At 25.9% G+C, this 67,584-nt stretch overlaps 2 protein-coding genes across 3 annotated transcripts; both read left to right on the top strand.

The window, feature by feature from the left end:
* The first annotated feature begins 9,458 nt into the window (after positions 1–9,458).
* On the top strand, positions 9,459–25,597 carry LOC113550315. The gene is made up of 3 exons (XM_026952055.1): positions 9,459–9,560; positions 22,969–24,878; positions 25,230–25,597. The coding sequence occupies exons 2-3, from the start codon at positions 23,039–23,041 to the stop codon at positions 25,595–25,597; spliced, it is 2,208 nt and encodes a 735-aa protein (XP_026807856.1). The 5' UTR covers positions 9,459–9,560; positions 22,969–23,038.
* A 5,893-nt stretch (positions 25,598–31,490) lies between these two features.
* On the top strand, positions 31,491–66,507 carry LOC113548383. 2 transcript variants are annotated; one of them, XM_026949239.1, is made up of 6 exons: positions 31,491–31,962; positions 60,738–60,857; positions 61,721–63,478; positions 64,535–64,985; positions 66,143–66,226; positions 66,307–66,507. In XM_026949239.1, the coding sequence occupies exons 1-6, from the start codon at positions 31,892–31,894 to the stop codon at positions 66,376–66,378; spliced, it is 2,556 nt and encodes an 851-aa protein (XP_026805040.1). In that variant the 5' UTR covers positions 31,491–31,891; the 3' UTR covers positions 66,379–66,507. The 2 variants fall into 2 exon arrangements, with proteins under 2 accessions (XP_026805040.1, XP_026805041.1); XM_026949240.1 differs by lacking the exon at positions 31,491–31,962 and adding an exon at positions 50,677–50,825.
* The last annotated feature ends 1,077 nt before the right edge of the window (positions 66,508–67,584 follow it).

The raw sequence follows: 67,584 nt of genomic DNA, 5'->3' as shown, positions 1-67,584 counted from the left end.
GATTTACGTTACTTTCCAGTTTCTATTATTATATTACAAATATAATTAAAAAATAATATACAATAATATATAATTATTAACTCAGGAAAACCAAAAAAAAAAAATGTGTTACAGTCGATACGTTTGAGATATAGGACATAGTCGCCATTGGACTGTGTTAGTCATTATTATAGTTATTAATCGCCAATTAAAGTTAATAAAAACATATTTGAGATCAATAATGACAGAAAGAACGTCTTAACAATTTGGCATTAATTAGTATCGAAAATGATATAGTTTCTAAATAAGATGTAAACGAAGCAATACAACATTTTGTTAGCTGATTTAAAATCTAGAAAAAAATGTATATTTAAAAAAAAAAGGTGGGCAAGTGAGTATCGCCTTGCTGTATAGTATAGATAGAGAGTAGGTCATCGGTCACTATAATGGATGTGTTAAATTTGAATGCAATGATACCTGTCATTGCATATGAAAAACGATTCTAAACGGAGATTATTTGTCAGTCAATGATAATTAGTAAGATATATTATATTATTACCTATATTCAAATTGTAATATATCGTTATTTTACGTGATTTCGTAAAAAATTAAATTTCATACGTTCATTACATTTTTTGGAATTTTTTTAAAGTTACTTGAAAGAAAACTTATGGATAACCTTGAATTGAGTTTTTTAACCTTAGGTATAAATCACAACAATATTATAAATTTTCAATTTCAAAATTCTTTGCAAATTTTCGCGATTTTGATATATTTCGTAAACATTTGAACTTTAAATGCTTATTATGAACAAAAATTGTGAGTTACGATTTTTGATTTTTTTTTTTTTTAGTACAACTTATAATAGACCTTGTATTAAATTTTAAAGATTTTTTGGAAAGTCAATTTTTTTTTATCGGCATTTCAAGAAAAAAAAATTAGAAAAATCGAAAATTTCAATGGCTTATAAATAGTTTTAAAAAAATCTAAATATTTTGAAAATTTAATTGTAAATAGATAACGCTAATATAAATATTTGGTGAAAATTTCAAGTATTTATAATGATTCGTTTTTGAGTTACAGCAAAATCAAAAAATCGATTTTGTCGAAAAGTGGTTATGCTCAAAAATTCAAATCATTGTTACTACTCCAAAACGTGATGACTGATGACAGACATAAAAAAAAAACACACACACACATCATTGTAAAATCAATACATTCATCACTCCGTTCAGAATCTAAAAATGTATTATTAATATTTATTGAATTGTATACGATTAACTTTGACGAAATAATTTTAATACATATTCATTATACATAATAATAATAAATTGTATCCAAATGAGTTTTGCAATCCTTTACCTATCCATAAATATAAGAATTTTAAAGAAAATATATAGGTAATTATAAAAAGTATTAAATGTATTAGAGAGAATTTGTTTAAAGGCACCTTTCAAAAAATTGCCCGGGGCGTCAAAATACTTTGGGCCAGCCCTGACCTGATACAATATTGTACTCGTTACACTATAAGTTTCATCTTAAAATTATTAATTTAAATCAACTATATAGTATTTTTATAATTCAAAAATACATCAACAGTGATTGAGTTCAGTTGAAGTTTAGTATTATCGTATCGTATTTTATCGTAATAAATTACGGCGACGGTTAATAATCATTGAAGATAACTATACAATATAATTATATATACAGTATAAACTTATATCAAATGGTATGGTATTTGACTTGATATATATCATAACTATTCATAACTATATAGATTATTATATGACTCAATTTGTTTTTAATTGAAGCATGTTGGAAATTTAAATTTTTTTGATTCATTTTATAATAATCACTAACAGCTTAATATAAAAGCTATATGATTTTAATAAAATATACTTAATTTCTGTAGATTAATTTAATATTACGTTTACTCATTATAATATTAATTTAATTACTATTTACTACTAAAATGTAAATTCATTTTTAAATTTTTAATTAATTTTATAATCACTAACACCTATATAATAAGTAATAACTGTATAATTTTAACAAAACATACTTTATTTTTGTAAAATTAATTTGTGCTTATAGTGTCTTTAAACACTTACTATTGACTATTGGTTATTTAATAAATATATATTACATATATATTTTATAAATTACATAACGAAGTATAGGTATTACGACGGTATCGAGCAAAGACCGGGTAAAAATGAAGGTATTACGCCGGGTAATGAGTAGGACCGAGTTTTAAATATCATATTGAGTACTCGGCCATCGAGTAATTGCCAGGTACTCAGAATATCTCTAATACCTAGGTTTAAATTTTTTTTCTAATTAGCAAAAAACCAATACCTTTTTGTTACCATTCCTGTTTTGGATTGCTTCCGTGAAAAAACAATTTCAAAACTGCTATTGTAAAATCAAAGTACATCTTCACAATACAACATATTGTTACTAAAATTAACACACACTTTAACACTTACAGCCGGAGTTACAGAATGTTATTGGAGAACTTAAAATCCTAATAACAAGAATATTATGTTATATAGCTGTAATAAAAAATAACTATACGTATTGTGTAATTTTTGAATACATGTCTAGCTACTAAAATCTAAAATATATATATTTTTTAGGGTAATTGTAAAACTCTGTCAGAATACCAGTTAGATAAAAAGGCAATAAAAAGGTCTAATGTAAACTTCATCAGTTTTATTTTCTTACCTGTAATGAGTTTATGGAAGGTTGCGTACGATGCTCCTTTTGCGAAAACGATTGCGTGCGTTAAACAATTAACTTTAATAATTACCTTAAAAGTCAAAGAATTGCTTATGGTTTGCTGTGCCTAACGTTACCACATTTAAGTTTTTATTCGTGATCAATAAAAATTAAATTTTGAAAAATGACTTATACGTAATACTTGTAGGGTCTCTCTAATTTCAAACGAACTTGGAGGATTTTCAGTAGGTATATGTTTGTGGCTAAAGCTCAATTTCTTCAATTTGATATGTTTGTAATAAAGCATGTAAAATATCTTCTTCGGTAAAATTTGATGTAATAGGTATACTTTCACCATTTTCAACCAATTTTCAAAATCTAAGTCTATTTCTTTATATTCTTCTTCTTAAAATAAATTACATTTAATTAATTAATTAATTAATTAATAATGATATATTATATATATTATTACATCTTAGAAAGCATTTATCTATATGACATTTGATAATATATTATTTGTCTACTTAATGCTTAATATTAAGATTAATATTAGAAAATGTTAAATTGAATTAAATTAATTAATTAATAATGATATATTATATATATCATTACAATTAGTTCAAATCATATGGCAACAGTGTTTGTGTTTCAAAGTTACAGATAAATATCGTACGCAATCGTGTCATCGTGAACATCAAATGTTGTGAATGTTCATGATTGCGTAGGTATGTCGATAAAGAGCGCATGCAATCGTGTTTCGCCTATGTTTTATTTGGCCGTCAAATTTCAAATTATTTTTGTATTACAACATGCCTATGAATTTTGTGATTTATAAAATTATAAATATAGTGACACAGTGAAGTATTTTATTTTATGTTTATCATTTGGAACAATCTTAATATACAATCTGAATCCTGAAAATAGAGGATAATATGAAACTTTTCCAATGTGAAAATAAATTAAAAAAATGTACAATAAATATAGGTACACCAGCTCGAACAAAAAATTTGCTGTCTTAAGGAAAGAATGAAAAGCTATTCTCCACAGATGAAATTGAATGATTATTTGAATAATGTTAGTTATTTAATTAAACACAAAGAATAATTTTAAAGTTTTAAATTTATAGTTCAAAAAGACTTTTTGTTTTATATGATTATTTTTAATATGAAATTATCAATTTTTTTATTTATGACTAAAATATACCTAATAACAATGGCGTATGTAATTGTATACATAAATAAATAATGCATTAATATAATTAATTAGTCTATATTATGTGATTTGTGACTTATACTCAAAAAATAAATTCAGCGAAATGGAACTGCCAAAAAATAAATTCGGCAAAAAGGCGTCGTGACGAAATGGGACCATATAGAAACTCCACTAGTATTGAGATCTTAATATTCTACTTTAATATGTTGCATACATCAAAAATGCTAAAGTAGTAAAGTTGATATTTATTACATACCTACATATTTTATGATTATTACGATTATTCATGATGATTATATGACGTACCTACCTAATACACATTACAATAATTTTACCATTGATTAGGCTATTATTATTTTTTATTTTTAAGTTTTATATATTTTTTGATATATTATGCGTACATTTTTTTTGATGTGGACAATTATTATTATAAAATTATGATTTTTTTTCAACAATAATATACTATAGGTTAAGGCCGAATTTTGCATGTAATGCATGTTCATATTTTTATATGCAATTACATGCAGTAAATGTATTTTTATCAATTAACACTAAACATTTTTATTTTGCATATTTTGGGTACTACAAGTGCTTATTTTCCATAAAAAGCATGCTTTTGCATATTACGTATACATTTAAATGTTTTGATTTAGTTTTTAATTTTATATACAATTAAATATTATATTATTATCTATACATTTGGTCCAAAACACAAAAATTAAAAATATTTAAAAAAATATAATATTACGTTTCCATAGAACATTATTACTTATTAGTAGGTAGGTACTCCATTACTGATCAGTATTCCATACTGATTTTCATATTGAATATTTTTATCTTATCTATTTCGTTTAACATTATTTACTTACTGTCATTTGTCAATACTACAGAACACGGACAGACAGGCTGATAACTGTAGTTCGAGGTGTAAAAACGTGTTAATTTTTTATATTACATTGTTTGTGTTAGTTACTTTACAATGCCTAAGTGTCTAAGTTAAAATTTACTATAACTTAAAAAATGGGTTGATATATTATTGTTACTTAATGTTTTTTCGATAACGAATAAATCATATATTTTTTCATCAAAGTCATAAAATATATTATATATAGAGTTATTTTATTGTAGTTTATTTTTTTCCATCATTATTGTTTTAATTTTATAATTTTGCAATAAATAAATACCTAGCTATAATAATCAAAAATTATTTTGCATATTTTGTGCTTTTTATATGTGCATATTTGAAACTTTTTTAGTGCACATTTTAAAATTTTAAATGTATATAAATCCGGTCTTTAATAATAAGTATTAATTTTATATTGTTACCTGATTTTATTTTCTGTTGGAATTTACATGAACCTAATTTTACCTGTTTTTTTATAACATAAAAAAAATATGAAAATACGTTATTTCCAAATAAAAATAGCTACAATGTTTTTTAAAGCAATAACATGATTAGCATGTAATTTATTTTAAGGACACTCGCATATTATTAAAAAGAGCACATATAAACTGCATACCCAGCAATAAGTTCTTACATACCCTATATCTGTATTATACGCAAGGTTGAAAATAAACAGTTACAGTTTTTAGAAAATAATACAAAATTAATAACATTGTTTTTGTTTTAAATATGTTTTTATATGTTTTATTTTTTTTGTAATGTTTTAAGCAATTTTTATATTTTTATTGAAGTTTCAAGTGTAATATATAGTTATAGTACATTATAATTTATAATATAATAACATAATTCTTATATGTTATCTACAGTGTAGTGTTTTGTTCTACACCATGGTTTATGGTTGTGTATATACCGTAATCCGTAAACTACAAATAAAATGTATACTTCATTGAAAAAATTACGATAGAATTATTTTTTGCTAAGTTATTTAAAACGCTTTAAATAACCATTAAAATGGTTTAAAAGTTTATGACGTTTATGTATCAAATGTTTTAAACAAAAATACAAAATCATTTATTAAAACACGTTCCAAATCCAACACTACGTATATTAGACAACTTGGGTTATATGGACAATAACTCATAGCTATTATTATTTTTTAATTATTATTTTTAGGTTTTTTATACACGGATACGAAAAGTTTCAATATATTATCAATAAACATATTATACACGTACACTTTAGCACTAATGGTGCATGGAAATATGCAGACACTAGACATGTTAAATATCAATTAGTTGCAATACTGCTGTAGTTTACAGGTCAAAGTATTATTTATACATGAAAGATTATCTACATTTTTATAATTTACGATTACAGAATAGATGGACTATTAACAGTCACCAAACATTCCGTACCTAATGATTTAAAAAAATAATTAGGTGTCATTATGAAACCATTAAAATATTTTAAATTACACACAAGAATAATTATTTGTATAAACTATGCGTACAAAAATACTTATACCTTAATTTTAAACTATGGTTAGTCCACAACTATATAAAATATAGATAAACTATTTCATTTTATTAGGGTATTAAGCAAATAAGTTATTTATATGTATAATATATGAGACCATAATATAGCGTATGTTTAAAATTAAAATTGCATGAAAATTTCTATAGTGAACTGCATGCAAGCTTGGATTGAGGGACGGTGGTAACAAACTGGGCACGGTCCGGAGACTCGCTGATTTTTAGGAATAACCAAAGGAAAAACAATCTTAAGTTATAAACTTATAAATCTTTATAGTAACTGATACAGAGTGATCTCATTATAATATATAATATTGCATCATATATAATCATTAATTTATGTTTTTTTTTGTATGGTACAAAATTATACAATGTTATTATATACAGCCGTAAAAATGTAGTAATAAAATATTATTGAAGTTTGAGCTCAAAGGAGCCGACTAAGGGTCTAGTGTCTAAAGATCAATTGATCCTAAATCGGTTTCCCGACTTAACCGTGTGTAAAGAGTTCATATACATTCCGTATCTGTACGTCTCTACTAACAGTACGAACTACATTGCTCTAAATTTCTTAGAATACAAAGTAAAAACACAAACACAAAATATATTGTTGATCCGAGTCAACAGCTGCAGTTGACCATATCGAAACGTGCTGCGCACTTGCCGCATTTTACGAAAAACACATGATATGATATACCCAAATATGTTTTTGTAAAAGTAATAGCCACATATAATTTTAATCTTTGGGCATACTGATTTTAACGAACCGTGACCATGACCTGTGGGAATAAATGTATCTTTTTTTGTTATCTATAGAAAGACATAAATTATTCCATATGATGATAAACGGATCAGAGCGGAAATAGTATCAGGCTCTATTTCTAAAGATATTTAATATAATAATACGTAAGTAATTCATTTTTCGGTTACTAATACTATAGCCTATACTCTATAGGTTGGACATATCTTTTGCCAAAACATATGTATTTTGTATTTTCAATATTCTTATAGGTTTTTACTTATAAATAATAATATAATATTATAGCTCAACTATATTACTTATGAATATAGTATATAGCTAATATAAATTAGATATAAGTGCTTTCAGTTTAAGATAATAGCTAATTATTAATCTAAATAATATAAATACGTTGGAATAGATATTAATTGTGATGATATGGATAAAATTTATCGTATAAATAAGATAAGATTTTTTTAATTAACAAATAATACATTTTTAAATACTATTCTTATAAAACAGATTTAATGTTATCGTTTGTTTTAATGACTCAATGTTTAACAAGAATTTTCTTAAATATTAATAACTTACTATAAAGTTATAACTAATAAACTATATTATTGAATAAAATACGAAACGTAGTAGACTAAGTAGACTTAGTACCTAATTATTGTCGTGCGTCTACCGTTTTCCTTTTATCTCGATTTTCGTGTAAACCCACATTCAATCGTTATATTATTATGCTCCGGCTATTTAACCGGTTTATATAAATATATGATATATGTATGTTTATAAAATATATGTAAACATAGTAAGTATAATACATTATAATATTATCTTTTTATAAATAATTAGTAAGTAGTAGGTACCAACTACTACCGAGCAGCCGTAAAAGTAGTTTGATTTCACAATGATTTTAATAACTTAAAATAGTATTTTAGAATTATTTCCTTAATCCTAAGTATATTTTTGTTATTAAAACGATGGCGTGATTTAAAATTTAAAATATTTTCTTGTTGCATACATATTATAAATTATAATTTAGTAAACTTATTGAGTTTGCGACTAGCGTTGTATTGCCGCGCAAACCAAATTTTACGAAATTGACTATACCTAATAGTTTTATCTACTATTATGTATGATAATGACATATTTTAAATCTAAGCAAACTTGTTTTTAGTGTTATGATGTCCTTAAGTAGGTATAGTTAATATTTACTATACTATCGAGTATCCAGCAACGACATAATATTATGTAGTGTGCGACACTATACGTTACAATAATATATATATATATCGCTATCAAGATTTTTTTCAACTGCACTTTATCTTCACTATCTAAATAGTAAACTATACCTACACTCTATTGACTATTTTCATTTCCAAGTTATGACTTGTCCCATACATTTTAAATAAACTAACTGATGAGTTATACTTATACTTACTATTTCTATGATAGTCTACATTTGAAAAGTATTGAATACAAATTTTAATACTCAAAAGTTTATTTTTATTTTAAAGATTAAATTGTTTTTACAATCATTTTAGCAAATAGGTCTTATTTAACAGTTACTTCTTAATATTTTATATATTTCTCAAGTGCATATTTTCGTGTAGTCAACAGCACATTTTCTATTTTCTATTGCACAATTAGTGTCCTATTGCACTTTACAATAAAGCCTGATCGCTGTATCATGAACATTAGACATCGAAACGTTTATATATTATTTATCTATTTAAATTTTGTAATTTATGAATTTTATAGTTCTACTTAAATTTCTGTAAAATATTTTTATGACGATATACAATTTCTATATATCGATAATACATTTGAAACGAATTTACTTACAGCGGAAACGTACTATACAAGCCATCAAATCACTATATTTTATCAGAATGCATTTTATTATATTTAAATGCATTTAAAATACAATTATAAGAGCACTTACTTTACATATAAGGTAATTCTCCATCTTCATTTCATTTTTAACGCATTGATAAGTATAATGTTTTTAAAATAAAAATCGTGTAAAATGTAAATAATATATTACATTGTACATATTCAATATGAACACATTTCTTTATACATACATATATATATATTATAAATTTAGAATGTATTATGGTGTGTTTTGCCTTATGGAAGTCTGTAGCAGGTATAGAGTTCCTTTTTATTTCATTTTACAAAGATTGTAGCATTGGCCATTGGGTCGTGTTTATTTGACACATTCCTCGTAAATTAAACGACGGGTGTTTCGAGAGGGTGGAAAGATTTTTATATAAGTGACTATGCGGCAGCACTACGAGACCATTAGACCGCCGTTACGATTCAAAACGGGTACCTGCCGTCCGACTCCTCACTAGTATTCATGCAGCGCCAGAACGTGATAGTTGTTGCGTTCCTGCGACCAGCGAATATATTCTATTGCCGTACCATTTTGAACACAATCAAATTTATTTACATATATCAGCAAGTAAGTAAATAATATCATATTTATTAAAAAATTATTATTTAAATATAAATGTTAAGGATTTAAAATTTAATCACATTTTCAATTGCAAAGTAGGTACTTAATTGTTAACGTGTCTATTATTTTAACGTAATAATCTAAGTATTAATATTTATAATATTAAACTTTCGATATACTTTAAACGTAATGTGTTGTGGGCTCAATAAATTAAACATGATTTAGTGATTATTTTTTAAATATCTAGTAAATAAATAATAATAAACTTAATACATATAATGTTAGAATTAAGAAAAATATGTATCCAATAGCGCATACATAAATTAGACTATAACTTTGAAAATAAATTTAAATGTTAATATATTATTAATTTAACGTAAATTATATTCTTTTCACCTTTGAGTTTACACAACAAGGGTCATCAACTAATTTCTATGGGGGCAAACGTAAATTGGCCCACGGTTACCTTTTTTGTTGTAAACTAAATATTAAAAATAATAAAAAAGGTCGGTTGTAAACTCGGCCCGATTGTTTTGAAACTTACAAGGAAATATCGGTGAACGCGTCGAACATATGACTTAAAAAAATAGATTTATATTATAACATCATTACATTATTACACTATAATTTTACTTATATTTTTTGTACTGAATACTCAAATTAAATTCAACATTGAAACATTTTATCTACATTTTTACAAAATTTTATATTTGTATAACAAATTAAACTATAAATAATAATATGAAAATAAAAATAATTTTTAAAGATAATTAGAATTGCCTCTTCGTGGTGTCCTCTGGGTAAATTCTAAATAGTTCTTAAAAATATTATAAGAAAATTATACGTTTACTTTTATTTGGGCCGACTTTACATTTCAATCATTTTTACCTGCAAATAACACGGACCGAGTTTACAGTCGCCCTTGGTAAGCGGTCACTTGTACGATTCATTGTTTAAATTTCATAACGCGGATACTTTGTACGGTCAGGTAAAATTTTAGATCGCAGAACGCGGACACTTTGTACTATTATATACATAAAGTATATACATATGTATATATTATACATATACTTTGTACATTGTACTATTATATATATAAAGTACATATTAATGTATATAGTAATATACCTAGTGTTATGTGTATATAATTTAAATTATTAAAATGTAAAAATTAAATATAAAAATTAAGTTTATTAAAAACGTTATAAAATATAGTATTAGTACAATAATATAAACAAATAAATATATGTCAAAAGCGAGAAATAATGTTAAAATCAACATATAATATATGGAATTTAAAAATTCAAAATTATTTTTTTGTTTTGGTGCTGGTTACATAAAGTTAATAGTTTATTATTTTCACCAGAATTAGATTTTTGCTTCTTATGTAGCCTATTGACACATTCGTCCAATTGTATTGCCTGCAAACCTGTCCAAAAACTCGGAGAACCTAGAAGATACTTAGATTTATCAAATAATATTTAAACTGAATAACAATTTTAATCAAATTATATATAATATATACATATGTATATACTTTATGTATATAATAGTACGAAGTATCCGCGTTCGCACTCTTGATGCTCGACCGTACAAAGTGACCTACAACCGTCGCCCTTCTATGGAGGTCCGTATTAAAACTTACCAAACTGGCGGTTGCGGTCTCTAACAGTTTTAATGATTTTTAAACACGTATTTATATTTATTTATTTATATACGGAATTATAATAGGTAACATAATAGGTATACACTTATAGTTTTTATTTATTTCTATTATACAATTAATTTTAAAATCTCCTCCGCGGATAAGGGTCCGTAAAAAAGTGTTCGCAGTCCGCCAGTCCGCATCCGGACCATGGTCCGCTAGTTGGTGACCCCTGATATATATATAATATATGATTGTAGATACAATATATATTTTTGTTCTATTATATAAAGATGTTAACAAAAATTATAAAAAAATTTAGTCTTTTCCAGTTCGTATACCTATATTATATTTTAATGTTAGGTAATCATGTTAAATTAAATTTTATACTCAATATTTAGAACTGGTCTGGTATAAGACATATAAAGATACTACTCGTGATCTATGTAAAAATTGATTTCTCTAGTTGACTAGCACTCTGTAAAAATATTTTTTTAATTTTAATTGTAGTCTATCAATACGCTTACTGTAAAAATTTTTTATACTTCTTAATTTCTATATAAAATCCCAGTATTACTCACTTGAATAATAATAATATTTTTAATTTATTGAACAAATAATCAGAAAAATAAAAGGTAATACTTTGTATTTTTGATCAATCACGATTCTGCAGACATGGCTTAGGTGTTAATCATGTCTATTACGGCGAAAGAACGGAGATTTATTTTTTTGTGGAACATTCTTAAGTAAGATCTTACAGTTTCCTGGCTAATTTTATGCAAATTGGCGTGCATTTGTTCAAACTTGTCAGAAGAAGAAAATTCGAAACCCAATTGTGTTAATAGATCTATTAACAATTATTAGTCATTAGAAATAATTATTACAGCCATTCCATTATAATTATTTTTCAATATAATATATATAAATGCTGATAAAGGATGTCCAGTGAGAATTTACTATTTACCCATTGCGATAGCTCCTGAAATACTGGAGATATTATAATTCTGGTTATATATTTTTTTAACTTTTTACCAAAACATTAAAATTAACTAAAACATGTAATATTTGTAGTTCTTGTCCATGTAAATCTTATTAAAAAACCAGAATTATGATATCAGGAGATCTAGAAATATCGCACTGGATAAATCCTCACGAATCACGGGACACCCTGCGTATATAATTGGTTTTCAAGTTTTTGATAGTTCGATGTACCTTTTTACATAAAGTGATTACTTAAACTAATAAATTAATAATATAATTAAGCATATTCATAAAAATAGCCTAACCTACTAAATTAATTATTAATACTAAATTGTTTTTATATTCATCGTTTACTCACGCTTATGTGTTATGTAATTATACATGTCATATTACTCTTATTTAAGCAAAGTTCATTCGAGAATAAAACATTTAAAAATAACTTATTAAATATAACACTATACAATTTAAAATTCTCTCTATTTAAGTTTGACTAGAATCAATTTTATTTTATGAAAAATCTGAATATGTATGCTATTCATGGTATATTACATGATATTTTAATATTTTTAATTTCACTACAATCTTGAATAATAATTAATAAAAATTTACGATAACGCGTAATCTTTATCTTACCAAAATTAATATTTATGTGATACTCCATAAATATTATAATATTTTTTTTTTTTTATTATAAATTATAATTGTCTCTATCTATCTAACCAACGCAGAAGAAACATTTAAAAAGTAACTTAAACAAATTATATGTAAGAAACTTTATAGTTTAAACACTCTTGATGCGAAATATTCGTATATTAATGTTATCTAACGATTTTTTCTTAAAATAAATTGTACGATATTTTTATTTAGAAATTGAACCATTATGCTCGCTGATAGTAATGTAGTTCCCTCTATAAAGTCTATACGAACGATTTGATGGAAGTGAAAGACAGAAATAGACATATTTTACTATTTTCTTTACCTTGTTCATTATGATGAATCAGTCCGTTAATTAGCCTGGACCATAGTTTCTACTCACCACAGGATTATAGTATACCAAGAGACATCTATCGGCAACTAAAAAATAATTTCCATACCTCCAATCCACAACGGTAGGTGTCGGTCTTGTCTACCCACGATATGTTTTCCAAATTCCCTCTGTTTTTGTAAATACCTACCTACCCTGTATTTCAAACTAAAATAACCATATTCTAAAACTCCTTCATATTTTAAAAAACGTCTTGATAAAAACAACCGTTTTAAACGATTTAAACATTAATTGTTTTATATGTTAACGTGTCTTGGATGTTAAGTAAATGTATTAGAATTGTAATGATGTGTGCCTAAGCAATCATATCTTTTTAAATTTAATGTATAATAAAATAATTATAATAATTGTAGGCCATTAAAGATAAGAATAAGTTACAAATATTGAATAGGACAAAATATATCGATAAGATTTTACATACACACACAACATTAGATATAACTATAAGGAGCTCAATTTTCAGTCACACTCTCAGACGCGTTATTATTGTCTTTAGTACAAACTGTCATAGGCGAGTGTAAAGACTACGCAGATCGTCTAATTTCGAGTCTTTTCAATCATTGCAGAATTTAAAAGTAGATGTAAGAAATAGCTATAGGTAAGTGATTTCATATATTTTAAGTAAACTTTATAAATAACAGAAAAAAACTAAAATTACGTGTGTTCACGATTACTGTCTGTTTCTAAGTGCAAAATAAAATACTTAGTATATATATATCATAATCTTGAAAGTAAAACAAACTTTCTTACAAACATTGTATTATAATTTTATCACATCACCCTTCCCCCCTTAAAAAATTAAGGTTTATCCAACTTAAAAAATCAATAATTATTTTATTACCATAATACCATAATAAATAGAATAGAGTCTAACTAAGATAATGATAAAACTAAATTTCGTTTGTGACTAGTTCGTTCGTTCACTATAGTTACGGCGATTTTAACATTGCGCGTGACGTCACGAATTCGTTGCGGAAGCGACTATATATAAATATATAACACCAACACAATATTTATCCATTTTTGGTTAAAATAAGTAATAACACTAATAACTGTAAACGAACTTATTTTTTCGAATGGACTAATCAAATATATTTAAGAGTACATAATAATCTTTCCATACATAATTATATCACATTTTAGTTTAATCTTTTAGAAAAAAATAACACTTAAATAAATTATATTACTAATTTACCATACATTCACTTCAGTAAACGTACGTTATGTACTTATATTGTTTTGACGATCGTCACATCAAGCCCAGATTAAAATAATTTTGGACCCGGAGGCCAAACAATTTTAGGGGCCCATAACCATAATCAAAATATTGATGACCCGCCAATAAAAATATTTCAGACAAAAAATAGACGATATTGTTGATATTACGATAGCATAATAATAATAATAATAATAACATATTATCCATTACCGATATAGTATTTTATTTATCCATGGTATAGCCTATAGGAACGTTAACGTATTATAATAATAATTATATAAGTTTATATTATTGCAAATCTTTGTATTTTATCTTGTATACTAGGGGTGGCCAAAATTTTTTTGGCCACGATCTACTAAAAATATACTTTTTAGTATCGACTGCCATAGAACATTTTTTTATTATTGAATAACTACGAATATAATTATTAAGAAAAATTCTTGCATAAAGTGTATATAAACATACAACAAGACCAACAAGTATTCATATTATTTTGTCGAAGTGTGACATTGCATGATCGATTTTGAAATTATCCGCGATCGACCATTTGCCGTTTGGCCTCCCCTGTTATATATTATATACCATCTGTACATGTTTTTTTTTTATATATGAAATACGCTATTATTATTATATCCAAATATTTCTGATTTAATAAAAAAAAAAAAACCGTACTATTCGCCGGGGGCCCGCTGTTGTTTGATATCCGTTGTGGCCCCGGTGTCATGCCCCCCTTTCATCCGGACTTGCGTATACCTATAGGTTTTTGACGCCTAAATTGCCTATTGAAGTTATAACTTATAACTTGTAGCTAATATTAGAAGTAGGGGAGGGCTTGCATAATATTATTACCTAACTATTTTAACTTAAAATCTAATCGCGGTTCTGCGTATAATTTATAATATTATATTAGGTATATAATTGTTATTATCTCATTAATATTAAACCTAAATGTGATATAATTATACGAATAGAAGATTATGAGGTACTCAAATGACAAATATATTTGATTAGTTCACTCGAAAAAAATAAGTTCATTAGTAATTGTTTTACGTTAAACCAAAAATGGATAAATATTACTGTGTATTATATATAGCCGCCACCAGGGCCGGATTAAGAGGATGTCAGATTGTCAGCGCATTATTTGTTTTTTCTCTCTGACCCACGTGCAACATAGCAAATATTACGTACACAATAATGAATATAGCCAGTATAACGTATAATCAATAACCATATTAATTTTTTTAATTAGAGTGAAATTACCTCTTATAAAATTTAAAGTTATGTTATCTAGGGAATCTCATAAGCGTTTTATTATATTTTAATTTTAAATAAGCGAGTTAGGAGTTTTTTAAGATACATAAATAATTTACAATTTTATAAAATATTCATAACTCCCTTTAAAATTAAAATATAATAAAACTCTTATGAGATGACCTAGATAATGTTTTTAACTTTACATTTTATAAGAGATCATTTCATTCTAATTTAAAAAAATTAAAATGGTTATAGTCATTATTGTGAACGTAAAATTGTCTATGTTGTACGTGGATAAGAGAGAGTTAAAAAATACTATGCTGATATCCTCTTAAACCATTCGTAGGCTCCGGAGTCTAGACTCTGGAAAAATTAAATTTCATAAAATCATAACATAGGCACTTATGAATAGGTACTATTTTTTGAATATTTTTTAAACTTTATTCATTCGTGATAACTAATTATATATATTTATAATTTATTACAATTATTTAAATTATTAAATTTGAGTATCTACAATAGTAATAATTTATTTATCGAATGATAATATGCAAGCACGTCGTCCAAAAATATAACGCTCATGTAAACAATTTAATTATAGATTTTACATGTATAATTGAATGTTTTTTTAGATTTAGAAATATTTCCGTAGGCCTTCCGTTTATTGTAAGCTTTAACCACAGTGCCTACAGTGCCTAATGGTTAATATAATAATATGGCCCTGGCCGCCACCGCGGCGAACGAATCTATGACGCCACACACAATATTAAAAATTACCGTAACTAGACAACGGATTATCACAAACAAATTTTAGTGATATATTTTTTTTTCGTCATAGTATGTACCATAATTTAAGCCAAAGAAAATGTAATGAGTTGATGGTCCTTTAAAAAGTCAAATAAATATAGGTTACTTATATGTTATAATAAAAAATTTAGAATTGAAAATAAAATTATCCCTTTTTTAAAATCTTAACAACTTATTACAATTGTAAAAATTAAAAAGTTCTTAGGATTACATACATAATAACATAATTAGTATCACTTTATATTTTATAATATAATAAAAAATAAAAATAAATTACACTTGTGCTTTAATAATTTATTTGGTATTTTTACAATTCTACTACTTCTTGTTTAATTTTAGTAACTTTATCATCAATTTTTATTTTGTCATTATTCATGAAACTTTTGAATTTTGATTAGAATTATCTATTTTAAGTGTTTAGTTGTATCTTGTATTGTAGTTATTCTAAAGATCTTACTATTTATATTTTTTCACTAAATATGGTCTGGGTATAATTATTACAAATTATCTACCTATAATAACACTTTTCTCATTGATTAGTTTTTAGCTATAAAACTTTATCATATTCACTTTTTTGTTTATATTTTTTACTATAATGAACTTTTTGTTTATTCTGATATTTCTCCATGTCTGTTGTAAGATTTCTAGATATTACTAGATTTAACAATTTTTTATTAATTGGTAACTTATTTTTTAATTTTCTATTCATTGATAATCCTCAAGGAGTATAATATAAAACAGTCAAAGGAGTTATCCTATAATTTAGGTAATAAATACCATTTAAAATCTTGACTAGTTTTCTGATTTCCTCATCATTGTTTTAAATATACCAATACTTTTTTCAACCATACTATTACTCTTGGGGTAGTTAGGATTAGATATTATAATTTTTAAACTCCATTTTTCAGTAAACTTTTTAAAACTTACTTATTAAAAGGAACATTTTACATTATCTGACATAGACTCTTTAGATATACAAAATCTACTAAATATTGTTTTAAGTACACTTTTTTATTACTGTTTCAGCAGATTTATCAGATAATTCTTAGACCTTCAACCATCTTGAGTAATTATCAACTAAAATCAAATAAAGACACATTTTCAAAATCAGCTATATCTATATATACTTTCTCAAACACTTTTTTTTGGAATGTTATGATTTAACAAACTCTTTGGGATTTTTACTTTGAAATCTTGTACATAATTCACACTTTGCAATATAATTTTCAATGTTTGAATTTAATCTTGGTCAATAATAGTATACTTTAACTTTGTTGTTGTTAAAGTTATCCCTATAATATGTGTTTCATATAATAAACTAATAAAAAAATGTCTCAAATTTTTAGATACTACTAATTTGTCATTATAATATATAATAATAATAATAATCCATTACTAGCAACTATTTTATTTCTCAATAAGCAATAACTTGACATTTCCCCAGGTTTTGCTTTTTTCTTATTAGTTGGCCACCCTTAAAATACTATTTTATAACTTCATTATCTAAGGATTTCATCATTCATTGTACTCATTTGAAATTGTTTAAGTATATTTTCTCTAAAATCGAATTGTTTCAATTCAATACAATATGCTACATCATCCATAATTCGATCACCACTACTAATTGTTTCAATATTGGTAATCCATTGATAAACAGTCAGCTACAACCATTTTACAATCAGGAATATACTTTATCTCTAAATCATAGATTATCAATCTTATTTTTATTTTTCGAATACAATTATTTTTAATTGTATTCAACTCTTTAGGCGTACGTTACCCCAACACCCCCACATACGATTTTCATTGTTGTTTTTTCACCAATATTTAGTATGCAATTAATATGAATTTGTATGACCATTTTTCAAATTTGTACGCATGTATTTTTCACCTCACAAGCAAAAAACCGAGGCCGCCCTGGTGCTGGAGAAATGTTTCCCCCATCAGAAGTGATGGCTTACAAATTTGAAAAATGGTCATACAAATTCATACTAATTGCTGCACTAAATATTAGTGAAGAATAAATGATGAAAAACGTATGTGGGGGTGCTGGGGTAACGTTCATATTATTTAGTCATGATTACAACTAATGGCTTATAATTAGTATGTAAGATAGTCTTTTTTACTTAAAAATATTCGTGGAATCTTATACATACCATCTTTACTTGTCCATTGACATTTATGTTCATTAAGACTTCATGTAGCATAAATAATAGGTTTATCATCTTGAAAAATACACTATCCTATGCCTGAAAATAAATATCTTAATTTATATCAAATGTAGTTATTATAGGTGTATTTATTATTTTTAATTTAATATTTTCTAGACATTTGCTATTTACCTCATACTAATTCCATTGCACGTTTATTTTAAGTAGTTCTCTAAAATGTGATGTAATGTCTTTAAGTTAGGAATAACACTTCTTAAATAATTTATAAAGCCCAATAGTCTGTAATTCTTTTCTGTTTTTTGGATTATAATTTCATAACATCTGATAATAATCTACTTTCATCTATAGACTATAGTAATAAATATATGACCTAAAACCTTTATTTTTATAATAAGTAGTTACTTAAGTTAATTTTTAATAAAATTGTATATTATACAGTCTACCACACCTGGTATTATAAATTAAATTATTATAATATCGTTTTATTCTTCTAAAGTTTCCAAACCAATTAATAATCTTTAAAGACAATTATTAGAATTTATTAAAACAATATTTACATTTTAATTGTAAAAACAGGTATACTTTGTAAAATATACGGGAATTTATCATAAGGAATGTTTACACAATTTCCCTGTATGGCTGTATACAAAGAAAGGCTTGTTTTAGACTTTTGATGTCCTCTTAACCATCTATATTTTCAACATCTTTATAATTTTATTGTATTAGATATTTATTGATAAATTCAAGGTAATTTAATTATTTACAAGTTCAGTATCGTTTGTTAACATAATAACTAGGGATGAGAAATTATAAAAATTGCATATTTTTTTTGAATGTCTCCTATTTATAGCTAGGTTAGTTCAAAAATTTTTCAATAACCTAGTGAGTTCATATTTGTAGTTTTTAGCACATTTTTGTAATTTTTTTCAAAAACAGCATATTAATAATTTTTTATGCATATAAATGCATTTTTAGTAAATTTGTAATTATTTTTGATACAATTTATCTGATAAAACAACAATTGAACATAAATACGTGGAAAATAAATAAGATTAAGTAATCTTGATGAAGTGGGTGTGGCAAAAAATCATAAATTAACTAATGTTTTGAAATGTCTTGGTTTACTTTAAATAGGTACGCCTGTATAACATAAACAGATTAATATAAAAATAAAATGCATTTATAAATAAATCAAATTTGTTGCATTTGCATTTGCCATAGGAAAACTTCCATAAATCTAAAAAATATATTTATTTTTGAAAATATTGCAACACTTACATTTAATTGTTATTTATTTTCCATACCTCCAAATTTGTTACACTGGACCACCAAAGTTTTTTTAAGATTTTCAACATCTTACAACGATTATCTGACAGAATATTTTTATATCAGAAAAAATTCTTTTCTACATTTGTTAATATTATACAGGCACACTGCACACTTAAAGTAAACCAAGTTATTACTAGTCAAATCTTCAAGTAATCCCTCCATATATGTGATATCCCCAGTTAAAATATTTGATACATCTTGTAAAATACTAAATCCGACATTTTTATGAAAAATATTAGGTAATTTATGATTTGTTGTCATACCTATTTCACTTTCTCTAATATTGCACGGATTTTATGAGAGTAATTGAATCAATTAATGAAATATTTTGTTTTTGAAGTTACTTTATTTTTAATGGTAAAAATCCGTAATTTGAGTGTATAAATACAAAATTAGGTTATAGGGAGATTTCAATAAAAATAAGTTTTGCTTCAATTAATTACTATTTAAGTACTAATTCTATCTTGAATACATAAGGTGACAGTTAAATACAGTACAGTATTTATTTATGTAACAATATTTAAAAATATAAATTACAACTTATTATTACTTATTATTTATAAAAAAAAAAATAGTTATATTGCTTTGTTTAAAAGTTAAGCAGAAATGTCTTTGATATGTCTTTCACAACGCTTTTTGGCATATTTAAGCCAACCTCTTATAACTTTATTTATAGATGTTACACTTGTTTCTTTGACATTTTTTATAATTACTTTTTTATTTGAAAAATAAACATTGTTTGTATACAATAATTAAAAATAATTTTAAATAGCAATGTAATTTTAAGAAGTTTTTTATCTTTTTTATTCAATGCACCCCGACCAGTCAAACAGATTTTGCATCCTAAATGATTTGTAAAAAGTAGATCCATTATCCAATATAGATTTAGTGACTAACAATTTAATACACTTAGACCACAAAATTGTCTAAGCTTTTTGATCTGTAAATAAAGTTGCCAATAAAAAATAATCAAACTTTGAATTATAAAATAGTTGTAAAGTATTTACCAATATTCTTAAGTATAATTTATTATTCTTAAGAGTCATATTAACTTTATTTAATCTAACTAAAATATCAATTGGAAATCTTTCCAAAATTACATCATCATCATACATACTTTTATCATTATTAGGCTTAAGTTGTTTACATATTTCTTCTAACATTTGTAATTTGTTGTTGTCTTGCCTGATTTAAAATGTCTTAATTCAGTTTTACATGTAGTTCAATTAGAATAGATATTGTAAAATCTAAATTTTTTTTAAAAACTAAAATTAAAATTTATATAATTTTGTATTATAATCAAATATTAATAATGAGGGAAATTTTAATCACTTTGTGCATTGTGGTGAAGCCATAACTTTTCTATAAATCTATAATAAATCACTGGCGGCCAACAGCTATGGTCGCCCACAACATATAAAAGCATCTTACAGTATAGTAATTTAGAAAAAAAAATGTATACATTTTTGTATTGAAATTATGGTTCTACTATTACCTTAACATAATACACATACAAACAGAATAAAAAAAAAATATATTATGTTTTAAAAAAGCTAAATCATTGTGTTAAGTGCACAAATGTTATATGTAAAGTTGAACACATTGTATACACGTAATCAGTATCCACCCTAATGATGTCACATGGCTATTTTAAATTTCTCAATTATTACTAGTAATATTTTTTTTATCAGATATGTCTGAATCATATTAACTAGTATGTCTAAATTGTTCACTTTAAATAATTATTCAATTAGAGAAAAAAAAATAGTGTTAAATCTATTTTATTTTAAGTTAAATTTGAAAACTTCTATAAATCAGAATAATTAAAAAATATGCATAGTGTAATAAAGTGTATACAAGACATGAACACATGGTTTAACATTACATAGTGAAGACTTTATTAACTTTTAAAACATGATTTAGTACAAATACAATTAACCTAAATAACAGTAATATAATTATTAAATAATACAGTAGTTATACCAACTGTTACATTCCTTCCCTTCAGTTACTAATTACACATTTTAAATATTTAATATTACAAATTACAAATTTATTATAAACCGAAATTAATTAATACATTTTAACAATCTTATAAATCTAATCTAATAGACTTTTTTTACTACTTGTCAAAGTTCTACTGGTCTTTTCCTACTGACACTGCCTTCAAGATTTTCCTCTAATTTAGTCCCTATCTTATCATTCTCAAATGTTAGATTAACTTTATCTTCAAACGCTTCATTAGTTTCATTGTTTTTTATTTTACTGTTTTCAGATGCATGTATACATGCATCTTAACCTTGCTGTGTTATGACTCTATCTCTAATTGCTATTCTGGGTCCCTATAAAAATCTCCAGCCTTAATCAATTGATCCAAATGTCTTTTCCAAATTATATTTTTCTCCAAGATTCTTTCTAGATAAATCCTTTTACCCATCACCTCTTCAATAACATTTTTTTGCATACTCTTTTTGTTAGGGTTTCTATAATCTCTGGTATAACAAATTCTCCCACTTCAAACTCTACTTCTCTTTTACATTTATAATACTTTTCTTGTTCTTTACTCCTTTCTCCAAAATCAGTCAACAAATTTAATCCGGTTCTAACTTTTCTGCTAAATATAATAGTAGAGGGACATTCTCATGTCACCCAATGTGGTGTATTTCTATAAGTGAATAAATATCGACTAATCATGGCACTCCCCAAATTACTACCCTTATTATACTTCATTAGTTTAAGCAGACAAGATTTGAAAGATTTAACAGCCTTTTCCGCCGCCCCATTGGTGGAAGGATGAAAAAGCTGCAGAAATAACTATCTTAATACCGTTACGGTTACAAAACTATCGATTACATTTTTAATTACTTTTATAGTATAATTACCTATTTATTTTTAAAATGCTTCTAAAACAATAACAACAGATCAATAAATGGCTTAAATAATAAAATATTCATATGTTTCAGGTAATGAAGTCGTAATAATTGTCGTGTTCAGGAGAAATCTGAAGCTTCTTTGGCTACTACATCTCATAAGATGGAACATCAAAAAAAAACTCAAAACGTGAAAGCAGTTCCAAATAACAAAAATGCTGATTCAATATTAGCTGAAAATAATAGTTCACTGACAAAATTACTCAATTATGGTGATTCAAGAAATGAAACCAATACTAACAAATCAAATCTACGGGGGGCAAATAATGAACGATTTAATATTTCATCACCGCAATCCTCCGAACTTGAAAATGAGATTATCGATTTAACATTATCTGATGATGATTCAACAGAAATAAGTCCCACTACATCAAGTCTATTATTTACTGATACTCAACAATTGGATGTTTCATCACAATCACCTTTCAAACTTGTAATTGATGATAACGAATTAATATTATCTGACTATGATTTGAGAACTGAATATAATCTTACTACATCAAGTCTACTATTTGTATACTATCAGGAGAATTCTTATATTTTATTAATACCATCCTCCGAACTTTTAATTAATGATAACGGATTAATTTTACCTGTCGATGATTTGAGAACTGAAAATAATCCTGCTATATCAAGTCTAATATTTGTAAACTATGAGAATAAATCTTATATTTTATTTATATCATCCCCCGAACTTGTAATTAATGATAACGGATTAATTTTACCTGTCGATGATTTGAGAACTGAAAATAATCCTACTACATCAAGTCCACTATTAGTAAATAATCAGCAATTAGATGTTTCATCACCACTATCATCACCCGAACTTGTAATTGATGATAACGAAGAATTAATATTAATTGACGATGATTTGAGAACTGAAAATAATCCTACTACATCAAGTCCACTATTAGTAAATAATCAGCAATTAGATGTTTCATCACCACTATCATCACCCGAACTTGTAATTGATGATAACGAAGAATTAATATTAACTGACGATGATTTGAGAACTGAAAATAATCCTACTACATCAAGTCCACTATTAGTAAATAATCAGCAATTAGATGTTTCATCACCACTATCATCACCCGAACTTGTAATTGATGATAACGAAGAATTAATATTAATTGACGATGATTTGAGAACTGAAAATAATCCTACTACATCAAGTCCACTATTAGTAAATAATCAGCAATTAGATGTTTCATCACCACTATCATCACCCGAACTTGTAATTGATGATAACGAAGAATTAATATTAACTGACGATGATTTGAGAACTGAAAATAATCCTACTACATCAAGTCCACTATTAGTAAATAATCAACAATTGGATGTTTCATCACAAACATCATCACCCAAACTTGTAATTGATGATAACGAAGAATTAATATTAACTGATGATAATTTAGGAACTGAAAATTATCCTACTACATCAAGTCCACTATTAGTAAATAATCAACAATTGGATGTTTCATCACAAACATCATCCAAAATTGTAATTGATGATAACGAAGAATTAACATTAACTGACGATAATTTAAGAACTGAAAATAATCCTACTACATCAAGTCCACTATTAATAAATAATCAACAATTTGATGTTTCATCACCACTATCATCACCCAAACGTGTAATTGATGATAACGAAGAATTAACATTAACTGACGATAATTTAAGAACTGAAAATAATCCTACTACATCAAGTCTATTATTTGCAAATACTGAAGAACTTAATATTTCATCACAATTGTCTTCCATACTTGAAATAGATCAGAATCGATCATCTAACGATGAATATCAATGGAAATGTTATAAAGAATGTACAGAATTTGATAAATTTAAGAACATTGTAATAAATATAAATCGGGACGTTTCCAATACAAAAACTTTCAGGAAATTGGTTTCCTTATTAAAAAAAACGCTAAGTTACATATTAAGTATAAAGTATAAAGCTCTTTTTTGGTGGCATAATAATAAATTACATCATATTAAACATTTACTCAGGAAACTTTTAAAAAAATTCAATAAGTCTAAAAACAATATCATACATTTTTTAATATTTTTGAATAAAATATTTCGTGAATGTATTGTTACTTATAATTTACCATTAGAAAGGGTTTATCATCATTTAATAGATTTTTCAGAATTTATTAATACGTGTTTGTTTTATAAAAATAAAGTAAAAATGGAATGGCTCCCTAAAGTGTGGAACAATAATTTTTATTACAGCTTATTTTTAGTTGAAAATATTTTATTTAATGATAATGGTAAAACATATACTTTTATAGATTGGTCAATAGTGCCAAATATTAAGAAATTGATTAAAATATTATTATATAACCAGAAACATTTGATGCCTAAACCGAGATTAAGGTACATAGAATATCCTGAGTATAATAATAATTCCTCGGAACAACATTCATTAAATACAATGGTATCGGATTCAAACAACGAAAGTGAATATCTGGAACATAGCAATAATTCCTCGGAACAACATTCATTAAATACTATGGTATCGGATTTAAATGACAGAAGCGTAGAACCACCTAAAAAAAAAATCACTATCTCAGAGTATTGGAAGAAAAAACTCGTCGCACAACAACTAGCTACAAGTGCTCAAGAGCTTACTGTTGAAATTGAAAGTGTTTCAGATTAACCACATAATGTTGATTTTGTAAGAACTGAACATGAAAATGATTAATCACCACATTATTCAGATTTTAATAATTTTTTCTACACACGTGAAAGTGATAAATTATTGTAATCTAAACTAGGTATTTGGTGGTTAAGGGGGTTAGATGGGGGACTGTCCCATTAACCTCCATTGTCCGATATTATTTGTTCAAATAAACGATGGCGGCGTCGTGGGTGTAATGCGCAAGTGGTCCCTACGACGTCGTCGATTCAAACTGAAAAAAAGGTATATGATGATTAACTAATTTAAAATTAATATTTAATTTTATAATAAATAATAAGTAGTAATAACTGTTAACTATAATAAAAACTATTAGCTATTATAACTATTCACACATCATTTATGGAAATTAATGATAATAGTAATAATATATTTATGTATAAATATTAGTGCTAATGTATAAAATTCTGTAATTCTATAAAATAATTAGATGAATTACGGGTACTTTCAATTAATGTATTGAATGAATCCATAAATAAATACTTCAACTAGTTATTCTACATACTAACTAGATATTTTAGTTAATGTAAACTATTATTGAATAAACATTTTAATCAAATTACAAATTACAAAAAAATTAAATGTTAGTATTAAGTCAAATGCTTTACATTATTATATAAAATATTAATATTAATTTATTTCACGTCAATTTATTAAAATCTTAAACAAATTACAAAAAAAATCTATTATTATAGTTATAATTATTGAATTATTATTTTTTTTACAATTCATAATTTATTTATTATTACAGGAACTTTTTGGATGGCATTTAGAATTACTAAGTAAATTATTTTTTAAACATATGCACCGTTTTGTGGTGCATTTTTGTTGGCTTGTACATTTGAAAAACCCTTGACTATGGTAACAAAACATGTATGTTATTTAATCCAGTCCCAGTCATCTACCTTATTATATAAATTGTATACATCAGCGAAAACCCAATCGGTATTTTATATATTAACTAGTAAAACAGTGTAATTTATATATTAACGAGTACATTTAGGAATTTTATAGAATAACTAGTTATTTAATCAAATAACGTATTACATACATTACTGTTAACATACATAAACGTGTGTATATCTGTGCCTGAGCCCCTACGAGTGTATGCTTAGTAAATTAAGCTACAAATTGGAATGGAATGTTCTCATATAATTATGTATATATGTAGAAGGAAGATTTGATCACCAATTCACTGATTATATTTGTAGTTTTTATTTTTCTATAAATTATAATATTTATAATAATATTTTAGTCATTCTTTAAGGAACTTAATTTTTTTTTATTATGTTTACTAGTTTACTTCATTAACAATAATACATTCTTATAAAATATTAGCTGTCCCACCAGGCGTTGCTGGGGAAAAAGTCACCTCAGGTGAAAACTGAGATTTTTTTTACATTTAATTAATAATAGCTGACCCGGCAAACGTATATGTATTTTTTAATTATTTAATAATGTTTGATATTTGCTAGGATACTAAAAATATGTCTAATTACTTTTTTTTTATTTAATTTTTTTAAATTAATTTTATATATCATCCCCTATTTCAACCGTTTACAGCCCTTTTTAGTATTAAAAAGTAGCCTATGTCCTTTCTTAGTGTCTAAACTATATATGTACCAAATTTCATTTCAATTTTTTATAATTCTTATACTTAATTTATCAGTATCATTATACTGTTAATTTATTATCTTATTTGTTGTAAAAATATATCTTATAATATTATTATGTTCTTACATTAATAATTTTATTAATTTTATAAATATATATCATGTTATGTTATTATCAAGGCCAACAATTATATGCCCTGAAATTCTATAAAATATGTATGTAGTTATTAAAAAATTAAAATTAAAGTAATAATTAATAAATAATAAGTTAAACAAAAACATTAATCAAACGATAAACATTTAAACCTAACCTAACTTAACATTTATTCGATTTGATTGCATTAAACAATTAACGATTTTGAAGTTTTCAAACAGCATTGGGCGTCGATTGCCTGTTAACAAATTTTTGTAGTGTGAAAAAAGATGTTCTACATCAACGGATGTAATAGGTGTGTATTTATAATACAACAAATCGTTGCTTGTCAAATCTTCTGGAATACCTTCTAACATGGATACATCACCAGATAATACTTTAGAAAACCATTATTTTTTTTAAAAACATCTTTACATTTTTTGTTAATATCAGTACCATTTGTACCACTAACCTCACATATTTTACTTAGTGCAGTTTCTATTAGTTTAATTGAGTTTTTAAGATCCTAAATATGCTGCAAAAATATACTAAATGCTAAAATATGACCTAAAATTACAAAACTACCATAATATGCAAAAATATGCAAAATAAAATTGTGTGTACTGCATCTTTAGGTTATGAAACAAATTTTGGTATAAACTAGCTATTTTTTTGACCAACCAATGAAAATATGCAAATGCATACAAGTGTTGGCCTTGGTTATTAAATTAATAATTTTGTTTATTTTATAAATATATTTCATATTATGTTTTTATAAGCTGATGAAATTAAATAATTTCAATCAATTTACAAAACACCATGCAAACACAAAAGGCATTTATTAGTTTTATTTATTTTTTTTTTTAAAGTTTTGATATATTTGATTTTTATTATAGTATTTTTTCATATGTACCGTAAAATAAATATGAATATGTATTTTTCAATTACCTTAAAATATTAGAATTTGTAATCTAAATATCTAAAGGTAATTAAACAATAGTTTTACTTTATCACAAAATGCTTTAGAAGACTTAATAATTAGGCAGTTAGAAGAAATATGTAGAATACTTTTGAAATAATAAATTATTTTTTATTTTACTCTCTTAAAATTGATCTAGAGGTTGAACTTTAAGATCATTGAAAAGCTCAACTCTGTATTTATCTATTGATCTAACAAAATAAAAATATAGTAAGTATTATTTTTAGTTTTTACTTTGTTTTGTAATGTGTAAAATTACTTTTGATGTTCAGAAATAACAACAGGATAATACAATTTTTCTCTAAAAATACACAATGTTTATATTATAAATCATATATTGTTTAGTTGAATAATTGGTTAATAAATTGTTTTAAAATTTAATAGTTATACAGATAATTTTCCAGCTGAGATTATTATTAAAGGTTCATCACAATTTCACTAACTTTTTTGAGGTGTATTATACTTTTCAAGAAACAAATCATCAGTCTTGTCAGATGAACTTTAAAAAATACAATTTATAATACAAAATGTAAAAACATTTAGAACAGTTATAAATTTTAAATTTTTTTTAAAACTGACTTTAGAGGAATAGCATTAGGTTTCATCAAATAATTATCATTTGTAAAGTGCAAAGAACAAACAACAGCTAAATATAATTATTTCATGTTTAAATAATTACGGTATTCATTTAAGATATTGAAGTATAAAATGTTTTAAAGTATTATAATGTTGATTAAGAACTACTTGCTCTTACCAGAATTCAAATTGATTGGTTTCTTATCTAAAGTTGTTTGGTCAAATCGTATTTGTTTTTCCCAATAATTCCTTAAAACTGGATCTTTTGATTTGTGGATTTTTCATTAAACTTTTCTTCTTACTACCACTATCACATCCAAAAAACTCACAGACTGGCATTAAAAGGACAAAAATATAAATATTAAACTTATATAATATTATATATAATGTTTAAATGTAAAATAACATACATGAATTATATATAAACCTTTAAATAAATACAATAGATAATATATTATAATATCAAACATAAATAATTAACAACAAATAGTTCGCTGATAGATATTTAATTGTCTTTGTTTATATTATAATACCACAATATTAAGTTGACGTTACGATTTAATGACGTCAGACGTAACAACAAAATTACAACATTTAATTTGTCATATTATTATTATTATTATTATAAGATTGTATTTTGACGGTAAATTTAACGGCCAATGAAAGTAGGTGAACCATGAGTTTGGCTGGGAAGGACGGGATGCGCAACCGTTCCAAAACTCGTATTTTTGCTGATATACCTATCAATTTGTCATGACTAGTATTAAAACATTTTATTTTTCCATTTGACTATGTTTTGTTCGTGATTGGATCAAAGTGCGGTATCAAGGTTGTGTGATATTCTGTAATCAGTCCATTCTTAATTGTATTTTAGGTAGTTGTGACTATGTGCTAACACATTTATTTATCTGTGAGACTGTGGCCTATTTATATTATTTATAAGTTATAACTAAATAAACTTAAATTGCTTGATTAACTTATAACTTAGACACTTAGTTCTTAAGTTAATAAACATATTATTTTATGTCATAACTAATATTATAATATATCTGTTTATTCTATAAAACTGTTTATCAATTTTGTAAGTAAATACAATTTTGTGTTTTAAATTTTTTTGAACAATTGACTTAAATAGAAAAAAAACATTCTAAAGAGTATTTTTAGTATAGACTTTAGATTAATATCCATTCACATTTCCAAAGATGAATAGCGGATTGTGACTAAATGTATTATGGTTTCTGATTCTGAGAACTGGATACTCGAGTTGGTATTTTAAAATGTATGCCGCGAGCAAAGCAAATAAACATAAAAGTGCCTTCATGCGAGGTTCGAATATTCAAAGGTTAAAAAGATGTAAACAATAGATTCCCAAACGCTCAGAGTTCGTAGAACCAGAAGTAGATGGAAATTGGATACATATTAACGAAATGTAAATAGTAACAATTTTATCAAACATAAAAAATATATGCTAAATATATAATAGTAAAAAGATATTAACATTTTATAACATTTAAAAAAAATGTGAAATGGTTGAAGGTATAATCATTAATTAAGCGCAAGTGTATGACACATTACATAAGGTGTAACAGATAGAACTTTACTTTTATTCAAATTAATATTTTCAATTTTTTTTTTTTATCATTAAGAGCTAGCGCTGTATGTATATTTTTTAGTACTAAAAATAAAAAATTTAAAATTTGATTTTTTTGGATAAATTCTAAATAGCCAATTTGTGAATCTGGTTATAAGAACAATTTTGACGGTAAAAAGATTTATCTAAGTCAAGTGGTTTATATTTAAGAATTTTTTTAAAATATCAATATTTTTTCGATTAAATTAATTTGGAAAGTAATTATTTATAAAAATATTATTTTTGAGAATTTGCTGACATGAGTTTATTTCTCAAATTATTTACTCGTACAATATTAATAATTTTTGTCATACGTTTAAGTAGCATATTTTATTATTTATTTTTTTTTTGGTCATGTCTCTGTGACACTCTGTATACCAACACGGCAACACAGTTTATGATAACGAACATTGTGTTTAACGTTCGATTTGAGTTTAAACGAGAATGTCAAATCTATATCGCTCGTATTGTGCTTATAATATAACATTATACGTTGTAAAAGTATTATCATTATAAGTCCGCGTGTGTATGTGTATTCAAATTTGATAATACGACATTAATAATAATAATAATAATAATATAATAAGACTGTACGAGTACCTAATACATTTTACTATTAAATGGCGGCGGCTAAACCGCTAAACGTACATCAATATTAAACGTTGTACTCGTACACGGCCGGCGTGGTTACCGTATGGGAGGCAAACTATCGAGTTCGATTGCACGCAGTGTCGGTCGGACAAAGCGATCGAGACCGAAAAAACACGAAACGACAACAACAACACAATAGTCGTTTATCATTCACTGTACCGAACGCAGCCTTAATGCCGTATCAGCTGCGAGCGGCGGCGGCGGCGGCGTGCGTCGTACGTAGTTTGTTGTGAAGCGAAAGAGAGCGCCCGTGTGAGCCGCCAGCGTGTGTGTGTTTGGGTGGGGGATTCGATAGCGGCGGCGAGCCGACGACCGACGGCAGTTGCCGCGTCTGGACGACATCCCTTCAGATCGCCACCCCGGTCGGACTGTTATGCTGGAGTTCCCGGCGACTGTCGTCTGATCGCAGTGATCACGGAACGTCTTCACGTCGTTGGCGACCCGATACGCTGCGGTGTCGTTTTCGTTTGTTTTTTTTCGACCGACGGCTCACCGAATTGACGTTAACATTTAAAAAAATTATATTTCTTGTTGGATCTATATGACAACTCGATCACTTAACGTTTGCACCGCTGCCAAGACAATATCGTTACAATTCTAATTATATTTGTGTATATGTAATTTTTTTTTTGAATTTTTATTTTAAACGGTTTTTATTTTGTTCCGATTTCTAATGCCACACCTAACGAAGATGAAGAATTTCGACAACTCGCTCCGCAAGTACAATCGACGGGTGATGCTCAGGTAACGTACAATGTGTTTGACGATCATTTTAGAGAATTGTATTTAAATGCTTGTTTATCGATTGTAAACACCGACAACAGCGATCTCGCTGCCGCCGCCGCCGCCGCCGTGTTTGGTTGAAGCGTAATGATAATAAAAACGTATAAACGATAAACGTGAACATTATCTAATATAGACACGTCTGTTACGGACGGTTTCTTTGTTATTATTTGTATTACAATAATTACATTTTACATATTATTAAAATTTTATCACAGCTGCTGTCGGCAATATTACAGTCGATATCGCCGACTCTTTATTCCTTATCAGTGTTCTACAACATATGACGCGCGAGTCGAGAATATTTGGCGGGCTTATTATACTATAACAATTATTGGTTATTCTGTTTAGATTTGATCTGATTAAATTTCCTCCCGTATGTGATTAATGCATGTTATTGTTACAATATACGTTTTGGCACCTACAGCAATAATATCGGTGTTTGGAATAAATACGTTGTTCAATAGATAGTCTACACTTTTATTCTTATTAATTATTATAACTTTTATTATCATATAATATTATTGTTGAATCAATTTTTCTACGCACACATTTTTTTCGTCGATATGTTGTTAAAACATTAAATTATAATATAATATATAAATAATAGGTAAACTATTTACATTTCCGGTGTATTTGATGTACACGCTGATAATATAATGAATGCGTTTCGTACATCTATGTCGAATATATCACTCGTTCGGTTAATTTTAATGCAGACTTGATTTGCTGTGTTTAAGAATTTAGTCAATTAAAAATCATTTTTCAAAATACCGATTTATTTTTATAAAAAAATAATTATAAAAAAATATGTTAACAACAGCGCATAAGGATGTCATTAATGAGGTAATTGTAATCAATTTGTTCATTTCTAGTTTATGTATATAGTATAACATAGGTATATTATATACGTTCGATATAATCTGCTAGATTTATTATTTTTAACTATTAATATTCTGCGAATTGATCTATTGTAAAACATAAAAATACATTTATATCTTTCTGTTTGAAGAATATGTAACTAATATACTTACCTAAAAAAAATATTACAATTTTTAAAATAATTTTGAACTACACGTTAAGATTACAAATAAGTACGTCCAACATGAGAACCTATTGCATTTTCTTAAATTAATTTAATTAAGACAAATATTTACCAAAAAAAACCTTTAACATACATTTGTATATTATGTTAAATTGTATGTTGATAGGTTAGAACATGCCACTAAATATTTGATAAATATTGGAAATTCTTATAAAAGTAAAAATGTAAGTTAATGACATTTGTTATTACTAATTTTTTTTTATGATTTAAAATAAGCCAAGGTTTCTACTTTTACAATATCTGGTAAAAGATATCTGTCTTAAACGAATTATCTATTAAATTTGCACTTTATTAAATGATAAAAATGTTTCTTTTCACACTGTGAATTGATGACGAATATACAATCGATTTATAATGCCATGTTTCGTTTCATTCCTAATTTGTAAAAATTGTTATCTACTTCAATTACTACTGCAAAGATATTTTGAGGATTCAAGTATCCATGGTCATTTTATTGTATGGAACGTATTAATGGGTTGTAATGATGTTCATGTGTCAAGCCGAGTGTCAAGCGTAAATATTAAATGTCGTATGCGATAACTTATTATTATTACAAATGTATAGATTATTATTTAACTTGACCACAAAATCCCAAATACAAAATGTTTCCAGTCTATATAATTATTATACAACATCGTCGTCATTAAAATCATCAGTCGTAGTATATTGTAATAATATTAATATAACAGTTCGTAATGTCCGTACACATCGTGCTTAAAATGAAGTCAAAATTCATGGAATGTAATTTTTAAATGTCAAAAAACACCGGTGTACGAGCACATAAAGATATTATTCACAACATTCATTAAGAACTTTCGTAAATGTTCTTATTCACCGGTAAATTAATAAATGATAAGATCCTTTCTTAATGTATCTATGCTTAGACGCACAGTAATAATAACATTTCTCAAAATCTTAAAGATATTGTTATTGTTGTTTCGACTGTACGTTATTTATTAATTAGTTAGTAAAAACTTCTTTTATACATATATATTATTTCAATTTATGTTTTTTACTAAAACAAAAACACTTTTCTGGTGGATGTAAGACCGATAAATATTATTAAGTGATAATAAAATAATATCGATATTTTGACAAACACTGAATCCTTATTAATTTTTAATATTTACGTCTTATTGTAGTATACCTATTATACCGCATGCCTTAATACTACATAGTCTTAGAACGAGAACAATGTAAAATAAATTCTATTAAATATTTCATATTATAATATAGATGGTTATTATTCCTTGTTTCTGAAAAATTTTAGATTGAAAATAATAAATCAAACTATTTTTGTGACATTTAACTTATTTGAAATTGAATGTATCTAAACTTAAAATTATTTTAAAAAAATCTATGCAAATAATTCTATTGTGCGTAGATGTGAAGTTGTTATTTAATTCGTTTAAATATCATCAAAATTTGAATTTCAAGTATCAAAAAAAGTTGAACTTATACATTTTTGATATTTTAAAAATACTAAGAATAAGGTGTAGGAGGAAACCTGTGATTTAAGTTATTTTTCAAAAACTGTTAAATGCTTATTAATATTTTTTTTGATTTCATTGTACTTATATATTTTTAAATAATACATGGAAGTATTCTTAATAAATATATGTCAAGTTTCTACAGTTAACCTTTTTTTAAATTGTAGAAAATCATAAAAATTCATTGATTCTCAAATGTTGATAAAATTAGAAATTCAAAGCTTATAAACAATTTTTGTCTGTATTTTCGATATTTTTTAATTGCTGTAAATACAACATATAAAAATTCTAATATTCAATTTCAAGCTTTTTGATTTAAAAAAACATTAACTATCTAAAAAATGGGTACCGCTTTAGTATATAGTAGGTATCGACTGTTTAGAGTTACTTGCGATGAGTATGTAAATTGTAATTTAACGATGTACCTATTATTGTATTGTATAAACGAAAAACGATTCATAGCAGTAACAGTCTATTAACCTATATCAGTATATGTATATCATAATATTTCATGTTTTATTCACGATGTTGTTATTAAATTTATTAATTTTACTATTTATAACAACGTAGATTAAATACATTTTTATCGAAAAAAAAAATGTCTTTTGAAAATGACATTATGCATATAAAATATAATAATATACGTTAAAGTTCTATTTTCCCATGAATAATGTTTTTGAATAATAACAAAAATAAATATTCTCATTCATGTTTTAAATATGCAATTTCAACCAAACTTAGGACGGGGCCATACACGGCGTATTTAGCCGCGTTTTGAACACTGCGTTTTCCGTCGAATTCAAGATTCATTGTCTTATATCGGAGTAGCTATACACGACAGGCGTAAAACGCTTGGTCGACTTGCGTTTTGGCGGACGAACGCCAGAATAATAAAAACCCAAACTCCTAAATTTACATTGTTCTAAATTAGGATGGGCTATACTAATGTTGGAAAACTTCGCGTTTATATCATAATTTTATAGGTATATTGTACACTATACGCGGCGGAATACTCTCGATGGATACGTCTTGTATAGCTATAGTAGCTAGTCCGTCGAAAAATGACGCGGAATACGCCATGTATAGTACCGGCCAAAATGTTTGTAAAAAAAATTATCCTTATACATATTTTTAAAATTTTTTGGTATTTGTATGAACTACTTTGTAGTTAGAATGTTTGAATTGCATTTTTAAGCTTTAAATATATGAAATTCACATTTAAAAATTTTTAAATAAAAAAACAATTTGTACATTTTCGTGGTTTTGACGAATGTTGTTAAAATTTTAACTTAAATTCCCTTAAAATAAATTTTGCCTATGTTCTATAAATTTTAAATATTTCTATAAATCATTAAGAACAACTTATGGAAACATGTATTTTATTTTCAAATTTTTTAATTTAGCAAAAAAATGTTTGTTGGCATTTATTTATATGAAACTGGAAATAATTGAAAATTTTAATTGTCTATAAATAATCAAAATATATTGAAAATGATGCTAATGGTATTAGGTATAAATTACAAGTATCTATAGCAATTTATTTATGAATTATTACAACAGCAAAAATAATGTCAATATTTGTATTGTTCGTAGAAGTATACTCATAATACCTATATAATAAGTGTAATATAAATAAGAATAAGACATATCATTATTCATTATACGCCTAACGCTCAGAATCTTAAATACTAAAATTTGAAATATTTACAGAGAGAATAATTAGTTTTATTTAGTAATTTTAATTTTGTATTATTTATTATTATTATTTTTTATATTTTTTATTTCTTATGTATTTTTCGAGGTATTTATAGAATATAGGTAATATAGATAGGTAGGTTATACTGGCATCCCACCGTCCAAATTTAAAAAACATGTTTATAAATCTTATTTTGAACTACTATTAAATCTCGTATTATACACTAAGTAAAAGTAAAAATTTCCAAATATTTATTAAATAGATACATTTTAAACGTTTTAATAATGATTTTATGTTTACATTATTTATATACACATTATGATAGTTTTAATTGATTTTTACGTAAATTGATGTTTAACCTTTTAATTAATTCTTTTTTGTTTTTGATTTATTTTACCCTGTTATTCTAATGGAAAAATGATTTTTCTCCAGGAAATATTTTAGTACAAATAAGTTCAAATTATAGCACAAGTAATGAAAAAAGAATTTATTTTTTATTAATGGTGGTGCTGAAGCACGTTATCATTATCCCAATCGAAAAATTATCTCTGTGAAATGTTTAGGTATAAATTCTGAACTTGGTGGTACAAATTGGTATAAATTATATTAAAATGAATAAAAAAAATTAAAATATGTAGACGTTGGATTACCAGTTTAACCGTTTTATGGTACTTCTACTACAGACAGTAATCTTCAAATATTGTATTAAGCGTGGGTGGTATAGTAAGGATTATAATATTTAATATTACAGCAAAGTAAGTTATTAATGTAATCCTGGCCAATGAAGCGAATATGCTGAGATCGCAATAAAATTACAATTTGACCATTTTAATAAACACGTTCATTACGATGGTCGTACACTCGTATGCTGATAAGCGCCAATTATAATACTAGTTGATTATTTTATATTTGTTTTAAATTGATTAATAAAATGTTTCTGAAAAATTTTTGTTAGGTTTTCTTGTTATAGTTTGGCGTTCTTACCCTTTTAATTGCACATATTTATCGTACACGAAATAGAATTGATGAGGTTTAGAAGGAATGAGCATAAAATGGATAACGTAATATGCTGTCGTACCTTGTCAAAGTTAACAGTGTCGACCAAATTAAAATCTGAAATCGTTATCTTAGTGTATGAAGAAATACAATAGCAAGTTTAGCGTGTGTCATTTACTACAATTAGTAATTCAACAAGACTTACAAAATAAAATAATTTAAAATTAAGTAGCAATAAATTATAGAAGTTTTTCATTTATAGGCTTATCATAAACCGTTTATTATTTACTATTAATTCATGATCATAGTACAGAATACAGAATGCTTTCATTATTTACATATTTCAAGGTTCAAGGTCAATTGGCTCGAGCACACATTTACAAACAAAAATAAAATAAGTATAATGTTCAATGGTTCAATCAAATCTAAAGTAGGTTTTGTACTATTATCTATAAGTTTAATATTCATTATACACGAAACAAAATAATAGATTTTAATATTTTTAAACTAAAATGTATAAGATAATAACAAACTTAAATATTTTACTAAACACGATATTAAGTATTTAACTCGGTAAATTTTTTTCTAAAAGTCTTAATGTATGAATATCAAGTATATATTAAATTAAAATTTTTTAAATCTAATATTTTAAAATTAATTATGACTCTTTATGAAATTAAATTAAAAAACATTAAATTATAGTTATTTTAAACTCAAATGTTTTTTAAATGTTGATAATTAATTATGATTCTATAAAATTAAAAATAGTTTCTATCGTTTTGTTATTTTACTTATAAGTTATATTTTCATTAATTTTTATAGCTTTTAAATAAATATATCTATGTGTTGTATAATAGGCTTTTAAATTTTGTAGATATGTTTTATTAGTTTTTATGACTAAGAAAACTGGGTCATTAAGAAAAATATTATTTTTTAAATAAACTCTAAAAGGAAAAACAATAAATGATTTATATCAGCCTAATTACATAATACATAATTGTTATTATATAGTACAAATTATTTTATTTTTACTTATTACAAATTATGTCAGAAAACTAAAATTGACTGTTTATTACTATGTATATTAACAATAGGTAATAATCAATAATCAATATAATGATATAATATGCTATTTTCAAAAATCTAAAGTCTGTTAAACGTAAATTATAATAAAATAACAAGGCAACAATAATTTTATAAAATAATTATTAGTTGTATTATTATTGACAATTTATAATTAAAACTAATGATGAACTATTTTACTTTTTAGTTAGACCTATTTTTTTTTATATTTTATTTTAATATAGTCATCTGTCTTTTTATTTTTATTGATTTGTAAAAAATATTAAACCTAATACGAAGCAATGGCATAACTAGAGTTTTGTATGGAAGTATTCAAAAGAAAATCATCTATTTTATGTAAATTATAGCTTATGATTAGGTAAAAAAAACATTTTTTAAAAAAGTGGCGTAACTCTTTTATGGCCTCTGCGCTTATATGTATAATGTATTTAGAAATCTTTAATAGCACATGTTTATATTTTTTCTAATTTAGTTCTACCTAATACAACATTTTTAAAAACTAGCTATTTTTATGAGGAATATTTTTTTTTATCAATTTTTAAATTTTATATTTTTTTTTTATGCCAACTAATAATTTTAATTAAATAATTGTATATTTATAGATTTCTAAGAGATTTTACTATTTTAAGCTTATATTAATAACATTTGAAGCTATTTATATACATACATAATATTATGTTTTCTTTAATTTAATTTTTATTAATAATTAATAATTAATCTTATACCTTATTGTTACTTAAGGTTCATCTTTTTTTTAGTTTTTTTAATTTTTTGATGTTTATATTTTACCTAATTCTTAAAGTTATTAATAATTTACATATAATTAAATTTAAATTTCAGAAATTTAGAGTTGTCATTAAGACAGGTTCATAGACATTTAGTAAAATAGAATGTGTATACATTATAAACTAATAAGTAGGTTTATTTATTTGTTTTTTGTTGTTCTTCTTCTTGGGTTTGTCGGCCATCAAAACCACCCCATCACACATCCTATTCTCCAGTCTTCAAGAAGTCTTTTTTTTCTTTTACTATTAAATGTGTAATATACAAATTTACTTTTTATATATGTCTTTTAGACTAAGACACTAAGATCAAGCCCCAAGGAATAATTACTAGTAAGTTGCCTATTTAATAATAATATACCTATATAATAATCTATTGCTACTATGATAACCACTGAACGACGCTAATGCTACATCAAGCATACATAATAAGGAGATGGATAGGTCATGGGAGCTTATTATGCATTCATATATTACTATCAATTTTGAAGTTATATGCGATAAAATGGTAAATATTTTTCGCGCGCAAATGTAAGTATAGCATTTTAAATTTTAAATTGCACTATTAAAAAAACAATGGTCTAATATTAAAAACTATATTTATGTATAATTTATAAATTATAACTATATATTAGTCTATTGTCTATGATTAAAACAAAATATTATAATATCTATTTTATTATTTAGTCAATACATTTCAAAAAACAATACTTACTATTTACTAATTCGATAATTAATTGATCCGTTTTTATTTGTCTCATTTATTCATGTCTAAAATTAATTTATTTTGTTTATTTTGATCTCATTGTTGGTGTATCATTACTTCATGAAAAAGTCTTATATTAAAATATATTTCATAAACTTGTTTAATGAGATCATCTTTGTTGGTGTTAAACTGATGTGTGTAAGAGTAATCAAAAAGTGAAACTATGTTTTTATTTATACAAGGCATATTATTAAATAAAATATAATGTTTGAGTACCTATGTTTGAACATATGAATATATTTTGAGTGCAAACCTATAGCATTTAAATTACACTACAAATAAAAAGTAAATATAACTTATAAAGATTTTATATATTTTATATAATATAATACAAAGTTATTTGTCTCATTTATTAGTGTCTAAAATTAATCAATTTTGTATATTTTACTCTCAATGTTAGTTTATCATTGGCTTTTTTCACTTCATGAAAAAATCTTTTATTAAAATATGTTTCACAAATTTGTTTAATGAAATCATCTCTGTGAGTATTAAACTGATGTGTGAAATCAAAAAATGAAACAATGTTTTCATTTACACAAGACATATTATTGAACAAACTATTATAACAGTTAAGTAAATTGGATTTAACTTTTAAAATTATGTATTGTTTAGTCTTTCTTTTTAACATTATATCATGTGTATATTGCCTGAATACCTTTTCTATTTCTATATATATTGTTTGTACATCAGTGCTTGGTTTCATTAGCCCACCATGATCTTTGATGTGTGCTAATTTACTGTCATGTTTGGTCGTTATCAAAAAGGTTTTACAATACTCACTAGATGTTTTTTTTTAAATTTTCATTGCAATAAATCCACCAATATAACATCCTCTACATAGCCATTGATATTATTTATGTTTCTAAAATAATCATGATCTTATATATATGATATTTTATTTTCTGGAAGACTTTCAATATTTTGAAAAATATTTGCTCTACAGTGTTTCTTTTTAATAACAGATAAAGTATTAGTGCTATCAAGGATTTGACAATTTCCATTTACCAAACCTACTATTGCATTGTGTACAAAAAGTCGTGTATATGCTGCTTGAAACTGATGACAAGTTAGGTTGTTGTTGTAACCACTTTTACCTCAAATAGCACTAAAAAATGTTCCAGGTGGTCTTGGCTTAGCTTATAGGTAATTATAAGATGTATATGACCGACCATTTGTTTTCAACAATTTAAATAATTCTAAAGCATTATGCAAGTCCATAACTAGCCCCCTGAAGCCTGTTTTTCTTTGTGATTTGTGACATGTGTACCATCATGAAATTTTAGTCCATTTATATAAGATATAAATCTATATGTGAACTCTTCATATTTTGAAAACTTTTTCTCAGAAATAGCATTGTTATATATATGGATTTTTCGAATTTAATTGTTTACTGTTCAATATACCAAATACGTTATTGACATTTTTGCAAAATTCAGCTATTGCTTCACATTCTTTAAACAATGGGTCTTCATCTTTTAAATATAGAAGTGCATCTCCAACACTATCACTTTATACTTCAGACGCTAAGCGAACATTTATCGTTTCATAACAATAAAATATATGTCTATGAGTTAATTTTGTTGCAGCTTGTAGTTCTTCTGCTTTTTCTTTTTCATAGTGTTTGACAATATAATCCCATTTAATAAGTTCACCCTCTGAGTTGATTAGACATTTTTTGTCAAAAGCATTTCTGATTAATTTAATCATGTGCGCTGCATCATAAAAGATAAATATTTTTCTTTGTTCACAGGATTTTCAATATAAAATGTATTATCATTGAAAATTGTATTAAGATGAGTACACATGCTTGTATTCACTGATGCTCCATCAAAAGTAATGGAGTTTATATAAGCACCAGTATTGGTTATAAGCTCTATTGCTGTTTGTAAAAGATTACTTCCTTCTTGCCCAGTTAGGCCATCTATTAAAAAATAACCAATAGGTAACTTCCAGTATCCATTCATACATACTACCATGAATACCAATGCATTTTTAGCAACTGGAATTTCGTCATTGTCATGATCACAGTTGGTTCCTAGGTTTATAAGTCCATACATATTTTGTTGTGTATCAATCTCAATATGCCTTTTCACACATATTTCATCAACTGTCAAATTGCAATGTACTTTACTATTCTCTCTGGCCATCAGGAAACCGTGAGTGATTCTGGTGTGTCCAATGACAAGTTTGTTAAGAACAGTCTCCTCTTTCTGGTTGAGTTTTGTGCTTGTCCAGCGGAAGATGTCTCTTTTGATCTCGTTTAATTCAGTATATTATATGTTCCAAGTTCTTTACCATTTATTTTTTGTATATGAGTTTATAAGTTTTTTCGAGTCATCATATGATATTTGGTTTATTATCAAGGTTTCGTTGTTAATGGCTTCGTTGGCTATTTCATTGCCCCTATTCCCGAGTGTCCAGGTATCTACATGATGATGATATGTTTACCCAAATCGGAAAGCTTTTTTGAGGTGTTCTGGATTTTAGATGCAATATTACTAGGGTTGAATTGGTTTTGTAGACTTTTTTTTATCGTACTCAGTGAATAAATTGCCAAGGATGATAAATTTGGAGTGGGCTTCGTGGATTATAATTTTAGTAGTTATTAGGATGGCTAATGCTTCGGCTGTAAATTTGGATCAAATATTAGGTAGTTAGTGTAAGATTTTTTTTTTTAAGAAATATTATCGCGATCCTTACACCTTCATGAGTTTTTGAGCCATCGATATATATTTCCTGAAAGTCTTTGTAGTTATTTAGAATGCTTTTAAAGAAGTTTATGATGATATTGAGAGGTTTGATGTTTGTAAAGACAGCTTAGTTCAGTATTGATTGAGTATGAGCTGACCCACGGAGGTTAGTTGTTTTTTTCTTGAATGGTGTCGTTTGATTTTGTAGATTTTGCTACATATTTGAGATGTAATTTCAATCTTTTTATTTCTGAAATAGTTTCCCCGGCGAGGTTATAGATACTACATACTGGGCTACTGCGAAAAACTCTTAATGTCAGTCTTAGGCCACAGTTATTAACGCTATCAAGCCAGTTTAGTAAGGATTTGGATGTAATTCTGTAAAGTGATGAACGGTAGTTAAGTTTGGACTGGATTAATGCTTTATGAATTTTGATTAGCGCATTTGTTTCTCCACCCCAGGTAGTATGGGAGAGAAATTTTAAAATTTTAATTGAGTTACCGGGGAGGAGGTTTTTAAGACCTTTATATAAGAGGACCACGATAAACGTCTATCAAAGATGACGCCAAGCATTTTTTCAGAGTTTCTGTGTGTAACTTTGGTTTTGTCAATTGTTATTTTTAAATTATCAATATTTCCTTTTTTGTAAATATGGTACAGCTGAATTTTTCTGGAGAGAATTGGAACCCAATTTTTTTAGCCCAGTTTTCCAAATTAGTTAATTCAATGTTTTATCTTTCGTCTATTTCTTTAAAATATTATCTAATTTTCATAAAGTATAAGTAAAAAGTTAATTCCGCCTAATATAATATATTATATAATATAAGTTTATAATAAAAAAATTGATTCTACTGATTTCAAATTTGATTTGCTTTACTTTTTTAAGACGAAGACAATACATTTGGGTGTTGCATCCTCTTGAAAACTGTTTATGAAATTTGTATACACGTTTCGTTGTTGACAATTAAATTTTTTCTTTTATATGTTTCAAAAGTATTTCAACTTTTATTTTAAATATTAAAAATCAATATTTTTCTCAGGACATGAAATTTAAAAAAAATGGTTGAAGTCGAGGTTTAAGTTGTTTACACTAATTTTTAAAAGACTTTCGTCGATACAATCTTACTGTTATATCTATTATTTGGAGTTTTTGATTTAAAACAATACATACGTATACCTTATTATAGACGGTTTACACTATACAGAATATATCATATAATATGTTTAATTTAGTAAAACATAATCAATTAACAAACAAGTTTGTTTCTATTTTGTGATAGACTTAGGTATTATAATTTAAGATTAGAGTAGCTTGACTCGATAGCTATTTGTTCATTATTATTTATTGTACTCGTGATACGTCAACGTTCGCTGTAATTCACTATTAACATATTCTAGTACAAGATATGCGTAGTTTATTGTTCATTTATATCCAATACGACCGTTTTATAAAATGAATAGGATTGTAATATTTTTCTTCTATTGGAAACGTCATATTTGTTTATTCCTTAATGTGTAGTTAATAGTTAAATAATTCCTTATTATTTCGTTACCAGTATCTGGTTATATTGTCAAACATTACCAATAAATAACAATATACATTTTTACAATTATAAATTATCAATTGATTAAGTACCAACATTTGAGTAATAAAGGATATATTTTTTTCTTTACCATAACTTTTATATACTTTATAACTTACAGATTTTATAATATTCTTTGTTTTTACATATTATTTGTTTTTTTATTGTTTTCAAAAAAGTGTAATTGATCATCGTACATTACAAAAATTCCTTTCTACTTTATGTAAGAACGAGTTTATGTATTACTACTGATAATTACATAACTATTTTTTCTTATACAATTCTATACAATATATCTATATCTATATGAATATTTCTTGAAAATTGTATAATTTTATGTGGTCTGGACGCCACAGGGAAACCATACTTTTAGATGGATAAAATGTAAAACGTGGGAAATTCGATCTCTTTTAGATTTAATAAAAAATTCAAATCTGTTTTTAGAATTTTTATTGCTTAACTAGATTAATCGGTAAGTTGGAATGAAAACATATCTAAATTCCTATATTCTACATGTGTTAGATAAAAAGAGAAAACCACAGTTTCCAATCTTTTCAAACACTTCCGGTCTATCTGAAAAAATATGTTAACTACTTATTTTCCGAAAATTACAATCAGTTATTCATCTCTACGACTGTTGTTAAAAATGTATTGAATTTATATACGTGTGAGTTGATTTGTAAAACCAAAGGAAGACGTTGGTATAAAATTATCGCTTTATATAATATAATATAACTAATTTTATAATGTGTTGTTGTACATTTATAAGACTAAGTTCTACTTCACAAATATGGATGTGTTTGTGCAAGTGTTTCTTGAAAGCTGAAATCGAAAGATGACACAAGAGCGTGTCGCAAGTTCGGCGAGACCGGGGTAATAAAATATTTGTTTAGTTAAATTTTTTAATTTGTCACATCACCGTGCACAATTCACATTAAATTTAATAATTAAATATATAACACACATGTCTTTATATGCTTTCCATCACGCCTTGATCACTTACATTAAATCCAATCAATTATGATATATAAGTTAAAATATAAATTTATTACAAACCACGCTACTTTAGTTCTGAATAAACATTATGTACAGTATTTTAAACGAATTTTCTCATATGTGCAACATTTTAAATAAACAAATGTAAAATATATCATATTTTTTAAATTTATTTTTATTTTTCTCTACGAACGATGGAATATACAAATATTTGCATTATTTAAATAACATATTATTTGAATTGTAAAATTTAAGTTATGCGTGATACATATAAATGATAAATAAAAAAAACAAACGGAATATTGTTAAGAAAATTACGTTTAGGTATATGAAGTCTAATTGATTGGTTTGTAATTTATTCGTATGTATATAAATTAAAAAAGGCATTGAATGATGAAATTATGTTATTGTTAGGTATATAGTAAGCACTAAGCAATATTTATAGTTGAAAAGAAAATGTTTAATATTGTTAATTTTTGTTTATTACCATTCGACATTTTATCAATAATGATAATTTGTTATATCTTAATTATCATATTATAATGTAATTTGGATTTAGAATTGGAGGTTATTTGATTACATGTTTATGCTTGTATTAAAAATGTAATAATGATTTAATTTTAATAGGTGGGTCATTTATTGTATACCCACAGTTTGGTCTGTGTATGTGTAAATACGAAAAAAACATTTACTGAGAATGAACCGATTTTAAAATATAAGTAGATTTTTTTAAAACCTATACCTACTCATATTTTAAACCTTTGATATTTATATTTTTCTAGAAGGGTCGCAAGATAATGTGAGTGATCTATAATTAGGTTTCATAATACTAGCTATATTTAAATTTGTAATAGATTTATTGTGCCATAGGGTACTATATATGATTGTATATTATAAACATGAAAAATTAAAATCATATTTTACATTTTTAAAATTCAGCAAAATAAATGTTGAATGAGTTTGGGTAAATAAAAATACATTTGCAACATTTTCGATACAAAAATAATGATTTTAATAGGTATAATGTGATCGTAATTGGCAAAGTGGCAATATAACAATAGTGTCGTTAATACTTCGTCATTAGGAAATTAGCATAAGTTTTCAGACATAATTTATCAAGAAATAATCAGGAGCACTCGTCAAGTAATTTTATTACATAAAACGCGACGTAAATCACGAAGAAAGATAGATTTGTCGAGTTTTATTAAATAATTTCTTTTACAATAGTTTTTTAATTTTTATTTCACATTCATATTATCATTTATTATTTGTTTTGAATATTTTTATTTTAAATTATAAAATAAATAATTCAAATAATTTATTTTAAGCATATTTTTAGTGTATAAGTGCATAAATATGTTATGAAGTACTACCTATAGTCTTTAAGTACTCAGCCCTATTAAAAACAATGTATTTTACAATTATTACAATTATTTTACAGATTAAAAACATATTTTTTAAATTCATTCATTTAGATTATATTATGATTATGCAGTTTACAATAGAGCTGAATGTTATTTTTACTAATATAGTCTAACTTCAACTAATTACATATGTTTAGTATTTAGAGCTATTTAAATATTATAAATCCAATTACATTGCAAAGAAAAATGTAGAGAAGTTATCGCACTATTTAAATAGAAAACAATTAGTATTATATCTCTCTCTCTGATTCACAGGCTACATAATAGAACATTTGCTTTCAGTAGAACCAATTTTGTTTTGTTAGTTTTAGTGTTAGAATAAATTGACCTATTATCAAACCTATAGTCAAGAAAATTATCTCTGTTCTTATGTTTGATGTTATACGATGTATACAATATACATTTATTTGCAATTTAACAAGTATGTAATATATTACAATTTAAAAATGTATATATCTTATCTTACAATTTAAATATTGTAAAAAACCAATATACATATAATTTTCTTAACTCTAAGTTTGATTATAGATTAATTCACTCTTATTCTGAAGCTTTCAATATATTATATTGTACCTTATTAAAGTTGGTTTGTTGAACACAAATTTTCTATGTTGCAATTCGTTCAGAGAAAGAAAACGAATAGTGCACTGACATTGTTTTAAGTATAAATAGTATAATACATATATTTATTAATTAATTTACTTTAGATATAGTTATGAGATGAGATTATTATTTATTAAACACAAAGTACAGTAAATATAAATTGACACAAATACGGAATAATCTATAAGTACAAACACTAATACTGTAAAACTGGTTCAGAACGGTTAGCTTAACCTCCTGTTAGAAGAGCTTACTTAAAGTCAGACAGTCGATTTCATAATAAATTACGGTCATTGGCCATACATGATAACAGGACTAAGATGCAGATATAACAGTGATAAATTATTTTGTATATTAGGGTATTTAATAAGTATTTAAATAAAAATAAAAATATTTATACCTAGATTTATATTAATTTAAATGTGGCATTTCTTTCTGTATATGAATTAAATATATATTTATGAATAAAATGGTATTCCTACCATTATAAATTAGACATTTTATATTTATCTTTGTATATATTAATATACATATTTTTCAAATTATCGTTTTAATGTTTTCTTAACATGTTATAAATTGTTTAATAAAGTTAAATATTATTTTAAATATATTAAAATATATATTGGCTAATTTAATAATATTACACTCAGGAAAAATAAAATAAAAATAATAATTATTAATAACTTATAATAAATGCCTATAAAAAGCATAAAACTAGTCATTTTGGAAATGTCATTATGTATAGAAAATTATATTTTAAGTAATAGCATAATGTTTTAAAATTATACGATAATTTATGGTAAAAAAATACGATGAATTTTAAGCATTAGATATAAAAATAAATTAATAACTGATAAATTTCTTTAACATTTGAACTTTAAACGCTTATTAAATAATTAATTAATAATTATATTGTAACTATATATCTAAGATATTTTTCAATTTTTATTATAAATACAACTTACGAGTATAAGTAACCGAGAATACAATCATCACGTTTAAATTTACAAAAAACAATTATCCGCCTTCCTAGTGGAACAAGCAGTAAGTGCCAAATTTCAAAATTTGAGGTTATTTCATATTCGGCATAATTGCATAATTACGGGTTTTTTTTTCCTTATGAAAAACACCGTAACCACTAGAAATGCCTTTAAAATGCATTATAAAATGTCGTATCGACCAAAATATTGTCAAATACTAGGGAAAAACGCAGCATGTATATGCATGTAGTATGTCCTAAAGAATAGTATATCCATTGGATAAACTGCTTATTTTACTAGTAAAATAGTTTATCAGTGTAAATACAACATATTTGCCTATTAATCTTATCTAAAACGGATTTGCAATATGTACACTTTATTTTTTATCAGTGAATGGTCGTGACATTAGACAGTCACATACGCCATGTACCAAACGTTTTGGTCAAAAGCATTTATTGAGAATTTTCAGATAGGTACCTTGGTACTTACTAACTTCAACTATTATGTAGTTATCGTTTTTCTAATATTAATTAAAAAGTTTCTTTATGGAAAATTGCATTAATTAAAGTTTATTTTTCTTTTAATACACAATAATACTTGATACAAATGCAGTATCTTCTTAAATATGAATAAAAAACCAAAATAATGATCTAAGTACATAAAAGATGTTTCAAAAAATTAAGAATGCCTATGATTAATTAATAAAAAAAAAGTGGGTAAAAATAATGATTTTATGGTGAAAAACAAAGAAATCGAAAAACTCATTTTCTCAACAATTTAGTTATTGGAGATACTGCTTGTTTCACTAGAAGGGCAGTAATATATCTTACATAAATCATAAAAAGTTTATAATTTAAAATTCTTTATACATATCTTGATAAGTGCTGAAATATTTTGAAATTTATATCATGTCTAAAGTTTAAACCAATTTAAAAATTTTATGAAAAATGCATGTCTACAGTTATTCATTTTTCGATTATAACAAAAATAACGACTATATAGTTATTATATTTTATGATTTTATATTATGATTTCTGCATTTTATAAACATTTACAAAAATAACAGTTAAGAAAGCTTACTTGTTAAATACCAGATTTCTAAATATATTTTAAACCAACGCAATTAACTATAGTACCATAATATTATGCAATTAAAAAAATAATAATAATAAACTTAAGTATGGTATCAAAAACATGTGTGTATAAGGTGTTCTAAACTTTTGTGTTGTAACCTAAAATCTAATTGAATTACCTTTAAGTTAAGGTAAAATATTAAAATCATCACTAATTAATTCCATAACATTAGTTGTTATTAGTGCCGTAATAAATTATTTTATAATTAAAACACAATCTTTTATATTTTTTTAAGATCAATGCTATACTATATCCAGCCAGAGAACACGCTGTCTTACGAAAATCGGTTCTGCGCATCCCCACACGCACTTCGCCTTACTGAAACTGGTCTCGATGGTGTTGTGTCACAAGGTGATGCGCAGAATCGTCTAATTTATTTTCTCGATGAATAGAGTATAGATTTATTTTTTCATGAGCTTCATGACATGTGCTAAATGTATTTACTTATTAGCACTATGGTCACGTGAGGGTTCATATTATCTTGTATAGAAAAACGGCGTAAATTCTCTTATACAATTAAACAAAAACCTGCCCACCGGTAGCTTTTTCTGCAGAATTTGTGGTGTACCACAAGAATATATATGGTCATAGTATTTAATCAGAGGATGTACTATACTGGAGGTTTTACTGGGAGTGACGGCTACAATTAGGTTTTTAAATATTATATTACATGAAATTGTATTTATATTCAACCATTTGGTTGATTAAAAGGCATCAAATACCAACTGATAATTTAACCGTATAACGGGTTGTTCACTTTCACACTACTTGGTTTCTGTTGACCGCATAATATAAAACGTATTCGTAAACGAATAGTACTAGCAGTATCGTATTTTAGCTGAACACCCGCCACGTTTGTTATTGGTTCATAACATATTCTATATAATAAATCGTTATCGTATCACGTACTCGTTAAATTAATTTATTTTGGTCGATAAATAAAATATATGGGACCGGTTCCATCGTAGTCACCGTGGCCGTTATATCATCTAACGATAAAATTTAGTAATAATATATCGTGTTGTGCGCGCCGCCGACTAAATGGTCTAATGCGTCATAGTAATATTATTCTATTTACGTGCCGCCCGACAACCGCCGTAACTAAGCGGCGCAGGCAACGGTCGCGTAGCGTAACGATTATCGAGGTCGCCGCCGTCGCTACCGCCGCCGCCGTCCAAGCCGCGCCCAGTCATAGCACGGAGAGAGTATTGACGTTTCTTCGCGTAGGTCGAAACAGCTGACGGGCGATATTTAACCGAAACGTATCTCCGTGGCCCGAGCAGTAGCGCTCTCTGACGCTGCCGCCGACGATAACGCTCCCCTCTACTGAGCAAATTTATAGGCGAACGGTCGCGACGATCGTTGCCATTTTAAGTTCACACGTCTGCCTGATACGTCCGTACCAGTGACTCGCCTCGTGTATTCTTCTGCGTCGCCAAATAATCCAATTTGTCAACGCTGCTTTTCGTCATTTATCGTCCTCGTCGATTTAAAGGTACGTATTTGTCACACTCATGATTACCAAACGCAAAAAAATATATATTTTATCTCGTCTTAACTTGTGTTGTTATTCCACGTACGCGAACCACGCGATATTGTTGGCGGCCATTTTGTTTACTACCACGTGGCATTTTTATATGATTTTATTCAATAATTTCAACGTCCATCGATTGATTTTTTCCCGTTTTCGTTCTCTGTTTTATTTCTATTCCTGAAATGTTTTGTGTTATTTTTGACACATTACCTTTGCGCGTAGACGGCACTTAAGATGCACAATATGCATATGTTCTTTATAATACCTGGATTTCATCAATTTCCATATAATATTAGCAGAATTTATCTTATTTGGCACGATATTTTAGTATAATCTTTGTATTATGTTGGTTTAATATTTCTTCATAGGTAATAATAACACATCATACGTCGAATTTTTAATTACAGTAATTTAAAATTGGGTTTCCTCGATTAACAAAAATTAAAAAATTTAGTTTTCTTTAACCACGTGTTTGTACGCTTCTTTTAATAGTGGTTGCTTCTGAAATGCCAAGTGATGGTGGATCTGTACATAGACTCTAGAGTAGAGGTTTCCAAACTTTTTTTCCCTGTAAACCACGTATCAATTTTTTCAATTTTCGTAGACCCCTAAAAAAATATAAATTTTATCTCGTCCTATCGTGTGTGTTATTATTCCACTTACGCGAATCACGTGACGTTGTTGGCGGCCATTTTGTTTACTACCACGTAGAATTCTATTTGATTTTATTTATAATTTCAATTCCATCGATTGGTTTTTTTTCCATTTTCGTTCTCTGTTTTATTTCTATTCCTGAAATGTTTTGTATTATTTTTCTGACACATTAACATTGTGCGTAGATGGCGCTTTAGATGCTACAATATGCGTATGTTCTTAATAATGAACTGGATTTCATCAATTTTCATATAATATGAGCAGAATTTATCTTATTTGGCACAATATTTTAGTATAATCTTTGTATTATGTTGGTTTAATATTTCTTCATAGGTAATAATAACACATCATACGTCGAATTTTTAATTACAGTAATTTAAAATTGGGTTTCCTCGATTAACAAAAATTAAAAAATTTAGTTTTCTTTAACCACGTGTTTGTACGCTTCTTTTAATAGTGGTTGCTTCTGAAATGCCAAGTGATGGTGGATCTGTACATAGACTCTAGAGTAGAGGTTTCCAAACTTTTTTTCCCTGTAAACCACGTATCAATTTTTTCAATTTTCGTAGACCCCTAAAAAAATATAAATTTTATCTCGTCCTATCGTGTGTGTTATTATTCCACTTACGCGAATCACGTGACGTTGGCGGCCATTTTGTTTACTACCACGTAGAATTCTATTTGATTTTATTTATAATTTCAATTCCATCGATTGGTTTTTTTTCCATTTTTGTTCTCTGTTTTATTTCTATTCCTGAAATGTTTTGTATTATTTTTCTGACACATTACCATTGTGCGTAGATGGCGCTTTAGATGCTACAATATGCGCATGTTCTTAATAATGAACTGGATTTCATCAATTTTCATATAATATGAGCAGAATTTATCTTATTTGGCACAATATTTTAGTATAATCTTTGTATTATGTTGGTTTAATATTTCTTCATAGGTAATAATAACACATCATACGTCGAATTTTTAATTACAATAATTTAAAATTGGGTTTCCTCGATTAACAAAAATTAAAAAATTTAGTTTTCTTTAACCACGTGTTCGCCTCTTTTTAATAGTGGTTACTTCTGAAATGCCAAGTGATGGTGGATTTGTACGTAAACTAAAGCAGAAGTTCCTATAAGAGTGTACTATGAAGAGCAATTTTTTTAAAATAAAAACGTGTTAAGTTTTTATTCATGCCTTTATTTCTTTAACCATGACAATATTATAATAAATTTATAAATATTATAAATTTTTTGAAATGCCAATTTTTTTATCGTCATTTCAAAAAAAGTCAAAATATTTTGAAAATGTAATCGTAAATAAATAACGCTAATATTAATATTTAGTGAAAATTTCAAGTAATGATCCGTTTTTGAGTTACAGCAAAATAAAAAAATCGATTTTGTCATTGATTATGCGTAAAAATTCCCGTTTTTCCGTTACTTTTGTAAGGTTTTTCTTGACGCATTTTAACTACTGGAAATGTTTTACTTTTTACCCCCAAAGTTGTTAAGTAAATTAATTTTTCTTTTCAAAGAGGGGCGAAGTCAAAAATCAAAACATTAATTCTACTCTAAAACGTGATGACAGACACACATACACAAATAAAAAGCATACGTCATTGTAAAATCAATATATTCCTCACTTCGTTCAGAGTCTAATAAATCATGAATTCATATTAATTAATCAGTTATTGTCAATAAATAAGATATTTAATGCTGTCCCTTAATTTTGTTGTCTATATTAATTATAGCTTATTACTGTGGCTATATAAAATTATATGGTTTATACTATTGTGTGACAAATACTCTCTACTTATTTTTATAAATTTAATGCAGCATAAATGTGTTGTTTTTAAAATATTTATTTGATTAATGTCTAAAATAATTATCTTATGGCCAACGAAAAGTAGGTTGCGATCGTCACGCGCCTATCGGCCGTTTTTTGTAAATTCAACAGACAGCTGGAGGCGGGCATACATTACACTGTTTTAGATTATTTTAAGCGGGATAATATTCTGAAGACTCCTGCCGAAAAACAGTTAATTAGCACTTGACGACTGTGGCCTAATTTTCGTTGGTCTTACTATAGTAAAGAATTAAAAACAAAATCTGATCAGTGAACACTATTTTATACTCATAAATATTTTATATATTTAATTAATTTAAACGCTGATAATGTGATCCAAGAAAAACGAATTAGTAGTAAAACTGATTTTCTCTTCTATTATTCATAAAGTGAAATTTATATCATGCTAAATTTTTTTTGGTATTATTTATGTTAATGAATGTTTTTAATATTGAGAATAAGTTAATAAAATTGTATATTTTATAATGCTATAAATATACCATAAATAACATGACAACAACAATATCAATTTAAATACATTTTTAATTCTAGAATCTTGCAGTTCTTTATTAATCTTCTGAATTGCAAAATATTAATGATATATTTATTAGAAAATAAAACAAATGGGATAAATCAAAACTAAATTTTGATAATTATAATTGACATAATACTTTTCAATGCATTCTGGAAGCTAAAAGTCCTATGTTCAGTCTTCTGAATTTACAAATAAATTCTTAGTAACATCTATAAATTTAATCCTAAAAAAGAACAGGCGTTTTTTATGTTCCGATTTTGTGACAATACTATTTTACGTATTTCCAATTTTTCTTACATTGTTGTTCCAAATACTCTCATGGGTGTCATCACGTCGCCCGATTTTTCATTTTTTTTCTCTGATGGGAGGGAAAGGTGGATTTCTATTTAAAGGTTACGGTTTTTTTATCGTGTTATTTAAATGATTTAATTAATTTTTTTTTCACAAAGGTGTACTAAATGAACCTACGAGTAAATCACTTATTATTTTTAATTTTATTTTATTTATAAATATCATAAATTAAGTTAAATTATAAAAAAATATTATATATTATAATAAAAAAATCAATTTATATACGAATCGATTATTTAACACACGAGCCGGTTATTCAGCTAGTAATATATAATAATAGATAAAATAACTATAATAAATTAACACTTAATCCTGTGTTTTAAATACACCAAGCACAAAAGTATTAGTTGATGACAATTATATACTTTTCTAGTACAAAACTGCAACATCAACGTTCAACGTAATGTTTGATCAATTATCATAGATTTTCATATATAAATATTTTTTTTTATTTCCTTGTTTTAACAAGTTTAATTGTTTAAATAAAAATATATTTCATTAATAATAAAATATTCTCTAATATACATTTTTATTGTAAAATTAAATCTTACCCAAATATACATAGTCTCAGTAAAAACATACAAAACATAAAAAGATGATCGCTAATCAGAACTAACTTAGAGATATCTCAAATCTAATTGTGTTTGCAGTACAATTATATTTAAGAAATTCAATATAACACCAAAGTCAATCTTGTAAAAGTAAACAGTGGGTATTCCACTTTTCTACGTTTCAAATTGAGACAATTTATGAATTTATTTTATTCTTAAAGTATTTAAACAAATTATATTATATAGAAATTGTTGTAGGTATTTTCTATGTATCTTTTTTATCCAAATTTCTATTTCTTGTAAAGTATTTCAAATCTATTATTATTCCTGAATGCAATCAATATTTTTTGATATCAAAATAATTATTTTAAATCTAATCTTCAATTAGTTAAAGGTGTGTTTAATTTAACTATTCTCATTTGTGAATTGTATATAATTCTTAACTTTTTTGATCTTTTATAACAAGCTTTCTCACTGACATAGCATTACCAGCAGGTAACTTAATGTTTATTCTATTCTAGTTATAAAATAAGCTACATAGTCAATGGTATGTCATGCGTCTGGTATGAAAATAATATATTAAAGTGTATCAAATATACTTTATTTTTATTAACAGTTTCATTCTGTTTTTGAAGTCAAATGTATTTTAACTTATTTTTGTATTTAGTTAACTTGACCAAAATTTGGTTTTTACTAATTATTTTAATTTAACAGTTAGTTTAATTATTAAATAATGAATTTAATACTCTTAACACTAAAATATATCCAACTAATATAAACATTTTAATATATAAGAAATACTTAAGTTGTTGTTTTAATAAAATATTTTTAATAAAAACTTAGTTTTCAAAAATATGACCTGTAGGTATACATTTTTTTTTGTCAAGTTAAATGTTACATCTATTACAGTTTTTATTTAAAATTTGTATTGAATATGGTATATAAAATGGAGGACCATACTGTACATTCATATTACAGTAATATAATATATTCATAAACATAGTATTTATTTATCATAATAATGCATAACAATGAGAAAATAAAACAAGTGTAATTTTCTATATGTTATACCAAAGTTTTATGGTCAGGTCATTCCCAATACTTTTCAAATTAACAGTGAAAAATAAAAAAAGCTACAGAAAATATTTATGCAGTACCAAGATTGATAATCTAATTCAAAGTTGCACTAATAGTTCTAACTTATACCCAAAAATGTATAATCTCAATTTTTTTTATAGAAAGTTTAAATATTGAAGAAATTGGATATTTAATAAAAAGGATAACAATTTTAGTTATTTTGTTATAATTTTAAAATAGTATTTGTGAGGACTTTTGCATACATTATTATATTTTTCTATACATCGAGATGTGACATGTAGATATATAATATGCAAAATGTATAACATTTTCAAAATATTTATATTAATATTTAATATACCTAAATAAATATTAATAATATTATAAATGCAATGTGTTTTTGGTAAAAATGAATTCAACCTACTGTATAACTAATGCCTAATAATATATATTTATTATAAAATTATACTATCGAAATAGACTGGTTGACTGTTTTTTGTTTAGCTATCCGTATTTTCAATTAAATTTATTTTAAATATTATTATATGCCATTTAAATACTTTATATTGAACAAGTAGTAAATTATTTTCAAAAAAATGTTTTATTGAATTTTATTCAAAAATGTTTGTTTAAAATGAATACAATGAGGATAGAAAATTTAATTTGTAATATTCAATAAAAAATTTTAATTGTTATTTTTTAATTCTTTGATTATATGCTGCTAATAACCAAATTATCCAGTCTAATATAATCATAAAAGTTTTACTATTATAAAAAAACGTATTACAATTGAAGAGATCTTTTATCCAATTGAAGTAAAAATGTATGAACATACAAATTTTAAGTATGTAAATAATAAATTAATAAATTGTACCATGACATAATTATTAGGTATTTATAATTAAGACACTTGTAAATGATTGTACTGAGTCTAAATTTTTGATATAAATTTTAATTTTCAGTCTCTAAAATCAAAACTAAGAATTTTATGAATAATAACTCATTTATAAACAACGTTTTAAAAACATAAAACCTATTAAGTATTCATGGTAGGTATGCCATTTAAGAAAATTATGATTTATGTTAAAATTACTGCCTAATTTATCTAATATTATTTTGCGTATAATTGTCTACTTTATTATTCAAAATTAATATAACATACAATAATTGACGACACCTTCATTGATCATCTTATATGATTTTTAATATTTAAGTTGCAAACATTAACTATTATGAAGTTGAGTTGTAATTAGACAAGTTTTTAATCTCGTACTCGCTATTTAAATTAAATAATTCTGAAATGGTGTTAATGGTAAAACTATAATTTGTACTGCCTAGTACCTAATTAAATAAACTGCTGAAAACTGGATTATAATTTTTCAATGTAATATACAGATTTAAATATCTGTTAAAACAATTAATATTTGCTTTAGAACTAAATATCGATTATTTCTGAAGAAAATATATTTATCATTATATATTATTCATTAACTATTGAATTAATAAATGATAATTTACTCTGTATTATTATTTTTATTAACTATAGCTTGTTGTTAATTAGACTTATACTTTTTGATGAATTAAAATTATTTCGACATTAATTTATATTTATTTTTTAAAGACGACTGATAAATTTAACGTTTCGACATTTCGTGCGTTGTTGTAATAGTAAGGTCAGTACTGGTCAGAGACTAGGTAGTAGGTTTCATTTTTGAAATTGTTTTTGCAATGTACTACGACAATTTCGTATCGTACTCTACAAAAAATAATTAAATAGAAATGACCAATCGAAGAAACGCCAGCTTTTCGTATGACCTACGTTGACAATAATAATCATTATTAGTACGCTATCGACAACAATATCGGTAACGTAAACTCAACGCCGGTTAGTTTCAGTTTCGCTTTTCGTCGGCGATGTATATAAGCGATTAATACTCGTTTCGTTGTACCTACAATATACCTATATAATATTATTAGGCGTGTAATAATATTAAGAACGTTGATGTTTTCGACGGTTTGACCTTTTTATGATAACAAGATAACACGGCAACAAGTTATGTGTTTCGTATCTACTCGTTAGTCGTTATAATACATTGTACGATATTATTTAGTAAAAATAATATTATATTTCTATTATTATTATATAGCGTTATAGTATAATGTTGTACATTGTAATTATTGTAATATTGTATTTTGTAACGACGTAGTCGCTGGCTCGCTGCCGCCGCCGCCGCCGCCGCTCCCACCTATACCGATCGGCGATCACTAATAGTGTTCACGCACTTTGTTCGTTCACGGGCGGCGGGCAAACGACGTCGTTTCGGTCGCGTTCGTGCGTGCGTGCATGCATGTGCGAGTTGTCGCATTCTTTCCTTTCACAGCGACGCAGCTGCTGACTGCCGTTCACGTCCGGCCGACCCTCGTTGTTACACCGAGCCCGCGCGACGTTGTCAGATTTCCTTAATATATCATCGCGGTTGTCGACGAGCGCGCAGCACACACCGCGCATTCGAATGACGCTGAAGGCCGCCGATGTATACACCGCGATTGAATAAACAGTTCTTTTACGTTGCGTTTACTTGATCGCCCGACGGTTTCTTTACTCGGCCCCATAGGCCATAGTATAATATTATTATAACGTCTTCGGTTAATATTAATATATTATTATGACATGTTGAAACGACAAATTGATGAAACAATCAGAGCTCGTGGAAACCATGTCTGTACTTAAATAAACAATAGATATAATTTGTTTGACTGCGTCTTACATTTTTATCGTAACGTGAATTAATTTTTTTTGGTGGCTTGTTGACACTCATAACTTGCTTACCTTAACACTCACCAATAATTAAATTGTCATAATGTCGTGACTAGTAATTGACAATGTGCTTTAGGTCACAAAGTAGGGGTTTTCAACGATAATGTATTAAAAAAAAAAAAATGTCACCTAAGAACAAGAACCTAAAATGCTTATTAACTTATAATAGTTATATTCTTATTTCGTATGGTCAGTTTTTCATTTTTATTTCACTTTCAAGTTTTGAGTTTAAAGCCGTTTAAACGCATGCGTGGAAATTGTTAAATATGACTAAATGACCGCCAATCCGGGATATTTTATTTTTACACTCTTAATATTATATCATTATTATCACATTCTGAACGGTCGTTTCTAAATTTAGCACGTTAGTACGTTACGTTTGTTCGGTCCAACACGATTTATGATTGTATGCCTAAAGAATTATAAAAATAAGGACCATAAAGTGAAATTAATATTTTTATCTCAGCAACGCTCCATGTAGACAAAATAGTCCATGTCAACTCATGTAACAATTTAATATAAGTAGATATATCATTTTTTTTGTTCCTTAATTTAGAATTCAGAATTCTTTTTATTATTTACTAGAAATTCATAACAGTTTGCTTTATTTCTACTAGAAGATATTTGTACAATAGCTAATATTATATATGAAAATAATATTTTAAAAATTTAAACCATTACAAATACTATGACATGCCTAATGTAGTAATTTTACATCAGACCATGTAACTGTAGAAAAACCATGATATTAGTATAATTTAACTATCACTACTTATAAATTAAATAACAGTTAATTACAATAAGGTGTGGTTTTTACAAATTGGTTTCATTTCACAAAAAAAAAAAAAAATTAATTATAAAATGACAGATTGGCAAAACAAATACACACAGATGTCAGTTATAGGTTTAATTAAAATTTGGTTAATAGATACATTTACTAAAAGGTATATTAATATAATGATTATAATCGGTTATAAATAAATTGATTCTATAATTTGTTTGAACTGTAGTCGGATAAATATGTAAAAACTAGTCTGTTTAGTTACTGTTTTCTCCATCAAACGCGTTATGATCTTATTAAAAACAGCTAATTGCTAATTTCATATTGATGGTCGTCAAATAAACCATTTCATTATCGATGATGGTTAACCAATAACCATACTATCTTCAATTCTGGTTTTTTCTCGTTCTTTAGGTTAGATTAGGCTTATTGATGATTCTAGAACTTAACCGTCAATAATCTAGTGAGTTATTATGAATAATATCAAGTGTCCACTACGGCATTTTATTTAAAACATTTTAAATGTACTTAAATAGTCGTTAAGAACATAAACATTTTGGATCAATTTTATTTAATTTTCACTGCTTTCATCTTGCTATACCAATTTTAGTTAGTCGACGCTAATGAAAATATGTATGTTATATTAAATGTTATTACAGTGATCACGGTTAAATAATTAATAAACAAAATAGGAATTATAATTGTTGACAGAATAGTTATGTATTTTTGTGATTAGGACATTGAGACCTAATACTTAAAACAATACGACTGTTATGATTATTATAAAAGCTGATATCCATTTTCTATAATGTGATTGTGGCTTATATTACATATTATTTTTATGTATCATTTATTCAACAATTAATTTTATTGTAATAAAATAAAATAAAATAAACTTAAACTGAATAATTTTAATAATTTTCGTTTTTAAGGACATAAAAAATCACAATGATATCCGATATTTTAAAAGAATATTAAAAAAATATAAATCCTGCCTCTAATTATAAATATACTAAGTATTTTTAATTTATTAAGTACCTAAGAGTGTTCAAGATTCATTTTTTTAATTAAAAACTTTAATCAATAATAATTCAATTTCAATATTGAAATTTATTTATTTATTTTAGTTTGAAATAGTATTATGTACTATGTATTGTTAAATAGTTGGAAACTGATATTTATTAACAATTATTATTTTAAATATACTTCGAATGCGTACATTGTATTTTTAATCTCATTGAAAATTATTTTTTTTTTACAGAACGAGGATGCATACGTATACCAAACAATATGTCGATAATTTGGTATTCAAGGCCATTGTATGCAGAAATGTAGTTCAGTGTGAACAACTATCCGAAGAAGACATAAAAAATCTTAAATTGTAAGTTTTATTGTATATTTGTGTATAAGTAGGTGATTTTTTTACTATTATTTTTTATTCCTATATCGAACCCAAATCAAACTTTTAAAATACTAAAAATTGTTAATAAAATTATGGTGAATAATAATAAAAAAAATAGATGAATATACTATAATTCAATATAACATTAATTCTGTTTTATGTTTTAATATTATAAATAATCGAATTCAGTACAATTTTTAATTGTTTTAGTATTTTAATTTGTTTAAGTTTTAATATATTCTCATTGTAATTTTCATATTCATATTTCTAATTTTAAAAATCCCATTTTGGCTTATTCATCAGAATATAAATGAATAATGGATAATTCAGATTTATTTTTCAATATTATTATATGTTAAAGCGTTGTGTCCGTCACCTTAGTCCATTAAGAAAAAGCTGTTTAATTTGACCTTAATCATCCTTTACACAGTCCCATACCTGTGGTTCCAAAAGTTTTCTTCTATAATTTAAGAAGTAATTCAAGAAATAGTATTATCATATTACTTATCATCAAAGACAAATGATAAGTATTTTGATAATATCGTATCTTAAATTTTGAACAAGAAAATCGCTTATTACATTATAGCCTTTAAAATTAATTTATTTGGCACTTATTTTCATTCAATTTTCGAAAAACGATTCGTAATATCATTGATGAGTCTATAGATTACATCTATATGTAATTTATATTTAAATAAACAATTGTATAGAAACCTTACTATCAGAACCTATGATTAAATATAAGTAACAACAATTTAAATACATGAGTATTACGATATTATTTGCATAAAATCATTTATATCTAAATACTTATTGAAGTTAATCATTTTTATTAATTTTAGGAACTTACTTAAAAATAAGAATGTTACATTCAAAGACAGTAATGTATCCAAAGAAAATAATGTATCTGAAGACAATAATGTATCTGAAGACAATAATGTATCTGAAGACAAGAATGTATCTGAAGACAAGAATGTATCTAAAGACAGTAATGTATCTAAAGACAATAATGTATCTAAAGACAATAATGTATCTAAAGACAATAATGTATCTAAAGACAATAATGTATCTAAAGACAATAACGTATCTAAAGACAATAACGTATCTAAAGACAAAAATGTATCTAAAGACAAAAATGTATCTAAAGACAAAAATCTATCGAAAGACAAAAATCTGTCTAAAGACAAAAATCTGTCCAAAGATAAAAATCTGTCCAAAGACAAAAATCTGTCCAAAGACAAAAATCTGTCCAAAGACAAAAATCTGTCCAAAGACAAAAATCTGTCCAAAGACAATAATGTATCTAAAGATAATAATATATCTAAAGAAAGCAGTACATCTAAATGCGATGAACCTGCTAAAAAAAAACAGAAGGTGGATACAAACGGAATAGATGTTTTGAAGTTAGTCTTATCTAGAGAGGGTGAAACTGATAAATTTAAATCACAATTCAAGTCTTCATTAAAACCAAATAAGAAAATCGCTTCTACCAGTAATAATGAAGTACCTATGGAAATTGATGGCGAAGAATCTACAACATCCGCAAATTCTTCAGCAAATTCTGTAAAATGGCTTCAGGTCGTTGATTTTAGAAAAATGATAGATGAGGATAAGCATGCATGGTACATAAACGATTTTTTGGATATAAAGCCCAAAAGTATAGCAAAAAGCGCCAAAAAGTCAGTACTTCCTGTTAAACCATCTCCAAGTGGAACTAAATCCACACAGAATACTAAACAAGTGGTAGTTAAACAACTTGGAAATAAAGTTCAATTAAGGGGGGATTTAACAGAAATTGAAAAGATATATAGTAAATACTTTAGCAAATCCATACAAGACACCATTGTGATTATTGCTAATATACTTAACATTATTTCAATGTCTAATAAACATCACAAAGCACGAATGGATGAATCTTTTAAGAAAAAATCTGAAGCTGAAAAACTTAAAGAAAGATGTGATGCCAACCGCTTACACAGCAGACATAAAAATATTTTAGAATTAAAATTGAAGACCAATTTTTTACAAGTCGTAACATCTTTTGATGAACTTGATTTTGAATCGGCATTTCGATTGTTTTTTTTGAGTATATTAACTGTACTTAGAGTTTTGGATCAACCAAAATTCAAAAAAGGCAGCATCTTCAAAAATCTAGTTCTTTTATTATGGAATAGCTTAAAAAGCGGTGAATATTATCATCCCAAAATTTTTACGATGTTCCGGTCAAAGTCATTTAGACCTGACTGTATCGATTTAATAAGTCTAATTGAAGATAGTCGAGATAATGACCCCGGAATCACTGATCGCATGGCGTTGTTTTTTGTATCAACAGTAAACAGCCGGGATTATTTTCAAAGAGTTATTGATGTCGTTACCAGTAACGAAACTAATGAAGACCTAGAAGTATTAATCGATAATGCTACTCTTCAATGTTGCAAGAATTCAAAGCTTAAAGATCCTCCTTTAGATTCATCAACTGTACAACGATCCGTAGACAACACGAAAAAAACACCAGTGACAGAAACTAGTAAAAATCCTACTACCTCGGATGAAACAACTCATCGTTGGGTGCTTGCCAAAAATCCAGATGGAACTTTTCAGTAAGTATTCCTTTTTTTAAAATCTTTTAATAGTTATGGACTATTCAATTGCTATACTCTATTCCAAATAAGTTTGAAAACTTGCGCAGTTGCTGCCCGGTTGGAGCACTGTAATTGGTCAGCAAATATCGTTACTCGTTGTTGCTTTGAGGCTTTGATTTAGGCTTACATTTATGCGAACTATGACGTGATTTCTTCCTTATTTTTCCCAAGCTTATTTGGAGTTGAGATTAATTTTTGATAAAAATCGATGTCGTTATTAAAAAGATATTAATCGTAAAACTTTTCTGCAGTAACATATATCGGTATTTACTACAAATATAATTATTTTTTAAAAATATTTGATTAATGTTGACCTATTTTCATCTTTTTATGGTACCCCAATAGTCAATTCAATAATATCTAGTTATATTATTTGAAATAATTATTACATGACATTAATAAATTTGGAGCGAACGCGCCAATTTTATGCATCCCCACGTGACATTCCACCATATAATCGAAATGGTTTCAATGCCAGCAGCATACACCGAAAACTCCATTTCCGTCGGGTCGTAGACACAGTCATTGCTCAGAACCATTTTTCGTATGTAATGATTTAAGATTAAATAACAATTTTTAACACATAAATTATAGTGATTTACTTATTTCGGAGGTACATTCAACAACTACTATACAGCTTGGTGACTTCCCCAATGTTTTAATATTAATACATTAGAATTATTATTTAATAAATATTTATTAAATAATATTGTAGAAATACCATCTTCCCAACTTCGTAATTGTAGGTAAAATATCAAAGTTATTAAGCTGTCTTATGTGTATAAACTTTTTGTAACTTAAATTACATCTTTAATAACCTAATTAATTGTATTTAAGTTGCATAGATTTATTGGTTTACATACGTATTATGATTAAATATTTGATTTTCAAAATTAACAACTTTTAATATCTTAAAACTCAAAATCCATATTAGTTAAATTTCTTAAAAATTTTACATATTGATTATAATCAAAATTAGAATTCCAGTATTAATTAGTTATGTTATATTTTTAGACAAATATCTGTGATAAATACTAAAAAGGCCCAAACCATTGGTAATACTGCAGTAGAACCATCGACTATGCCGAAACCGCCATTACATACTTTCTATGAATCATTCTCTTCTTCATTACAAACGAAAGTTTCTTCTGAATCTTCTATTCCTAAAGTGATACAAACAAAAAAATGCGTTGTTGTTAAGCCAGCTATTTCCAAAAATAATTTGATTCAAGTAACAGCATCATCGTCAGAAACTACAACAGGAACACCAACATTTGTGACGTTCAAGCCAGCAATTCAGAATAATAAATCCTTGACCAACAGTCCTCTTCAAAGAGCTGAAGGCGGTACTATTTTACTTGGTAACAAACAGTATCAATTGGTTAAGGGGCCATCAGGTCAAATGAGAGCATTCATGAATGGTACTAATATATTATTTAAACCACCGCCGAACGTTATTATTAAAGTATGTAAAATTCATCAATATATAATATTAACAATTGTTTGACAAATACTAAATTTTATAACAAAATATTAGATTGATTTTCAAAAATCTGTGTTATAGCTCTTGTTTAAAATATTAAAATGATCCATATGAACCGTTACACTAATTTATTGTTTTAATAAATGTTTGCACATTGGTTTTGTAAAATCCATTATATTTCAACATAATTTATTTGCAACAGTTTTTTTCAAAATAAGTAGTAGCAACTAGTGATGATCATAACCAACTAAAAACCAAATAAATTATGACTAAATGTTATATAACTAATCTACTATCAAAATAAGTTAAATAGACTATAAACGAATGAGTTAATAAAATATACTAGCTATCGAATGAATAGGTTAACCATTTTCTTAAAATAAGCAATTATATAAATCATTATTATGTATTAAAAGTAAATTAATAAATGATACATTTTTTTTGTGCTTGCTCTTATGTGGGCTTCTAGGCACTTATTTGTAGACAATTAATTCGGCTCGCTTTGATTTTGGTGAATGTAAATTAAACTGAATATTTTATTAATAACCAACTATTTTTATATATTATTTAATAATGTATTTAATAATAATTCTTGTTTAAATATTAATCAATCATTCGCGACATTTTTATAAGATAATAATCGAATTATATTCATTAATCATTAGTCGAATACCATTGATTATAGTTAATTCAAAATAAGAGCGGTACTGGGAAGTCGACTTGTGCGTATGGGCGTGTTTTTGTTTCTAAGACCGGAATAGCTTGTTTGGATTGGCGGTAGAAGCACCACCGACGAAAAATCGTCACCACTCAATACTGCTCTTATTCTGACTGTTATTCATTTTAGTCAGATAATTATTTGTTAGCCATTAGTTTATGTTACTATATCGATTATTTTGCTTATTGGTCACATTATAGACTTAGGTGTTATAGCCATTTCTCGTAAAAATAAATAATAAAGTATTATATACTTTATATTTTTGTAAAAACACATTTAAGGACTATTATTCTTAGTATAATATACATTTTAATAACTCATAAACTATTATTCAATTTTGATTTAGAAATATCAAAGTATAAATAAATTAATAGCAATTTTATTACTTGTCTAAAAACATTTTTTTTGTTAATTTTTTTAGTGCTATTCAAGAAACTGTAACAATTCTGCGACAATAATGTGCAGTAGTTGTACAACAGTGAAGTACTGTTCCCATAATTGCCAAGTAAGAATATTAGATTTTATTTGTAAAATTATTGTATGAGTATTGTTTTTATAAATTAATAATGTTTTTTTTTCATTTAGCGACGTGATTGGTATCATAAGCATATAAATGAATGTGAACGATTAGTAAACATCAGGAGGACTCGAACCTAAACTTTCCATTATATATATAAATAATTTCGATGAGGTTTATTTATATTAAAGGTTTTTTTAAGAAAATATTTTTATTTTTATTTTTGTTTAATAAAATAATGAATAAAGCCTTTTCATATTTTGATACTTCTTTAGTTTGTAAAATAAATATCATAGTTGATCACTATTATGTTTAATCTATTATTATTACTTACATATTTTTAGGGCTTAAATGTTACTTTTTTTTTTTATCTACCTCAGTCGCATTATATTTTTTTCCTGGGAGGGAGCACAAAGTAAATAACTAATTTTCGATGATAATAAATTATATTTGTTCCTTGATACACTCTATTTGTAAATAAAATTTAAAAAACTCATTCTGGGGAGAGGGAGTAAAATGTGGCTTAGGCTCTGATTCAACTTTTGCAGGTTCAATATACCTATGGAATCAAAAGAAAAAGTACGAGAAATAAATATCTTAAGTTTATCGATGTAAACGTTCGACACATCAGTTTTTCTGTATTTAGTAATAAATAAATAATTTATATATGTTTATAATATATAATATTTCTTAACTTTGTGATTTTAATAAATATTAAGTTTAATTGTACTTGTTTATTAATTTTATTAAAAATAATCCTCTTTTTACAACTTATTTATGATTTATGATTGAATTGGTCATTGATTATTGATTTTAAAATATAGAATATATTAAGTTCTTTCCAGATCAATGAAAATGTAATACGTTATTCTCCTCCTTAGCTGATATAGATAGAATTTTAACCTCAAATTAAATCTTGGACTACCTCAGTCCTCAATGCTATAACAATATTTATATCTATTTTGAATTTAAAAAACACCCGAGTAATAGTTAAATATTACGCGACTTAAATAAAAATTATTATTGATTTCATTAAAAATAAAAAATAAATGATAGAATTATTTCGGATGATTTAAATATGAATAATGATGATTTTAGAAAGTATTAATACAGAGAAAGCTTTATTCTCGCATATAATATTGCAGCTATAACAACATTATATTTTATATTGCAATAATTCATGGACGAATGAAAATGTGTTGATGGTGGTATTTGTGAAACCAATTCTTATACTGTCAGCCGATTTTTTTCATTTATAATTGTTATGTTATCTACAAAAATTGCAAATACTTTATCGTATTCACCAAAATATCTTTTTTAACTAATTGAGATATCTGCCTGATAAA

Source organism: Rhopalosiphum maidis, chromosome 1, assembly GCF_003676215.2.
Source record: "Rhopalosiphum maidis isolate BTI-1 chromosome 1, ASM367621v3, whole genome shotgun sequence".
Taxonomy (NCBI): domain Eukaryota; kingdom Metazoa; phylum Arthropoda; class Insecta; order Hemiptera; family Aphididae; genus Rhopalosiphum; species Rhopalosiphum maidis.
Note: the sequence above shows the minus strand (reverse complement) of the source record. Positions and strands in the feature narration are given on the sequence as shown.

Coding starts and splice junctions, on each gene's coding strand:
- LOC113550315 (XM_026952055.1), top strand. CDS start 23,039: ATGGAACATCAAAAAAAAACTCAAAACGTGAAAGCAGTTCCAAATAAC. Junction 24,879..25,229: donor AACGCTAAGTTACATATTAA/GTATAAAGTATA, acceptor ATACTTTTATAG/ATTGGTCAATAGTGCCAAAT.
- LOC113548383 (XM_026949239.1), top strand. CDS start 31,892: ATGCCACACCTAACGAAGATGAAGAATTTCGACAACTCGCTCCGCAAG. Junction 64,986..66,142: donor CGCCGAACGTTATTATTAAA/GTATGTAAAATT, acceptor TAATTTTTTTAG/TGCTATTCAAGAAACTGTAA. Junction 66,227..66,306: donor ACTGTTCCCATAATTGCCAA/GTAAGAATATTA, acceptor TTTTTCATTTAG/CGACGTGATTGGTATCATAA.